At 40.4% G+C, this 70,043-nt stretch overlaps 1 protein-coding gene and 1 long non-coding RNA gene across 3 annotated transcripts; one reads left to right on the top strand and one right to left on the bottom strand.

Moving 5' to 3' along the window:
* Positions 1-12,747: 12,747 nt before the first annotated feature.
* Positions 12,748-42,825, bottom strand: LOC132538649 (uncharacterized). Of its 2 annotated transcripts, XR_009550011.1 has the most exons (4): positions 41,873-42,793; positions 27,401-27,546; positions 15,642-15,845; positions 12,748-14,654 (listed from the first exon to the last, which is right to left on the bottom strand). It is a non-coding gene; the product is annotated as an uncharacterized LOC132538649 (long non-coding RNA). The 2 variants fall into 2 exon arrangements; XR_009550010.1 differs by lacking the exon at positions 15,642-15,845 and having other exon boundaries at positions 41,873-42,825.
* Positions 42,826-42,924: 99 nt separating this feature from the next.
* On the top strand, positions 42,925-56,198 carry POMP (proteasome maturation protein). The gene is made up of 6 exons (XM_007522391.3): positions 42,925-43,105; positions 45,161-45,258; positions 46,703-46,763; positions 50,662-50,763; positions 53,122-53,215; positions 56,026-56,198. The coding sequence occupies exons 1-6, from the start codon at positions 43,103-43,105 to the stop codon at positions 56,091-56,093; spliced, it is 426 nt and encodes a 141-aa protein (XP_007522453.1). The 5' UTR covers positions 42,925-43,102; the 3' UTR covers positions 56,094-56,198.
* Positions 56,199-70,043: the final 13,845 nt, after the last annotated feature.

Below are 70,043 nucleotides of genomic sequence, written 5' to 3'. Positions count from 1 at the left end.
TGGTGTTGGGGACAGAATCTGGGACCTCTCACACACAAATTACATGCACTGCTACAGCACTCTCTTCCTGGCCCCTTCCATAAACTTGAGGTAGCTTCTAGGATTCCTCTCTAGGGATGAGGAATTCTAAAACTTGGAAAGGTTTAAATCCCGTGACCAGCTTGCACAGTCATGGGAGGGGGTAGGGGGTAGGGAAGGGAGACTTCAGCTCAGTTCTGCTTGATTCCAAATCCCTGCTTGATGGCTGCATCCCCTCCCCCATGCTATTATTACTCAAGGTAGGGATAAACCATGGAGCACCTTACAGAAACAACCTAGGAATGCTGAGAGAAATACAAAAGTATCGAAGCCTGACCAGCCCTCCCAAGGGCCCTGGCATCTTAAGTGGGACTGGCTTGAACTGGGCCATGCGTGTTCTACGTGACATAGTGCCTCAGTGGGATATTTTAATAATTTGGCATATTGTTTTTCTGGGTGTGGTGCACTATTGTTAAAGGCTGCACACCCAGGCAACATTGTATGAGGGTTGCTGCTTACCTGGAAACTCCAGGCCCTGGGATTTTAACTGCAAGAGTCAGAAATGATCCACCCTGTGCAGGTATCTTGTTATAATAATAGCTGGTGGCTGTCCGTAACCCAGGACTTTGTGAAGATAACAAAAGGAAGTAATGACAATGCTTAAACCCACACAATGAAATAAGACCATTCCAGTTACTTCCAGTTAACATTTCATGCAACAAATTATACATGATATAGAAAGGCATTTTGGCACAAATGCTCAAATTCTTTTTACTAAAGAGTAAGAAAATTCTCTGCCATGGGATAACTGTTCTTTGCTCCATCTGGCCTGAATTCCTTTACTTCTTGGGTCTCCAAGTTCAAATGTTTGTCCTAAGCATGTTCCATGATAAACTTGTCACAGATATCCAGTATATTCTGTATCTCTATATTTGGACTTACCAAATACAAACCAAGTGAAAACATATTTTCTGTTAGGTGACACATTAGGAGCTGTGCAAGTGTGCTTTTATTTAACCACAGAGTATCTCTGTGAGCTGGGTGTCTGTACCCATCTCGCTAGTGAGGAAACTGGGAGCCAGGCCGTGGTGCACCTGGTTAAGTGCACACATTGCCAATGAGGGAACCAAAACTCCAAGAAATTGAATGACTTCTACAAGCACAAGGTCACACAGTCACTATAACCATCTAAGATATGGGAGTGGTGTAATAAGAAGCAGAAAATATAAAATATACCATCTTGCCATTTTTAATGCAGTATTGGGACCTTGGACATACAAGATATCACCACTCAGTGGACTTCTCACTTATCTACTTTAGAGAGAGGAGAGAAGGAAAGACAGACAGCAAGGGAAGAAAGACATCATAACACCTTTCCACCATCTGTGGAGCTCCCCTCTTGCCATCTATGGTGTTCTAATGTGGTGCTGGGACTCAAACTCAACACCCCACGTGTAGTAAGGGCCACACCCTACTGGGTGTGCTTTGGGCCATATCTTAACCACTTTTTAAAATTTACGATACAGAAGTGTTTTATATCACAGATCTCTAGTACTTTTCCCCTTCAAAATGTAAAAATTGCATGCACTGACAGTACCTCCCTGTTTCCCTTTCTTCCCTGGCTCATTCAGCTTTCTCTTCTTATAACCAACTACTTTATAGAGACCTCATATATTTGGAACCATACAGAATTTGCCTTTTTTTGTGTTAACTACTTTACTTGATATAGTATCTTCAAAATTTATCAGTGTTATTGGATGTGTCAGAATTTCCTTCCTCAGTAAATCTCAAAAATATTCCACTATAATGGTGTATCATGTTTTCTTTACAGAGCTAGGATACCAAGCAAGTTTGAGAAGCTTCAAGTCTCATGTTCTTTTCTTGTGAGCAAACCATGTTTGTCAGTACTCAAAATTCAAGAGAATTATTAATATTGACGTGTCTAGAAAAATGAAATGAGATGTTCTGACTCTGTGACACTTCAAGCTCAGAAATGGAGTGCCAGAGGACTGACAAAGAACTTTACTGACTCAGACGTTTAGAATCACCATTTCCAAGTTTGTCTTTCTCATCAAACAGCCCCTAGCTGCCCACTGCTCCAGTTATCCACGCCTGCCTCCCACTCCCCTCCTACCCCAGTACATAGCCTGGTCTTTCCTCTTCTAAAAGTCACGTACGAAGAGTTCCAGGACATCTACAGTTGAATATAAATAGCCCTGAGACCTCAAACTCCCCACCCTTCCTTGTCCAGTCTTCCCTGTTGCCCAACTTCCCTGTCCTCATAGGCTGTGCAGTGTCCTGTTGCTCTGCAAGCCTTGGTAATCTCTGCCGCCTCTCTGGCTTTCATCATTCATCATCAGCTGCCAAGGGCAGCAGCTTCCCTCTCTGCAGCCTGTCCCACATCTGTTCTTAGCTGTCCCTTCACCAGAATCCCATTCAAATTTACTGACCTGTCTATGGCCATACCACCCTAAACACACTCAATCTCGTCAAATTCCCCCAACCAGGGTCAAATGGCTTTGCAACTGCAGCATGATTCTTTAGAACCCTCTCTGACACATACCTGTAGACCTGCTTCACTGCTCATGAAGCTTCCCTGCTGCAGGCGGGGAGCTGGGGGGCTTGAACCCAGATCCTTGTGTGTGTCCTTGCACTATGTGCACTTAACCAGGTGTGCCACCACCCATCCCCCCTATAAAGATATTTGTAAGCTGTATGGAATTATTCTTCTTTGCACATAAATTTCTTTGAGAAAGAATCGGGCCTGCTCTTTGTATTTGCAAATAGCTCCCTTACCCTTATACACATACCACTGGGGCTAGGTAGTGGTGCACCTGGTTTAGCACACATATCACCCTTGTACATATATCATATACACATATGCCTCTCAACAGATATTATGCCATAAATAAATCAGAGGAAAGAGAGGTTCAAGGTAGCATAAAGAGCTGTTTCCCCAGCCAACATGAGTTTAATACAGCCCGTGATGGGGAAAAGAACGACTGGGGAAAATGTGTATCCCTTTTGGCTGGTGTCAGTCTCCGCTCCTTCCACTGTGTTATGCTGCTTCTCTAACTCAGCAGTGCCAGCCCATTCCCAGCACCTGGCTACCCTCCTCCCTGGTTCACGCCACTAGATAACTATGTAATAACTTACTTTTTGCCTCATAGATTTGTTATATACAGTAAAATCTTTGAAAAATAGATATTTCTGAACTTAGGGGCTCCACACAATGTAAGCTTTGAATTGGTATAGATGAGCAACAGAAGGTCATACCTCTAACAATTAGTCTATCCCAGACCGAGGATTACAGCTGACTTAATGTGCTAATTATAATTAGTGCATCTGAAGTTGGTGAGGAAAGTGAAAGAGACAAAATGTACCTAGTTCATACAGCTGTTAAGAAAATGCGTAAGTGCTAAACATATTAGAAAATGTCAACTTTTAAATAGATATCTGAAGTTGATATTTTGCAAAACTGTGGTTTTAGACTATTTCAGGTTTTAGAAATGTCTCTTGTGCCTCATATATATTGTCTTCAGACAATAAGGTTAACTATAAAGCTGCTGGTATTGTCAATTTAATTCTGTGTGTATTCCAGATACATGAACAGATCCTTGAGTTCAACCATTAGTTTTCAAGGACCTGCCAGGTATGGTATTGGAAGCTGAGCACTGGTGAGTATAGGGAGTTAACCTTTGTGGAGTGAATGAGTAGAACAGATGAAAGACAGTTCAGTAAAATGAAGGAAACTCTGATCATATAAATTGTAAATTTTTTAAGAACATATTTTTTTTACATCTCTATGAAGAAGATGCTTAGTTATTTGGAATTTAGAGAAGATAGGAGTAAATACACCGTATGTATATATACAGTAAATGCAGTGTTCTAGCTCATGGATCCACCGCACTACTGCAAAAGTAAAAAAAAAAAAAATCACAAAACAACTTTACAAAAAGTTTAGAAAATAGATGGGGGAAATCTAACATAACCTCACCACCCTTACCTTTGATGCACCTGGCTTCTGTGTACACAGATCATGTTCAGAGAGAAACAAGGATGTGTCTACCATCCCCTTCATTCATGTTTTAAATGGATTCTCCCAGAAGCAGACCCCAAGACAAGGACTACCATGAAGGTAGTTTATTTGGTTATTAGGCAACACTACTAAGGGAGAGGGGACTCAATGTAGGAAAGGGAGGTCAGATAATAAAGAACATGCTTACTAGTCAAAATAGTTTAATTAAGGAAATTTGAGAACATGGTAGAAACATGTCTCAAAACTGCCCTACTCTGCAGATGACGGTGCTGGAGCATTCATATACTCCTACCCCCAAGCCCCAGTCCTGGTTTGAAGACTGCTCCAGGCAGAAGGGTAGCTCATTCCTCAGTGATGTGAATGTGTCCATAGCTGGGGATGGTTAGAAAACAGGCCCCAGATCCAGTGAAATAGCTCACTTGGATAATGTACAGCTTTGCTAGGTGTGTGACCTAGGTTTAAGCCCGGCCCCCCCATAATGAGGGAAGCCTTAGCGTTGTGGTCTCTCTCTCCCTAATAAACACATACACACACGCACTCACAACAAAAGAAGACCCAGGTTCAGAGAGGCTCACTCTAGTAGTTGAAACTTGACTGGTACAACTGAGAGCCCTAAGTTACAAGGGTGGACCCAGAGTGTTTGTTATCCTCCTTTGTTTGCTTAACATTAATAACAACGCCAGAACTTCCTTGTTGCTACACTCTAGAGCTTAATTTCCGCATAATATTTCATAATGGAACCATAATTGGGTGACCTTTCTAATTTGAATATAAATTGCTTCAAAATGAAATGAGTGCATTAGTAGCCAATAGCTAACTCATTTCTGCCAAAACTCTAAAAGCAGGAGGTGCATACCTAAGAATGGAAGTGTTATATGTTCTTAGAGATCTTGGGATTTTGGGGGATGGGTGGTGGCACACCTGGTTGAACACACATGCTACAATTCACAAGGACCCAGGTTGGAGCCCCCGGTCCCCACCTGCAGGGGGAAAGCTTTGCAGGTGGTGAAGCAGAGCTGCAGGTGTCTCTTACCTTCTCCTTCTACCTTCCCTCTCAACTTCTGACTGTCTCTATCCAATAAATAAAGATAATTATTTAAAAATTAAAAAGATAGCTTTCTTATTCAGACAAGCTAAGCAAAACTCCACAATAATCATAGCGAAGGAGACTGTAGAGCATGTGTTCTAAAGCAGTAGCTTTACTTTGCTGGTTGTGTTCATGCAAGAAGAATACATTGTTTCAGGATCTCTGCGGTCTATAAATTTCATATATCCAAACTTTGCCCCAGAACCAAGATAGGTAGGAAGCTTATTGTTATTAAATAATAGTGTACCAGAAAGTAATCTTAGACACAAGAGACCTGAGGCTGGCCGGTGGTGCACCTAGTTGAAGACACATCTTGCCACATGTAAAGACCTTGGTTAAAGCCCTACCCCCCCCACACACCCCTACCATCCACTTCTTGTCTCCACTTGCAGGGGGTGAGCTTCACTAACATTGAAGTAGTGTTGCAGGCGTCTATCTTCCTTTTTCTCTATCTCCCCCTCCCCTCTCAATTTTCTCTGTCCCATTAAGTTAAAAAAAGAAGAAGAAGAAGAAGAAAATTTTAAATTTTTAAAAAGAAAAAAGATGGCCACTGGGAGGAGTGGATTTATAGTACAGGCATCAAACCCCAGCCATAACCCTAGTGGAAACAATAACAAGATCAAATAAACAAAGATATAAATTTTGCTTTGGTTAGCCAGGAAACCGTCATTTGGGGAAGCCTCATGCCTGTCTGTGTTTCACCTGCACGTCTAGATGTGAGGTAGATATGTCTGGAGCTCTCCAGCAGTGATCACCATCTTTCCAGTTATCTTCCCAGCTCACACAACTCTGATTTCATGTAGATGCCAAGTGGATAGTTTCTGTCCTTTGAGAAATTAGTGCTGAGACAACCCTAGGGAAATGTATGGTATCTGAGTCACTTACAGTTATTTCTTTCTTTCTGGCCACTTTCCCAGTTTCCTCAGAAATTAGGGAAGACCAACTTCAAATAATAACTCTTACACAATATGACCAGTTCCATGTGTCACCCTTTAAGTACTTTATGTATGCATTAGCTCATCTCATTCTTATAGCAAACCTGTGAGCTAAGGGTAGTGTTATCCATTTTTACCAAAGAGAAAGCAGCGCAACAGAGAAGTCAAGTTCATTTCCTAAGATCACATGACTGGTGCATGCTGAAGCAAGGTCACTTACCCAAGATCTATCTGTCTCCAAGATCTATCCTCTGTATCACATAAAAATAGCCAGGCTCACCTGTGTGTAACCAGGACTCTACTCAAACATTCTACCTGGATTAGCAAAAGCTGACCTTGGGAGACATTGGCTTTCATATACAACCTTACTCATCACCACTTATTCCCACAGAACTTATCTCTTGGCTTTGAATGGCCAAGGTTTGTAATCTGCAGTTCCCTCTTAAGGGTCTCACAATTAAATCTATTAGTAAATATTGGTCAAAATTACTTGAGTGATATGTAGAAGGTAAGAATGCTTAATTTCCTTTTCTTCCTCCTCACCATTTAAGATTAAGTTGTATAGTGCTAGATTGCTAATAAAACTGCCTTCTTTCCATTTTCACTGATCTCTCTCTCTCTCTCCACACAAACACACATACACATCAAGGCACTCACATAACTGATACTTCCATGTACTCATTCTCCAACTTTCTGTCTGAAGAAACTTTTCCTTAAACCTCTTTCCAACTTGTTCTCAATTCTAGATCACTGGTTTCTAACTTTTCTCTAAAATTTTGTCCTATTAACTCTCACTTTGTAGCCTAAGCTGCACTATAATCTTTCATGCTACCAGGATGAATTCTTTTTTTTCTTTATTGAGTGATTAATGTTTAACAGTCGACAGTAAATACAATAGTTTGTACATGCATAACATTTCTCAGTTTTCCACATAACAATACAGCTCCCACTAGGTCCTCTGTCCAGGATGAATTCTTTTCACAAATATTTTTTATTCTCTGCCTGAGTGATGGGCTAATACCTCTTGCAATCCTACAGGGCCTTTAACGCCTGCTGTCTTGGCCTCTAGTTTCCAAATTAATAACTTAAGAGGGGCTTCAAAGACCCCTGACAATGACCCCAACTCTTTTTTTAGTGCTCACCAGAAACACTGCTCATCATTCTAGGTTCAAGTAACTACAGCAGCAATGGGGAAGAATAACTTGAGATTTCGCTCAAAGAACTAATTTCAGTTCCTATTAATAACTCATATCGAATGACATGATAGAGTTTTCTAGATACCACTGTTGGAAAACATGATCCCATTTTTCACACAGGAGAAGGCTCTACTACAGGAACTATCACGCTTCAGTTTAGTCTATCCTGCTTGTGGCTATGAATGTTCAGAAAAGAAATCCAGGAAGAACCCCTATGGGTCAACATGAATTCACAAAGAACCAATCCGACCAGGATGGCCTCATTTTCACTTTTGAGGGGGTAGATAAATTAGAGAAGCAAATCTTAACCCCAGCTCTCAATACTCTGGTGTGCTACAATCAGTGGAAGATGGGTAGAGTTAAGTTACAACTAGCCTTCTAGGAATTATACATGCATTCAGTCTAACTTAATCTGCTCCAGTCTCTTAAGATATAAAAGAAAGCTTCAAACTGAGCAATCGTCATACTTAAATATTTAAAAGTCTGTTGTGTAGATGAAGGATTAGATTTCAGAGGGCAGAACCAGGATAAATACATTCAAGTCACAGGGAGAAAATTCTTTGTTCGTTATAGGGGGAAACTAATACTAAGAACAATTTCTGAGTGATAGACATATATATTTTTTCTTGCAAATTCCCAGTGTTAATGGTTTTGTCAATGTTTCCTTTTTATAAATAAATAAATAAAAGAAAAATATTTCTTTATGATGGTTCTTAGCTATTGGTATCCAACTAGGTATAAAGATCTTATAATGACAGTTATGCAAATTCACAAAGTACACTTAACAATTTTTTAACTTAAATGCAAACAAAACTACAATGTCAATAGTGTTTAGGTCTCTGGCTCCTAAATGGTATCTATGAAACAAAGTAAAGAACAATACAAGGTGGAAAGTCAACTGACTACGGTCTAGCACAGCAGATATTAAGTAAATAAATACTTTTATTTTAGTGGGGGAGATGATGGTGTTTTGTTGAAACAGTCATGAATACACACACACACACACACACACACACACGTTCAAAGTTTGGTCATGGCCGCTATGTCTTTTGTCTCGGGCAGATGTGGAGCACCTGCTTGCATTGTGGTAACCCTGAAAGAAGCACATTTCTTTTCCTGAACCACTAGGAAAACCTATGTATGAGACATACTGTGCTGTCACATTTCTTTACATGTGACAGCCTTCACTCTAACTCTATTCTTATTTGCTCCAAACAATTAATTTTAACTATTCACATAACATATAAAGAAAAATGAGCACTGGAAAATATCTGCTGATGGCCTTCCAATAAAAGGGAAGGGATCACTACCTTTGACAAAGCACATAGAATGCGCAAACACAGAGTGAGCTCTAAGACAGTTATCGGCTTGAGTGAGCAGTAGTGCCTAACACTGGCTCATCGGTTAAAACACATGCACTACACGGATGAAAGATGTTAATAATAAGAGGAGTTGAAGGTAGAGGATTACACTTTTCACTCGATTTCTCTGAAAACCTAAAACCGTTGCTTAAAAAAGTCAACCAAATTTTTCAAAGTTACAATAGCATGCTTACATATTAGTAATCTTTAGGTAGTTAACCAAATGATTTTTTTTTAATTTCACAGATTTTCTATACAGCTCTTAGACCTCCAAGGATAAGTTGGTGTACTCTGGTTTCCCCATGTCAGTTTAAGAAATGTTGGAATGGGAATTCAAGAGTGAAATGGTCTACTCTGACACATTACTAGAACCCATTTCCTCAAAACAGTCCAGAAAATGTTTGGAAGGTCATTCTTCAAAGACATTTTCAGGGAACTTTTGCATTTGAAGATTTCTTTGTGGATACCAACCCGAGACAAGTTATAGGTGCCATGATCACACTCTGAATGGGTGTGTGTGTGTGTGTGTGACTTTGTTTCAGCAAAACACCAAAATTTTCCATTTGGATAATCTAATTCTAATTTTTTAACTACAGTATTTGTACAGATTTAACCCTGAATTTAACTTGTTTTTAATTTTTTTTCAGACTGCAGGGAATCTGATGTCAGAACAACAATGTATTTTAATCTGTTGCTTTTCAAATATATATATAATCTAATTCCCACAACCTTGTCCAAATAACAAAAATTCATGTAAGCCAACCAATTGTCAAGTTTTGGTTTTGGTCCTGGGAAAGAATAATAAGCCCCCACATCATTCCAGTAAACACAGAAAACATTCCTTTCAGATGGCCTATCACATTCCACACTAAGTGCCATAGTCACAACTTCATTATACATCTTTGGATGGTCCATTTTCGAACTGTTAGGGGAACCCCTTCTCCCAAAAAAGAAATCTATTTCATTCCTTTATTTCAAAAATATTTTATTTATTTATGAACAGAGAGAAATGGAGATAGGGAGAGAGGAAGAGAGAAACATGTAGCATTACTTCACCACTTGGGAATCTTCCCCTCTGCAGGTGCGGACCAGGGGCTTGAACCTGGGTCCTTGTGTATTGTAATATGTGCACTCAACCAGGTATGCGCTCAGCCCCTATTTCATTACTTCCTTTTAAAAAAATGTTTTATTTATTTTATATAATTGAAAGATACAGAGAGAAAGACCAGAGCACTGCTCATCTCTGGTTTATGATGGTGCTAGGGGTTGAACCGGAGACCTTAGAGTTCAGGCATGAAGTTTTTTACATAACTGTTATGCTGTCTTCCCAGCCCTGTTTCATTACTTTCTATGAAAAATATTTCCTCCTAGGATCTAAGTCAGGAAACAAACTGTCTGGGGGGAGGTGGACGTGGCACAACCTAGTTAAGCATACATATTATCCAGCACAAGCTCCCCACCTGCAGGGGGAAAGCTTCACAAGTGGTGAAGCAAATCTGCAGGTGTCTTTCTCTCTTCTCTATCTTCCCTTCCACACTCAATTTCTATCTTATCTTTTTTTTAAAAAAAAACTGTATTAGGACTCTCTTAATTCTAAATTTTTTAAAAGATAAGTTTTTATACTTTACTGATTTTTTTATGTGTACATGTTGGCAAACAACAGCAGTATTAGAAGTTCTGGCATCATTGGCATTGAGTATATAAAATCCTCCTTCAGGGAGTCGGCAGTGGCACAGCGGGTTAAGCGCACGTGGCACAAAGCAAAAGGACTGGCTTAAGGATCCCAGTTTGAGCCCCCCCCCCACCTGCAGGGGAGTCACTTCACAGGTGGTGAAGCAGGTCTGCAGGTGTCTATCTTTCTCTCCCCCTCTCTGTCTTCTCCTCTCTCCATTTCTCTCTGTCCTATCCAATAACAATGACAGCAAAAAAACCAATAATAATAACTACACCAATAAAACAACCAAAGCAACAAAAGGGGAAAAAAATAGCCTCCAGGGGGAGTCGGGCTGTAGCGCAGCGGGTTAAGCGCAGGTGGCGCAAAGCACAAGGACAGGCATAAGGATCCCGGCTCGAACCCCGGCTCCCCACCTGCAGGGGAGTCGCTTCACAGGCGGTGAAGCAGGTCTGCAGGTGTCTATCTTTCTCTCCCCCTCTCTGTCTTCCCCTCCTCTCTCCGTTTCTCTTTGTCCTATCCAACAACGACGACAACAACAATAACTACAACAATAAAACAACAAGGGCAACAAAAGGGAATAAATAAATAAAATAAAATAATTTTTTTTAAAAAATAGCCTCCAGGAGCAGTGGATTCACGGTGCAGGCACCGAGCCCCAGCAATAACCGTGGAGGCAAAAAAAAATCCTCCTTCAAAGAGCTAATTGGGTCTAAATGCCAATTTCATCTGTCAGGATAGAATTCCTAATTGAGATAGAATCATTCTCCACGTGAAAGTGAGGAAGTTGGATATTAGTCATAAGTCTAAGTGTCTAAAGGAGGAACAGACACCCACATTTTCTGTCCCAATCTGGTGCTCTATCCAAGATACCTTCCCCTGTCCCATTACATCATACTCCTCACCCTTCTGATGGGGACCTCCACAATGATGGCTGGCTGAGAGACATGACTTTTCGTCTCCACCTACCGTCTGCTCCAAGAACTGCATCATTCTTACTCATTCCAGACTAAACCCAACCACAGGAAAAAAAAATTAGAAAAGCAAATGAACATTCAACTATTCTGGGGAATGAGTCTGGAAAGTAAATTACCAAATGAAACCTACTTCTAATTCTATTTGAATATTTCCAAAAGAATCCATAGTTTGTATCCAGAGGGATAAAGAATAGGAAAGCTATCAGGGGAGGGGATGGGATACGGAGATCTGGTGGTAGGAATTGTGTGGAGTTGTACTCCTCTTGTCCTATGGTTTTGTTAATTTCTCCTTTTTTTAAACAAATAAAAGAATCCATAGTTTGTAAAAAAAAAAAAAAAGTTACTATGGAAACCCACTAAGTTAAAGTGAGACAATACCGTCCATGTAGTAGTAAGATTACTAATTACTCTTAAATTGAATTTAAAGCATTCAATCACATTCCTATTGAGAAATGTAAATGTTTGTCTTTAAATTGCTATCCCAGTGTATCCCCTGGGTAGCATCAATGTACTAGCAAAAATTCACTTTATTGGGGGGAATTATAATTTACTAGACAACTGTTGCCATATAAGTACAGTGTCTTCTCTCCCTGTGATAGGTGCTGAGTAGTATTCTGCTGTTTATGCATACCACAGCTTCCTTGACTAAGTATCCATTGTTGGACACTGAAGTGTTTCCAAATTTGGGGTATTACAAATAAGTGTTGCTACGGACACTATGACATGTGCATAGACTTTTTCGGCTATGAGTTTTTGTGTGCTTTGGACTGATCCTTAGGAGAAGAATTATTGCATTGTATGGTAGGTTCATTTCTAAAGTCCTGAGAAATCTCCAGACTGTTTTCCACAGGGCCTGAACCAGCTTATACTTCCACCAGCAGCAGTATATTTTTTCAAACAGTAGTAGTCTAAAAAAAAAAAAAAAAAAGACAAATCATGCCTCCCTGATGTGCTGGATTCTTCTCATCCTTCACCCACCTCCGCCTTCTCCTCCTCTCCTTCTTCCTCCTCCTCCACCTCTCCTGCTTCTCTTCTTCCTCCCTCCTCCCCCTCCTTCTTTCCTTCTCCTCCTCTCCTTTTCCTTCTTCTTCTTCTTCTTCTTCTTCTCCTCCTTCTTCATTTCAGAGGCTTTTTTCATACTTTCACCAGGTTCAGGAAAGGGTGGGTTACAGTCAGGGGCTTCCTGAAACTTTTCAGAACAAGGATTCTAATGAAGTAGTGTGTTTAGAGAATCATGTTTTGGAACATACCGACCCCATGTGGTATTATCTTTGTCACATTTTGCAGTTTTGTATGAAATTTATTTTTAATCTTTAACAAAGCTTTGCCTGTGTTTATCTTAAGTTAGGAAAAACTGCAATCATTTAAAACAAAACTTTTAAAAATAATTAAATATACAATGAATGCTGAAACATAAAAGTCTGACAGAATGTTACCTTAACAAGAAAGAACTTCCCAAAGATCAAAGGATTGCTGTTTGTTTTATTTGCTAAAGACAAATAACAAGTACTTTCACTTTAAGGGATCTGATGGCTATTGAAAGAGGCTTCCACCATGATAAACTTCTTTTACCCTTTATATTCACAGAACTAGAAAATTTACTTACAGACATTGAAAAGATACAAAATATGCTTAGAAAAATAGAGTGCTAAGATTTGATTGGAGACAGGACATGAATCAAGCCAATGATTTTTTTTTTTTTTTTTTTTTTTGGCCTCCAGGGTTATTGCTGGGTCTCAGTGCCTGCACTACTAATCCACTACTCTTGGAGGCCATTTTCCCCATTTTTGTTGCCCTTGTTGTTGTTGTTGGATAGGACAGAGAGAAATTGATAGAGGAGTAGGGGGTGACAGAGAGGGGGAGAGAAAGACATTTGCAGACCTGCTTCATTGCCTGTGAAGTGACCTCCATGCAGGTGGGGAACCAGGGCCTTGAACTGGGATCCTTGAACTAGTCCTTGGGTTTGGCACCACGTGTGCTTAACCCGCTGAGCTACCTACCATCTGGCCCTGCCAATGATTTTTGAACATATCTTTCACTCTCTAAAATTATGGAGAGTGGGTGGAAAGGAATGGCACTAGGACTTTGGTACAATGAGTGGGTACAATGAAGTTTCTTCACATACAGAGGTAAGAAGTGTACTCCTGAAATCTATGTCAATAAAAAACATTTTTAAAGGGTATACCTATGGTAAAATTTGGAAGACAAAGAGATAATAGCTTATATAGTCTTTGCTGTATTTTGTACATGCTCAACACTGAATTGCATAGGCTGCTAGACCCATCCCGGAGTGCAAATGCTTCCAAATGGAACTAATTTAAATGCTGTCATTGACAAAAAAGAGAAGCAATGACTTTTTAGAGAATAAGACCCCAATTCCCTAAGTATCTACAGATTTAGGTTTTCTTTAAGCCAATATTAATTAAGTCAGGGCAAGAGGGAAATATTTGTTTCATTTAATTTGTAAAAGAGTTGGGTGTTTGTATGATAGTTTCTTTCTTTATGGGGTTATTGTATTTAAAGGTAATGTTGGATGGTATATGCTTTTTGGTCTTTTCCAATCTGCAGCCATCACACAGACCCTACCAATCCTATGAGTAGTACTTTACAAAGAGAAGTAATAATTCTTTCCACTCGTCTTTTTTATGTTTCCTCCAAACAGCTTCAAAATACATTTGCTGGGTTTTTTTTTTATAAACTCTTTCAATAAATATTTACTTTTTGCCTGTGAATCATGACTTCTGCTAGCAAATCTGCTTCTAAATTTTCTACCCAGATAATACACTGCAACAGCTAAGGGCTTGAACTCTAAAATTTTACAAAATGAACCTGTGACTTACTTGTGATGTCTGAGCAAATCAATGAAGTTTTCTAAGCTTTAACTTCTCATTTGCAAAATGACAAACATTAATAGTACTTGATTTTTGTTGCTTTTGTTGTTACTGTTGTTGTTGTTGCCTCCAGGGTTACTGCTTGGCTCAGTGCCTGCACTAGGAGTCCACCGCTCCTAAAAGCCATTTTTTCCCATTTTGTTGCCTTGCTGTTGCCCTTGTTGTTGTAAAAGTACTTGATTTTAAAGAACGTTGTGAGTTTTGGAGAAACACAATATGCTCAACACAGAGCCTGGCAATAATGAGAAGTGTTTGCATGATTACTTTAAGTATATACTTGTATTCAAAAGCTGAGTCAACTACAACAAACCTAAAATTCTAAGCAATAGATGAGGAAACGTCACCTCTCTTTTCAGCTTGGTTGCTTAGTCTCATGGAACAGTTTGGAAGTTCTCAACAGAATGTCCATCTGTAGGCAGTCTACTGGAGCATGCTGAGGGGTTGAAAGAGGATAGATCAGGAAGCACAGAAAATGACCCTGACAAATACAGATACCACAGAAGTCACACTATTGATTTTGTTAAAGCAATCATTCTTTAAAATGCTGCATGAAGCTGAACTTAATTGCAATTTAATAAATAATATCCCATAGCTTTAGGGAATTATATAGGAAAAAAATAATATTTTTTTTGGAAGAACAGAAACACAAATATGCCAAATATCAGATTCTCCTCCAAATCATGACTTTGGAATTCACTGGCTCAACAAATTGGTTTGCTTTGCTTTGCTTTGCTTAATTTAATGAGAAGCAGTATAGCATAATGGTGAAATGTGGTAATTGAATTGTTACTACTGTGTTTTTTTAAAAAGTATTTCATAGATTACTTAGTATTGCTTTGAATAACTGTTGTAAATGTAAATTGACAAAGATGGTTCATTTGCATTAGAGATAATCAAAGTAAATTTTAAACATATTAAAGGCAGGATAGGGGAGAATACTTTCATAATGGAGGACGTGGGGAATATGACTAATTTGGGGTAGACTAACTCTGTTGTGTCAGATGTCTAAGAGAATAGTTTTTTTGTTGTTTTTTTTTTGAGGAAAGATATGAGTTTGCATTGATTCTACATGTTTTATATATAGTTTTTAAAAACCCTTCATTTCATCCACAGCATAATTAATGTCATTAAAGTTAATAATTGGATCAAGTCTACAGTGCTTTTCAATTCTTGATGTGAAGAAGCCCTGGCCTGAGTGTGACTGATTATGACTGTAGACTGTGTTCTGGATAGTTCTACCTTATCTCTGTTGAAAAGTTCTTTATAGTCACATCCTGATCTGTCAAATTACTAGTGACTAGACAATTGTATTTCTAATCCCACAACTCGACTACAAAAATAGAATTTCATATTCTTTTAATATGAGTGTTATCTAGATGAAACTATATCTAGGTCTTTCCTGACAAGTTACATGATTCAGTGCTTTGTTTCTATAAACTAAAGTTAGAAACTCAGACTGACTCACTTTTCTTTTTTGTAGGCATCTAAGTGTACAAGGAAATCAGACTGTTTCTGGTGTTGCTTTCAAGAGAAAAAAAAGAAGACATGCTGCTTCTCAAGAATCCTTTTTAGGCCAGCAATTTTGAAGTGTAAGACTTATTGGAATCCGAACGGAAAGGGCTGATGCTCTGATTTATCACAACTCCCTGTGAGTGGAGTTCTTCCATGGCTGCAGAGGAAAACATTTGTTGTACTCATACTGAATGTGCTTCCTGTGTAAAAGACCCTTTAAATCTGGAGATCCCCCGTTTCAAAGGCCATAGTGGAAATGGAAGGAAGTCTAAACACCCCACTAACAGTCATTCTCCTCTAGTGGGTCAAGCTGGAAGTCTCAGGATGGTGGAGTTGGCTGCTAGTGGACCTCTCAGCTGAACTGTTTCTCCTGTTTTGAGAAATGACTACTTTCCTTGTTTAAATTTGGCCTATTAATTTATCCAAAGGATATGCAAACACTAATCTGAAGGGGCATATGCACCCTTCTATTCATAGCTGCATTATTCTTAGTAGCCATAATACAAAAGCAGCTTAAGTGCCCAACAGGTGACTGGATAAAGAAATTATAGAATATATATTCCATGGAATGTGACTCTACAATTAAAAAAAGATGATACTGTGTCCTTTGGGACAAAATAGATGGAACTAGAAGAGGTTCTGCTTAGAGAAATAAGTAAATTGATGAAAGGCAACTACTAGATAGTTTCATTCATATGTGGAATTTAGAGATCTGGTACAAACTTGGGGGAAAAAACCAGAAGCAAGCAAACTGTTTCTAAGACTTGTAGAACTATCATGGTTAACTTCGGGAGGTAGGAGGGTGGAGACATAGAATTTGGTGGTGGACCATAATTATATACTATAGCCTTATAATCTTTCAACCTACTATCAATAACAAATAAAAAATTAAAAAGAAGTTTTGGGAGCTATATATTAGGTAAACCCTAAGAGAGTAGAAACCTTCCCCTTTCTCTATAAAGACCATATTTCTCCCAGTCCTGAAACCTCTAGGGCGGGGCTCACTTTCCTATATGCTTCTCCCAATTCATATCAACTGATACTGCACCTGCTGATCCCAACTTAATCAATGCAACCAGTCCCACCTTGGCATGTTTTACTTTGGACCGCATCCAGAGATGTCAGGCGTAGAATGTGAACCCACCAGCCTCATCATTCTGGTGAGACCTTTCTTAGCTCATAGAACTCCTTAAATTCATTTCAGGTGGTATACCTCTTAACAAACCTCAAAACCTAGACATAGACCAGGATCCATGAGATGGGGCCTAAGTACATATATCCAGGAGTTGGGGAAAAACACACCTTAAAGCAAAAGTGCACAGTAGTTTGCAGTGAGTTAATAAATGTAGCAAGCAAGAAGAAACACCTAAAAGGACATTTTAAAGTACCTAATGAAATAGTTTCTACTTAGACCTAGATACCCTCCTTACCTACCTTCTATTGCATGTCCCTCAATCACTCCAAAGCTAAACCTGTCAGACAAAGTAAGGACTACAAAAGCTGAATAAGGGCAAGAGACTGGCATACTTTAATGATGACCCTTTAGTGACTACCAGGCCTCCCCACCACCCAGGGCCCTAGTCAGGGAGTCCTGGGATTCCCACACAGACATGATGGGCCTACACCTCTAACAGATCCCTCTCACCACTGTCACTGGTCATCTCCATCAGGAACAACATAATGGATCCCTCTGTGGGCTCCTGTTGGACCTGGCCTTCAATGTGAATCAACAATGGTAGGGAATGTTCCATTTTCTGAAGGAAGGTTGGATAGCACACTCTGCCTATCACCTGAGGATGATGGGTCCTGAAATTGGTGCAGCCTGGAATGTTCCTAGCCATGACCATGGAATGTGAGCTCAGACCTGCAGGGATGCAGAGGTTACACAGGCTCCTGTGTATGGGTCCCACATCAGATCGATGGGGTTTACAGTTAACAATATTTATATACTTTCTCTGTTGGTATGCATGAGACCCCTTCTGTTTCATTTGGTTTAAATCCCCCCTGCTTAACACTATTCTATTTACATAACCACTTCATTCTATTTACATAACCGCTGTTAACAAGCACCACCCTCCCTCCAGGGCATTGGTTCAATCCCCACTGTTTCATGATATGTTTTTGCTCCACCCCCTCTCCTTGTCACACCCTGATCCTCTCCTTGTCACACTCTGATTGTCACCAGTCACTTTTCTCTCCACCCTCTCTATGTCACATCCTGTTTCCACCCTACTTGGCAAGTATATATAAAGACAGCATTGTGAGTTTTACAATACCTTTAGTTTAGCTTAGCTTGGCTTAAATTGTGCTGCGTCCTGCATGAATAAAGAGATACTGCCTACAGCTCAACCATGAGTCCCTGGTCGTCTGTTACCTGCCTGTGAAGCCAGCCCGGCGAAAACTACATACCTGTCGAAAACGACATAACCCGTCGAAAACAACATTTCTCCATATTTGGGAGCTACTCTCTTCCCTGATCCAGCTTTCTGGTCCTTTTTCCAACTGTGACATCATCTCCCCAGACAATAGTTTAGGTCACCAGCATATTGGATGTCAGGTGCAGGCAAAAACTAGTTGGGTCATGGGCCCCTTGGAATATACCTAAAATAGCCCTATGAGCTTTTTCCAAAATGGTGACCCCAAATCTCCATCCACAATATTCTTGCCTTTAGGTTCATGATTAGTCAACAATTTGCTCTGCTTTCTATCTTAACTCTTTATTCAGCCACCAGGTTCCAGATGCTACCATGATGCCAAACAGACTTCCCAGGGCAGACAACCCCACCAATATGTCCTGGAGCTCCACCTCCCCAGATCTCTGCCCCACTAGGGAAAGAGAGAGGCAAGCTGGGAGTATGGATCAACCTGTCAACAGCTTTGTTCAGCGAGGAAGCAATTACAGAAGCCAGACCTTCCACCTTCTGCACCCCATAATGACCCTGGGTCCATGCTCCCAGAGGGTTAAAGAATAGGAAAGCTATCAGGGGAGGGAATGGGATACGGAGTTCTGGTGGTGGGAATTGTGTGGAATTGTACCCCTCTTATAAGGTCTTTTCAGTGTTTCCATTTTATAAATAAAAACTTAAAATATATATATTAAGAATTCCTGAAATGTAAATTTTATACCTGCAGCTATTTTGAATCAAATTTCTCCCTCTCTCCCTTCACATGCTCTTCACCTTCACTGTCCTCTCATTTTAGAAACTATTCAATGGTTTTATGAGATATTCAGTGACTAATTCTGAGAAATACTACCAAGTGATAGATACCTCTCCTCCTAGTCCCTATTTCTTTCCTGTTCTTATATATGTATTTTATGAGAATGAGAGAGGGAGAAAAGGGAAGAGAAAGAGAGAACACTGTTCCAGTATATGTGATGCTGATGATCAAATTAGTTCTGTGCTTTCCCACTGGTTCCTTTCCAGTTACTTTGGGCCAACTTTTCAGATAGAAGGAGAGAAAGAAAGAGAGAGAGAAAGAGTGAGGCAGAGAAAGAGAAAAGAAGAAGAAGAAGAAGAAGAAGAAGAGGAAGAGGAAGAGGAGGAGGAGGGGGGGAGGAGAAGGAGGAGGAAAAGGAAGAGGAGAGGGGGGAGGAGGAGGAAGAGGAGGAGGAGAGGGGGAGGGGGAGGAGGAGAGGAAAGGGAGGAGAGGAGAGGAGAGGAGAGGAGAGGAGAGGAAAAAAGAAAAGAGAAGAGGAGAGGAGAGGAGAGGAGAGGAGAGGAGAGGAGAGGAGAGGAGAGAAGAGAAGAGAAGAGAAGAGAAGAGAAGAGAAGAGAAGAGAAGAGAAGAGAAGAGAAGAGAAGAGAAGAGAAGAGAAGAGAAGAGAAGAGAAAAAAAGTGTTTTAAACTTCTGATTATCCTTTGCCACATCCCATTCTGGCCCCTCGACCTAGTGACCCTTCGTAGTCTAGTGTTATGCCTACCCATGATAGCCTTTTTTAAAAAGAGAGATTTATTTATATGAGAGAGAGAGAGAGAGAGAGAGAGAGAGAGAGAACCACAGCATTTCACTGGCACCTGTGACACCAAGGCTTGAACTCAGGACATTACGCTTTAGAGTCTAATACTTTACTGTCTAACTGCTTAGACTGCAACACCTTCATTTTAATGCTCCAGCCACACTGACCTCCTAGTCCATATTCACTAGGTTTCATGTTATTGCAGAACCTTTGACCATGTCTACTCTTACATCTTCAATTGCTCACTCAGTTAACATCTGCATATCCTTCTTCCCTCAGTTATTTCTACAGCAGAACAAGGAAGCTTTTTCTGATCTCATTGATTAGTTCTAATCTCCTTTATTAGGACCCTTTAATTCTCTTCATCTGACTCTGTTTTCTGCACTGAGGGAAGGATAAACCCAGGGCTTTGAATACACACACTACCTCTGAGCTATTTCCTGGCCTATTCTTTAATTTTACATATTCTGAGAAAGAGAGTGAGAGATGCACCAAAGTATTACCCTACCTTCCATGGAGTGCCACCTGTCTTTGCCCTTATTGTTTCCATGTGGGGTCAGGGATCCGACTAAGGGCAACACATATGGAAGACAAGTGCTCTGCCCTGGCCCCACTCCCCTTTTGCAGCACTTTCTGGGGCTAAAGTTATTGTTTGCTAGATTATTTGCCTGAAGGACGCACCTTAAAAAATTGAAAATCCATGAGGATAGCAACAGTATACTGCAGACATTATAGTCTCAATAACTATTTGGTAACCAAGCAATAGTTATTCGCTAGTAAAGAAATGGTTACTAATGATAAATGGCATCAATAGTAATGAGTTGGTGTGCATGGAGGAATTTCTGCAACTCTAGATTACTATGCAACTATCAAGTTCTTTTTAGGATAGTTACTCGGGATGTTATTTTTCAAATAATAAGCATATCTCATTTATATATAATATAAAGATTTACAAAAACAAAATGAAAATAAGCACTTGGAGTCATGTACTCAGACCCTTTAGCAGAGCTGCTAGTCAATCAATAGTAGCTATACTAGGGCATTCAAAGAAGGAAGTTTCCTAGATATTCAGAAACCGGTTTCTCCATGTCTGGTAACTAAGAAAATTATTTTCCTGAATTTTCAAGAATTTTGTTCTAAATAAAAGTAGAAGTACCTTATGACCCAGTAGTGCCACTCTTAGGCATTTATCCAGCATACACCCAAGCACTAATTAGAAGAGAGATATGCAGCCCTATGTTCATAGCTGCATTATTTCCAATAGCCTAAGAATGGAAGCAGCCTAAATGCCCATCAACGTATGACAAACACATAGGGCCCATAGGGCCGGGCAGTGGTTAAGCACACATTAAAGTGCACAAGGACCCAGGTTCAAGCCCTTGGTCCCCAGCTGCAGGGGGAAAACTCCAGGAGTGGTGAAGCAGGGCTGTAGGTATCTCTCTCCGTCTCATTCCATCTCTCTGTCCCCCCTCCCCTCTCAGTTTCTCTCTGTCTCTATTCAATAAAAATAAATAAATATCTAAAAAGTAAAAATCAAAATAAAAAACCTATAGTTATAATATATTCAGTTGTGAAAACAGAAAGTTGTCTCTGGATTTGGAAAAGGCAGTGGTGTTCACTCTCATCACTTGTTCAGCACAATCCTGAAAGGTCTAGCCATACCAAAGGTCTAGCCATATATAATTACATATATATATATATATATATATATATGTAATTCAGTCCTAAGAGAAGTTAACCTATTGTTATTGGAGATAACATGATATAAACAAAGAAAACCCTAAAGACTCTACCAGAAACTCCTGGAAACAATAAATTAAGTACAGTGGAGGTATACTAATCAGCATACACAAAGCTGTTATATTCCATATTTATTTAGTTAGTTATCTATTTATTTTTAGATGGAAAGAGAAAGAGAGAGAAAGAGAGCTCAGTACCAAAGCTTCCTTGCTATTTAAATATATACTGCTTTGCTATTCATGCAACTCAGGTTCAAACCTACCAAATTGGAGGAAGCTGCAGATCTAAAAAAAAAAGGAATCTGAAGAGGGAATTTTCTAGGGATAGCAAAAATAGATGTATGAAATGAAATACGCAAAGAGATCATGCAGTCAACAAAACAAAAACAAGCAACCCAATAAAAAAAAGTAGGCAAAAAACGTAAATAGACACTTCTCTAGGAAGACATATAGGTGGTCTATAGACATATATAAAAATGTTCAATGTGATTCATTATTAGAGAAATGTAAATTAAAACCTCAAAAAGAAAAAAAGAAAAAGAAAGCTACTTAACAACAGTAAAAATAATCTATATCAAAAAGGTTGAAAACAAGTCTCTAATAATTAGAACCACCAATAATGTTTGCTGGGTGGTGATACACCTGGTAGAGCATATATGTTACAAAGCTCAAGGTCCCAGGTTCAAGCCCCCAGCCCCCACCTGTAGGAGAAAAGTTTCACAAGCAGTGAAACAGGGGTGTAGGTGTTCTAGCTCCCTCTTGATCTCATTCTTCTCTACTGATTTTTCTTTCTGTCTACCCAGGAAATAAATATAATATGTATATTTTAAAGTTTTCTTTAAAAAGTAGAACTAGCAACAATAACTATATAGAAAAACCTATGAAATACAGTTAAACTAGTAGATATATGTGAACAGCTTTATGATACTTCAATAAGACATTTTTAATTACCAAAACCAAAACTGAATGAAATAAAGAAAACAATAGGGGGCTCAGTGGTTAGTGCACTGGGGTTAAGGACACTTAGCATGAAGTGCAAGGATCAAGCACAAGGATTCAGGTTCCATTCCTCCCCACCACCACCTGCAGGATGAAGCAAGTCTGCAAGTGTCTATCTTTCTCTCACCCTGTCTTCCCCTCCACTCTCAATTTCTCTTTGTCCTACCCAACAACAACAGGAAAAAAATATGGCTGCCAGAAGCAATGGGTTCATAGTGCAGGTACTGAGCCCCAGCAATAACCCCAGAGGCAAGAGAGAGACAGAGAGAGAGAGAGACAGAGAGAGAGAGATGAAAAAGAGAGCAAGTAGGGCTGGCAAGATAATAGAGAACTTAACTCATATATTTTACTACATTAAAATAGGCTGACAGCTGGGAAAAGAAGTGTAGTTATGTAGTTATCTTTTATGTCTGAGGCACCAAAGATTCAATCCCCAGAACTACCATGAACTGTAGCCTTAAGATGAACAGGAAAAAATACATATACTGAAAGAGAAAAGCTATACGTTCATTTCAAAAGAAGTAGAAAAAGCATTTTTTAAATATTTATTTATTTATTCCTTTTTGTTGTTCTTTTTTATTGTTGTAGTTATTATTGTTGTTGTTATTGATGTCGTCGTTGTTGTTGGATAGGACAGAGAGAAATGGAGAGAGGAGGGAAGACAGAGGGGGAGAAAAAGATAGACACCCACAGACCTGCTTCACTGCCTGTGAAGCAACTCCTCTGCAGGTGGAGAGGAAAAAGCATTTGTAAAAAGTCACAAGCCATTATAATAAAAATAAGCAAAGAAGCCATAATAAAAAAGGAACAAAAGAGGAACATACTCAGTCTACCTACTAAAGATTATCTAGAAAACATCTCCAGGGGCATGGAGGTAGAGACACAGACTTTTGATGGTGGAAATGGTGTTAAACTATACTCCTATTAACTTAGAGTCATAAATCACTATTCAATATGTCGGAAGAAGAATAGATTGAATGTCGCAAGTTCTTTAAATGCCCAGATTTCAGTTCTGAGTATATATTAATTTAGTTTATGCACCTAATGTTTCAAATTTGTAAATTGAATTCTGACACTGGGCTTAAATTTATTAAAGCATTTTTTTTAAATAACATTTTTTCCCCAATACTGAATTACCTACAATCTTAGACCAGGTAGATCAGAATCAACTAGTTCTATCAGTATCTAAGATATCAGGTATTTGTACATCACATCAAATGACATAAATCATGGTTAGGTCATGGTACAATAAATCCTAACCATGGGATTTTCAAAGTAAACCAAGATACCAGATAATTTGGTTATAATAATAATTATCTACTGCTTTCTTAAAATCTAAGACAGCAAGGAACTTTCCATATTCTCTTTAAAATCCGTATTTCTCCCAGTCTTGGAAACTCTGGTACTTTACTTGTATTTCTTGACACTTCTCTTGATCCCCTATCCTGTGATACTGCCTCTGCTGATCTCAACTAAATCAATGCAACCAGTGTCACCCTGCCACGTTTCACTTCATACTATATCCAAAGACACCAACCCTGAGATGTCAGTCTTCCAACTCCAATAATCTGGTCAGACCTTTCCTAACACATGGGACTACCTAGTTCCATTTCAAATAGTGAATTCCCTAACAAAGTTATAGACTAGGGCCAATGGACAGGGTACATGTACAGATGTACCCATAAGTTAGGGGAATCTATATACCTCAAAGTGAAAGTGCTCAATAGTTTTCTGTGATTAGATATAAACTTAATAAGCTCAGCAAGCAAGTAGAAAAAGCCTAAAGAAGATATCTTAAAGTGTCTAATCAAATATTTACTACTTAGGCCTAGACACCCTCCTCTCCTACCCCCTACTTCACTTCCCTCAATCACTGTATCTACTTAATTAACTACACGAAAGGAAGTAAAAGATATCCCCTAATTTTTTCTGACAGCAACAGCATTAATGTCACCCCCTAGATAATCTCTAGAAGAAATACTGTATGCAATTGGCCAATAGATATACTGGCTAAAATATATATATATATATCAAGTAAAGGACAATTACTGTCCCTATGACAATCTCTATTAGAATCATCAAACAAGTGAAATGCAGTAAAACTTAAGGTTAACTTAGATCCACTTAAACCCTGAGTCTATTTCCTCCCTAACTTAAGGCCAGCTCCCACAAACCCAGTACTGATCTGGAGACAGCAAATGGCACTTAAGGATAACTGGGAGATTTCAGGTGGTGTTTTTTTTTTGTTTGTTTTAAGATTTACTTACTAATGAGAGAAAGGAGGGGACAAAGAAACTCAATACCAGTAGTACAAGCATATTTACATTACCACTATTTGGAAGCAATAAAAAAATATATACATTTTTTTCTGTTTCCGTATTAGAACAGGTTTTTTAGAAAACTGTGTCTACACAAAGGAATATTACACAACAGTAAAAATGAAGCATTATAAATATACCGTTAAATAAAAAATTAGAAATAATGAAGGAATAAACATGATTTTGCTTTAAAAGGGTTTGTAAAAGCAACAAAAATATGTTAAAGCTACAGATAAAGATGAGTATACCTACAAATAAAAATAGGGGGTAACTTTAAATTCCTTTTCACACATTAGGACCATGTAATTCATCATTTCAAAAAGGATTCCAACCCCTTGAAACAAAAACATAAAACTACACATTTACTCTGCAAAACCAAGAATATTTTGATCAGTGGTGGCACAGTATGGAAATATACCTATTTAATCTTATAAACTTATAATGACTATAATCTTATAATCTTGCAAACTACTATTAAATCACTAACTAAAAAATAAAAACAATAGTAATTAAATAAAAATTAAGGCCAGTCAGTAAGTCTTAATTTGAGTATCTCCACATCATAATCCAAATTGGGTCAGCAATGGATACACACAGTAATTTAGAGACTAACTATACCTAATTTTAAGTGGCAATATAGGGCTGGCAAGGTAGTTTATCTGGGAAGCTATATATTTTGCTATGGGCACAGCCTAGGTTTGAGCCCAACCCCTACACACTGGGAGAAACTTCAGTGCTACGGTGTCTTTCCCTCTGCCTCTCTCCACCTCCGCCTCTCTCCGTCAGAAAAAGCTGGCCCACAGTGGTGAAATCCCAGCAGTGACAGAGTGGGAGAGAATATAACCTTGCACATTTGGAAGCAGAGGAACTGGCTATTATTGAATAGTGATAAATACCTATCACTTCTGTATGCTTTTCTAGGTTTTTTTCCCCCCAATCTTGTCAACTTAAAAAATTCACTATGACAAGTCATACTATTGATGAAATTAATTCAGTCCTTCACATTAGAAAACTACTTATCACTATCCCACTGATGTCCGACGTGGCAGGTGACGTGAAGGGTCCCCTCCCTAAGAAGGATACACACCTGCTATTTCAATGTCAGATATGGGCACATGTCTAGCTGCTTTGGATTATAAAATGTGAAGATGAGTGTAGTGAGCTACACTCTTTGTAGGAGCTTTAAAAATCAGGTACTTTGATTCATTTCTTTCTACTACAGAGCTGAACTGTAACTACTAGAAATCACTTCCTCAATCTGTGGTTTAGGAAGACACTATAAATTCGAGCAAGCAGTATGAGCCAGAAATGTGCTGTAGTAAGCCAGAGAATTTCAGGCTGCTAATCACTGCAGCATAAATTCCCTAAATCTAGCCAATAGGCACACAATCTTTATGCTTTTGTCTGAATGTTTATAGAAATGATCACCCCACCTGCAGGGGAGTCGCTTCACAGGCGGTGAAGCAGGTCTGCAGGTGTCTTTCTCTCCTCCTCTCTGTCTTCCCCTCCTCTCTCCATTTCTCTCTGTCCTATCCAACAACGACAACAACAATAATAACTACAACAATAAAAAAACAACAAGGGCAACAAAGGGAATAAATAAATAAAATAAATATTAAAAAAATTTTTAAAAAAGATCAGATAGAAATGAAAATTGAAAAAATCAGATATTCAAATTGTAGTAGTCATAAAATTACAGAATACTTAATATTAAATTTGGCAAGACATGTTTAAGACATATGAAAAAAGTTTAAATTTTTATTAAAGTATATAAAAGATGTCCATTCTCCCCAAATGTATAAATTTAGTGTGACTCTGATTATAGTCCCAGTGGTTTCCTTTTAGTTTGATAAATGCATTTAAAGTTGATGTGTAATAACAGAATTGATCTTTAATATTCCTGCCATGACTCAGTGAGCTAAAATATATAAAGTGCTTAGTACTATATTTGGAACATCTATGGATAATAAATGTGAGCTAGTTGGTATATTACATTAAAGTAAAAGATTCTGGGGTATGGGAGTGGGTTCAGGTCCTGGAACATGACAGAGGAGGACTTAGTGGGGGTTGTATTGTTATGTGGAAATGTTATCCATGTACAAACTATTGTATTTTACTGTTGACTATAAACCATTAATCCCCCAATAAAGATTTTAATTAATTAGTTAATTAATTATTAGATAAAGACACTGAGAGGGGAAGAAGGAGATAGAGAAAGAGACAGAGAGACACCTGAAACCCTGCTTCACCACTTGTGAAGCTTTCCCCCTGCAGGTGGGAACCAGGGGCTTGAACCTGGGTCCTTGTGCACTGTAACATGAGTGCTTACCCAGGTGCACCACCACCTGGCCCCACAATAAAGAAGTTTCTTAAAATATGAGCTAGTTTTACTATTTAGAAAAATAATTAGATCATTAGAAGAGATGTATCTTAGCATAAATAGGATTTTAATATTTCCATCTAGAGGAAAATAAAATTAGACTTATCTTAATCCGTATGCAAAAGCAAATTCCATTATCAGTTAAGCACACAAATGTACACAATGAATATTTTAGAATAAAATTTAAGAGAACACATCTATACACAGTATTAAGGAAACATTTTCAATTAAAACAGCAAACTAGGGAGGTGTAAAAGAACACAGGCATTTACTAAAATGCACAAAGATATCATAAGTGGGGCTGTCAAATAGCTCACCTCAGTAGTGTGCCTGCTTTGTCATGATTCACAAACCAGGTTCAAGTTGGGCCCCAGTGGCACTGGAGGAAGCTTCAGTACTGTGGTCCTTCCATCTTTCCTTCTGCCTTTCTGCTCAGTCTCTCTTCTTCTATCTGAAAGAGTTACTGTGGAGTGGTAAAAGATGAGTAATGACAATAAAAAAAGAGAAAAAAGATAACATAAACAATAAAATAATAACAGATTGTAGAAAGGATCTGTAATATAGAAGACAAATGTTAACAACTATAGTATACAATGAGGAACTACAAATTCACAGGGAGACAAAATGAGCAAAGGATGTGTGATCATAATTTTCTAGAAAAGAATATCTAGTTGAGAAATAAATATTAAAAAGTGCTTCATCTGACTAGCAGTCAAGAAGATTCAACTTGTGCAACAACAAGCTATCACTTAGCCCATACCAGATTTTGACAGAAATATGAATCTATCTGTTTTGAGTCATTTTTTTAATATTTGATTTAAAAACAGGTTGAAAAAAATCAATTAATAAATCCTGTGGTAAAGGAATAAATTGTTGTGTGTTGGAATATTACTAATTACATACAAATCACACTGTGAAATTTTAGATTTTCCTGGAATGTATTTTGACAAGGCTGACTTGCACCTCCTTGTATTTTCCACACTGTCTGAATGCCTCAGCCTCAAACAAGGAATTTTACAACTGCTTCTCATCACTCAACAGTGCTTTATTAACTTTATCACCATTCTGACCCAAGACAACAAGGAAGCCCCTACTAAAAACACTCCAGAGTGTCTATCCACATAAGCTCTGGCAGCCCTAGTTGAACTCTGGCTAACTATAACTTTTTTAGACCTGTGACTTGAATGGGTCGACACCCGGCTTTTCACCTAATTTCTCAGGGCCAGTACTTTTTATACTCAAGTTGCATTATTCTTTGCCTTCTCTGTACCTTTTTTTCTGGAATTTCTCAGCAGGTGGTTAGGGCCAAGGCAGTCCTGATATTTACTGTAATAAATTAGACCTGGTGCTAATTGTACCCAGTGCCTACAATCAAACCTTTCAAACAGACGGCCATTGTTTACTGAGCCTACTTACTCTGGAAAGGGTATGGAGAAAGATGGTGACTGGAGTTTAGAGTCTAATGAGAGAGGCACATGTGAAAACAAGAAGTGCAGCAATGTGTTACAGATGCCCAGATACAATTACATTTGTATATGCCACCAAGCACAAAGGGTCTATTCTCTTTGGGATGAGGAGGGAAGCAGATCTGTAGAGTTAAGTCAGGAAAGGCTTCATAGAGGAAGTGATGCTTGACTTGAGATGGTGCAATAGAGCATTCCAGAAAGGGGGATGCGTGGGGGGATGGGTGGGGGGAATACAAGTACAGAGGCATAAAACCAAGGTCATTTTCAGAGAATTCTGAGTAAGTTCACATGAGTAGAGCAAAGGATTTAAGAATGAGGTTGGCAGTCAGATCACAGAAGGCCTGTTTGCCATTCAAAAGAATCTGGAATTAATCCGTTTGGAGGAGGGAAGTAGTGGGTTTGAATATTAAGACAAAATATCTTTGCAGCAGTACAGAAGACAGGTTAGAATAAGGCAGAAAAGCTCTTCTTGGGGTCAGACACAGGTAGTGAATTCCCTTCACCAATGATATTTCATTAACCATGATTCCCACTGATGCAAAGATACCTAATTAGAATGACAAAGCCTTTTGTTCTTTCTAAACTCTATTGTGTAAACTTAGTTCTTCAGTCTAATTTAATAAATGGAGTGAGACTGAACAGACCTTGGCATCAGTCCCAGATACTAAAACAGTGAGAAAGCAACAAAACACAGAACATAATATCTATCCTTAAGTCCATAAATTATATGCCCTGAGTTATAGAACATTTAAATTATGATTCCCCTGGCAAATAATAAAAAATACCTTCAGAAATTATTTAGAAAAGTCATTTGCCATCTAACCATGCTGACAGACTAAAAAAATATTGACTAAATAGCTTATGTGTAATTTACCACTCCTGAAGAAGAGAAGGATGTTTCCTAAGACTTCAGAATTATGTTTTATTAAATCATAACATGGCTTTCAATACTATGTTGTAGAGTAATGGTGATAGTGGACAGCCCTGTCTAGTCCCCAATCTGAAGGGGAATGCTTTCCGCTCCTGCCCATTGAGTATGATGTTGGCTGTAGGTTTGTTGTATATGGACTCCTCTATCTTAAGGAATTTTCCATCTATTCCCATTTTTTGTAATGTTTTGAGTATGAACAGGTGTTGTATTTTGTCAAAAGCTTTATCTGCATCTACTGAGATAATCATGTGGTTTTTGGCTTTGCTTTTATTGATGTGGTGAATCATATTGATTTATATATATTGAACTAGCCTTGCATTCCTGAGATAAATCCCACTTGGTCGTCATGACAGGTTTTTTTTTTGTTTTGTTTTTTTTTGTTTTGTTTTTGCCTCCAGGGTTATCACTGGGGCTTGATGCCTTCACTACAAATCCACTGCTCCTGGAGACTATTTTTTCCTTTTGGTTGCCCTTGTTATTTATTGTTGTTATTGTTATTGTTGTTGTTATTGCTGTCATTGTTGTTGGGTAGGACAGAGAGAAATCAAGAGAGGGGAAGATAGAGAGGGGCAGAGAAAGATAGATACCTGTATACCTGCTTCGCCGCTTGTGAAGCGACTCCCCTGAAGGTGGGGAGCCAGGGGCTCGGACTGGGATCCTTATGTCAGTCCTTGAGCTTCACATCATGTGTGCTTAACCCGCTGCACTACTGCCTGGCCCCCAATGAACAATCTTTTAAACACACTGCTGTAGATGATTGGCTAGGATCTTGTTCAGTATTTTAGCAACTATGGTCATCAGAAATATTGGTCTGTAGTTTTCCTTTTTTGTTGTGTCCCTATCTGCTTTTGGTATCAGGGTGATATTGGCTTCATAGAAGATGGAAGAGAGTATTCCTGTGTCTTCAGTCTTTTGCAAGAGCTTTAAAAATATAGGCATTAACTGTTTCCAAAATGTTCTGTAGGATTCGTGTGTAAAGCCATCTGGTCCTGGACTTTTATTGTTGGAAAGTTTCTTAATAACTGTTTTGATTTCTTTGTCAGTGGTTGGTCCATTTAGGTTTTGTAGTTCTTCCTGGCTCAGTTTTGGAAGGGTATGTGTTTCTAGAAATTCTTCCATTTCTTCCAGGTTCTCTATCTTGATAGCATATAGTTGTTCATGGAAGCCTTGCGTAGTTTTTTTTTTTGGATTTCAGTGGTTTATTGTTATATCTCCCCTATCATTTTCAATTCTATTTATTTGATTCTTCTCCCCCCCTTTTTTGTCTCCAGGGTTATTGTTGCTCCTGGAGGTTATTTTTTCCCTTTTGTTGCCCTTGGTCTACATTTGTTGCTATTATTGTTGTTTTTATTGCCATCATTGTTGGACAGGACAGAAAGAATCCTAAGAGGAGGGGAAGACAGAGTGGGGAGAGAAAGATAAGACACCTGCAGACCTGCTTCACCGCTTGTGAAGTGACCCCCCTGCAGGTGGGGAGCCAGGGGCTCGGACTGGGATCCTTAGGCCAGTCCTTGTGCTTTGTGCCATGTGCACTTAACCCGCTGCACTGCCCTCCTCCCCCCTTTTTTTAGTGAGTCTGGCTAAGTGTTTGTCAACTTTGTTTAATTTTTTCAAAGAACCAACATTTGGCTTGATATTTTGAATGGTTCTCTTATTTTCTATATTATTTATTTCTGCCCTAATTTCAGTGATTTTAGTCCTTCTGGTTGCTTTATGTTCCTTTGTTCCTCATCTTCTAAGTCTTTAAAAGCATGCAGTTAGGTCATTTACTTGAGATTTTTCTTGTTCTCTAATGTGTGCTTGTATGGATATGAGTTTCCCTCTAAGTACTAAAAAGTAAGAATAGAGCAGATGAGGGGCCGGATGGTGGCACACCTGGTTGAGTGCACATATTATGGTGCACAAGGACCGAGGTTCAAGCCCCCAGTCCCCACCCACAAGGGGAAATCTTTGAGTGGTGAAGCAGGGCTTCAGGTATCTCTCTGTCTCTCTATCTCCCCCTACTCTCAATTTCTGGCTGTCTCTATCCAATAAATAAAGATAATAAAAAATTTAAAAAGAAGAATAGAGCAGATGAGATTACGGATATTGGGGTGGAAAGAAATTAGGAAGTCTATTTTAGGTATGTCCCAAAGAGACCATGACTTTAGTAAATTTTGCCTAAGCTTGCTGGCTAACCTGCAGATGAACTAAAAATATTGTCTGGGAAGATGGTGCCAGAGTTGAGAATAAAACTAGAAATCTGGATTATGGCAGAGTTGCTCCCAAACTTGAAGGAAGTATATAAATACAATTAGCTATTTCCCCCATTGATCTGACCCAAGGTCCATATATAATCACATGTAGCACATGAGCCTGTGTAACCTCGGAGTCCCTGTCAGTTTCAGTTCATAGTCCATGGTGACAGCTGGGAACTGCACTAATTTCAGGACCAATCTTCCTCGAGTGGTAGAATAGGATGACTCGGCCTCCCTTTGGAGAGTGGGGCAGTCCTTACAATTCCTAATTTATAGTGAGGGTAAAGTTGTTGAGAGGCCCACAGGAGGTCTTATGATGTTCCTGATGGAAGTGACCAGTGATTGTGGAGAGAGGGGTCTATTAGAGGTCTTCAACCACATTGATAGGGGAATTCAAAGATTCCCTGACTAGAGCCCCAGATGATGGGGTAGCCTGGTATTGGCCAAAATGACCACATCATTAAGTAAGACAGTTTCTTGCCTTTATCCAGAATTTATAGTCCTTTTTTCTTTTTCTCTTTTTTTTAAATCTGAGGCGCTTAGAATTTCTCCCAGTTGTTAAGGCATACTATTATTATTATCATTATTTATTTATTGGATAGACAGACAGAAATTGAGAGGAAGAGGAAGATAGAGAGGGAGAGAGATCTGCAGCCCTGCTTCACCACTAGCAAAGCTTTCCTCCTGCATTTGGGGATTTGGGGCTTGAAACTGGGTCCTTGAGCATTGTAACGTGTGCTCAACCATGTGCACCACCTCTCAGCCCTGAGTGTCATTTGTTGTATCCAGTCTGGTATTAGGTTTATGGGGTCTGGCTTCAAGTAAGGGAGGAAATAGACCTAGGATTTGAATGTGGTCTAAGTTGACCTTAAGTTTTACTGTTCTTACTTGTTTGATGATTCTAATAAAAGTTGTCACAGGGACAACAATTGTTCTTTAGTTGAAATATATAATGTTGATACTGTCAGAAGAGATTAGGATATATATAATTAGGATTATATATATAATATATATTATAGGATATAATATATATTAGGATTATATATTAGGATATATTATATATTAGGAGATTAATATATTAAGAGATTAATATATATTAGGAGATTAATATATAATATATATTATGTATTAGGATATTAGGATATATATATAATTTATTTTCATTTGTGTAGTTAGTTGGGTAGATAGAATGTTTGAGGGAAGTGAATTACGAGGTATGAAAGGAGGGTGTTAATGTGTCTAGAGTTCCGCTTCCCCAGAACCCCACCCCACTAAGGAAAGAGAGAGACAGGCTGGAAGTATGGATCAGCTGCCATAACCCTAGATCATCGGGTTAAGCGCACATGGCGCAAAGCACAAGGATCAGCGGAAGGATCCTGGTTCAAGCCCTGGCTCCCCACCTGCAGGAGAGTCACTTCACAAGCAGTGAAGCAGGTCTGCAGGTATCTATCTTCCTCTCCCCCTCTGTCTTCCCCTCCTCTCTTGATTTCTCTCTGTCCTATCTAATAACAACATCAACAGCAACAATAATAATCACAACAAAGCTAAAACAACAAAGGCAACAAAAGGGGGAAAAAGTAGCCTCCAGGAGCAATGGATTCATGGTGCAGGCACTGAGCCCCAGCAATAACTCTGGAGGCAAAATAATAATAGGAGACTAATTTTCCCCTTTTGTTGCCCTTATTGTTTATCATTTTTAAAAATTATTGCTGTCTTTGTTGTTGGATAGGACAGAGAGAAATTGAGAGAGGAGGGGAAGACAGAGAGGGGAGAGAAAGATACCTGCAGACCTGCTTTGCCACTTGTGAAGCCATCCCCCCTGCAGATGGAGAGGCTGGGGGCTCGAACAGGGATCCTTGAACCAGTCTTTGTGCTTCAAGCCATGTGTGCTTAATCTGCTGCACTACCGCCTGGGCCCCCTTTCTTTCTTTCTTTTTTTATTGGATAGGACAGAGAGAAATTAAGAGAGCAGTGGGAGATAGGAGAGAGGAAAAGAGACACCTGTAGACCTGCTTCACAACTTGTGAAGCGTCCCCCCCTACAGGTGCGAAGCTTGGGAATCGAACCCTGATCCTTGAGCAGGTCCTTTTGCTTAGTACTATGTGCGCTTAACTGGGTGCTCCACTGCCCAGCCCCCTCTTGCACCGGGATCCTTGCCCAAGTCCTTGCTAGTACTATGTGCGATTAACACAGTGCACCACCACCTGGCCCCTCCCCACCTCTCAACTCTTTACTGGCCTTCAAGGAATAACCATTTTAATGTTCAAAAGCACAAATACTCACCCTCTTCATTACTCAGTCCAGGAGGAGAATACTGGTATGAGTATTCAAAAACATCAGGCGTACATGAATATTATCTAGGGCTCTGTACAGTGGGTTCTGTATATACAAGATGTGAGTCAAATATACCTTCTGAATTAATTTTTTCTTTAGCTAATATTAAAATGACTCTCCGTGTCTACATGTGGGACTGGAAAATGAAGGGAGATGGCTATAGTAAAATAAACAGGTCTGGAATTTAAAATTCATTGCATATAATCTGCAGATTGTATGTTCCACAGACAAATGAATAAAGACTCCCTATGCTGGAAATAGGAACTACTTTTTAAAAACAGAGCTGATATAGGATCGTGAAGGTATGGAAAATGAACGCTAACCTCTACTGCGCCTATTCTGTCGCAGATGTCAAATGGTAAAACAAAACACCTCGACCCAAAAGAAGCCACTCTAGCACTTCTTTTCTTCTTCTTCTTTTTAAAATTATTTATTTACTTATTCCCTTTTGTTGCCCTTACTGTAGTACTTCTTAAAATTCACTTATTCATAACTAGAGGACACTCCTATAAACAGATCCATTAGAAATCATAGGCAACAAAGAAAAAAGAAGGAAAGAAAAAAAAAGAGGAGGAAGGAGAGAGAGGAGAAAGAAATATTCATCTCAGGCTAAAAAACAGGGTTTGTCACACATGTTGGAATGCTCAAGGACCCAGGTTCGAGTCCCTGGTCCCCGGCTGCAGGGAGAAAGCTTTTCAAGTGGTGGAGCAGTGTTGCAGGTGTCTCTCTTATCTCTCAATTTCTGCTGTTTCTATCCAATAATAAATAAAGTAAAAAAAAAAAGAGAACAGGGTTTGTCAAATAAACTAATAAACTTGAAGTAAAGTAATGCTTTATCCCTTAACACTTATGAAGAGACTTGTAAAGAAAAATGTGTAAGTGTGGCCTAGGAGGTGTTGCAGTGAACAAAGCCTTGGACTCTCTCTCTCTCTTTCTCTCTCTGCCTCCAGTGTTATTGCTGGGGCTCGGTTCCTGCACTAAGAATCCACTGCCCCTGAAGACCATTTTTCCCTTTTGTTGCCCTTGTTGTTTATCATTGTTGTCGTTACTATTATTGTTATTGTTGTTGGATAGGACAGAGAGAAATGGAGAGAAAGATAAGACACCTGTAGACCTGCTTCACCACGTGTGAAGCGATCCCCCTGCAGGTGGGGAGCTGGGGACTCGAACTGGAAACCTTCCGCCTGCACTTTGCGCCCACTGAGCCCCCTGAGCCTTGGGCTCTCAAGGCACAAGATTCTGAGTTTGACCGCCAGTATTGTTTGTGCCAGAGTGATATTCTGGTTCTGTCTCTTTCCCTCTCCATCTCTTTAACAAACCTTAAAAAAATTAAAAAAGAAATGTAAATATGATTTATTTGAAATTAAACACATTTAATTTCTCCAAACACTACAAAAACTGAAATTTAACGAAGCTAGATGTATTAATTATAACTCAGATCTTGCAGTTTCTCTGAAACAGTAATTTTTCTAACTAGCTGAGGCTTGTACCACTGGCTTCACACAAATTCCCCTACTCAGCCTTGTAGGGAAGCACCATTTCTGAAACTGACTAGGGGAAGCTCAGTGGCAGGCCAGGCCAGGCTAGTCCACGTAGAGGTGTGTACTTCTGGAAATTTCTCCAAATAAGTTCTTTGACTCACCACATCCACCTCTAATCTCTTTCCCAGTAGTATTAAATTTTTACTCTTTTTAAAATATTTATTTATTCCTTTTTGTTGCCCTTGTTTTTTTATTGTTGTAGTTATAGTTGTTGTTGATGATGGATAGGATAAAGAGAAATAGAGAAAGGAGAGGAAGACAGAGGGGGAGAGAGAGGCACCTGCAGACCTGCTTCACTGCTTGTGAAACTACTCCCCTTCAGGTGGGGAGCCGGGGGCTCGAACCGGGATCCTTATGCTGGCTCCTTGTGCTTTGTGCCACCTGCGCTCAACCCCCACTGCACTACTGCCCGACTCCCTAGTACTATTAACCAATTCTGCCCATCAGTAGCAACTATCCATCCCTCCATCCCTCCATCCCTCCATCCATCCCCATGCTGTACATTCAATAAACATTTATTGGGTGCTTTCTATGCATCAGATGCAGTCAGTAGTGTGTAAGGTATAGCATCTGATTGCAGGAGCTTTGGGAAGAGAAGCACAGACTTGATGGCAAGTCAACACGATCGAGTATTAAAGTTTATAAGTCGGATAAAGAGCATGAGGACTACTCTGTGTGACTATTATTCACTCAGCAACTGAACTTGCTACTCACTTGTCTTCCCCTTACAACCTCCTGCTATCAGCTCCCTGGGACAGGCAATTACATTTGCCTAGTCTTTTGCAACTGAAGTTCCCAGTTCTTGCCACAACTTTTGCTTTCATAGATCAACACTAACTGAAACCTATTTTTCCCATAAAATATTGTCCTCTAAAGCTGAAGTATCTCCACTAACCAGACCACTTTCAATTGGGAACTTTCTGACAAGTGATTCACAGGGAGAGAAAAAAAATTAATACAGCCTCTTATTCCCCACTCTCACTGTGGGACCACTGACAGACTCACTCTACTCCCTCTTCTTTGAAACGCATTTTGGTTGCTAAATGGAGCCATTTCGGAGACTTTAGGGCTCACGCCCATACACTGGAGCCTTCTGCACAACCAGGTCTGGAAAACAGGGAAGCTTTCCTCCTGAGAGCAGAGGGATACTGGGAAATGGCTGAAAGCTGGGAGAGCAGGAGAGCTGGCAAGGTAGAAGAAGCCAGATGGCCAGGATACAACCAAGGAGCCCAATCTGAAGAAATGCCCTGTGCTAGGCCTGGGAGATAGATCAACATTACAGCAGAGGACATGCTGCCTGAAGCTTCAGGTTCTAACCCTGCTACATACCACAGCAGAGCGGTTTTTGTTTGTTTGCTTTTTACCTCCAGGGTTATTGCTGGTGCTTGGTGTCTACACAATGAATCCACTGCTCCTGCAGTCATTATTTATTTATTTATTTATTTATTTATTGGATAGAACAGAGAGCATTTGAGAGGGGAAGGGAACATAGAGAGGGAGAGAGAAAGACAGACACCTGCAGACCTGTTTCACCACTTGTGAAGCAACCCCCACTGCAGGTGGGAAGCTGGTGGCTGGAACTGGGATCCTTGCCTGGGTCCTGATGCTTCCTACTAGATGCACTTAGCCCAGAGCATTAATGCCCAGGCCCTTCTCTCACCATTCTCTATCTTTCATAAACATAAATCAAGAAATACCTTGTACCCCTGCTGTTAAGTTACCTGAGGTCACCAGATGGTTCTTGCGGCTGCTGGCATAGCCATACTTAGCCGTACTCAGAGAGTAGGGACTGGACAGCCTGAGCCTGAGACTCTGGGTGACAAGCAGCTGATGTTCAAGTCATAGGAGCTGGGAGGCTAGTTCGGGGAGCTTGTTGGGAGCTGAAGGAGCCCTACCTGTGGCCTCCTCTGTCACTGGCCTCTGTGTTGTGTGAAGCATACATTCTCCCCATGCCTAGGGCCTCATTGAGATTGTGGCCACCAAGAGTGCTTGTGGTCACTTGTCAGAAAGTTCCCAATTGAAAGTGGTCTGGTTAGTGGAGATACCTCAGCTTTAGAGCATAAGAGTTGCATATCTGAGGCCTTGGAAGTCTCAGGTTCAGCTCCCAGCACTTCCCTATGACAAAGCTAAACAGTAATGTGGTCCCTGTCCTCATTGAAATAAATAAAAATATTAATTACTAAGTAAAGATAAGAAACTATTTTTTGGGAGTCGGGCCGTAGCGCAGCGGGTCAAGAGCACGTGGCGCAAAGCGCAAGGGCTGGCGTGAGGATCCCGGTTCAGGCCCCCGGCTCCCCACCTGCAGGGGAGTCACTTCACAGGCGGTGAAGCAGGTCTGCAGGTGTCTATCTTTCTCTCTCCTTCTCTGTCTTCCCTTCCTCTCTCCATTTCTCTCTGTCCTATCCAACAACAAGAACACCAATCATAACTACAACAACAAGGGCAACAAAAGGGAAAAAATAATAAATAAATATTTTAAAAAAACTATTTTTATAAATATTAAAAAAATATTTTAAGTCTTTTTTAAATTTTTTAAAAATATTTATTTTATTTATTCCCTTTGTCGCCCTTGTTATAGTTATTATTGTTGTCATTATTGGTGTCGTCATTGTTGATTAGGACAGAAATAGAGAGAGGAGGGGAAGACAGAGAGGGGGAGAGAAAGACAGACACCTGCAGACCTGCTTCACTGCTTGTGAAGCAAGCAACTCCCCTGCAGGTGGGGATCCTTACACCGGTCCTTGTGCTTTGTGCCACCTGCGCTTAACCCGCTGCGCTACTGCCCAATTCCCAAAACAAAAGTCTTAAGGAAGACAATTTTTCATAGAAGCACCCACAGAATCTAAAATAACAAAACAAAAACCAAAACCAGCCTTTCCTGTGACTGCTACTGGGAGCATGGCCAGACTGCAGTCCAAACCACAGTTCACTGTTCTGACTGCAGAACCTAAAAGCAGGGCTGGCAAGGACCTAGGTTCAAGTTCCCAGGCCCCATTTGCAGGAAGGAAGCTTCCCAAGTGGTGAAGCAGTGCTGCCAAGTGTCTCTCGCTCCCTCTCTGTCTCCATCCAAAATGAGAAAACAAACAAGCAAACAAGCAGGGCTGGCAGCAGCAGAGGAGTAAGTGATAACCCAAGTGGCTGAGAACACTCAGAGCAGGAAACTGGCCTGGAGGAGACAGGGATAAGTTCCCAACAGCCACAGCGCTGTCTGGGCTCAGCGTGCCTCCACCACGTTCCCAGGCCCCAGCCTCAGCAATCAGTTGGGTGTGTTCATTCTCTGCTTCTTACCGGTGTTCCAGTTCCACAATGCACTCTGGATAGTTTCCTCTCGATTTAACAGCGCACATTAGGTAACTATTCAGGTGCCACCAGGGAACAAAAGTGTGGAGTATCGCTGCACTTCTTTCCAATCACTTCCTTGGCTTCTGACCTCCATGTGCTTGCTTAAAACCCTGCCCTACTTTTCTGAGTCCTTCCTTATCCACCTACTTGTTGCAGTAACTGGTACAACTGTTGCTCTCATGCACACTCCTATCCTCATAGCTCTGATCAGTTCTTTTCAACCCTCTTATTGACTTGCTAGTGCATTTTCCACAATGACTCTTCAATTTCCCTGCTCGCTTAATGCCACCACCAGCTCCACTCACTAGGGCACTGCTACTAGTGACTGGGCTTGTTTCACATTCCTTCTGCAAAGTGCACAGCTTTTCTTTCTTCGTTCTGTCTCCCATCTTTTCTCCTGTTTTAAGAACTGGTCCTTCCATGGTCAGCCACTACAGTCCTAACTGGATCACACTCCACACCAGCTCTGGGTATCTGAGAGGTCATTACCTCAGCTGTATGTACCTTCTCAATGATTCTCTCTCCTTGGAATCTTCACTCCTGCACTCTCCCTATCTCTTTCCAACATATACACAATAAACTTTGGTCTCTTCAGTCATAGGTAAGGAACAAAAAGAAAACTGAAACTCAATTTTTTTTTATTTTTTTAACCAGAGCATTGCTCAGCTCTGGCTTATGGTGGCGCTAGGGGAACCTTTGGAGCCTCAGGCATGAGTCTTTTTGCCATAATGCTTATGCTGTCTCCCCTGCCCAAAACTCAACTTTCATTCAAACTAACAATTTTCTGAATATATTTATATATAAAATTCAACTGCTAGGGGCCAGGCAGTGGTGCACCAGGTTAAGAGGACACAGTAAGAATTGAAGGATCCGTATAAGGACCAGCTCCCCACCTGTGTGGGGGCACTGCACAATTAGTGAAGTAAGTCTGCAGGTGTCTATCTTTCTCTCTCTCTCACTCCCCTCTCAATTTCTGTCTGTCTTATCAAATAAAATGGAAGGGGAGGAAAAAAGGCCCTTTGACTCCTCTCCTGCCTCCCCCCATTTGCGTCCTTGGATCTGTTGAAACAATTCATGTTATAATGCTTCTCCATTATTATCGTTTACTTTATTAAATACCACTTATGAATGCGCTCAAACTGCCTCTGCTTTGTTACAGATTCTTCCATTCCTACCTGGTTCGTGTTCCCACCATTTTCCTGAAATTGCTCACTAGAAGATCACGTAAGTATCCTCCCATTTGCCAAACTCCACTGATTTCCCAATCGTGGAAAATCGACATTGTCACTTCTTTGCATGAAATATCTTTCTGGCTACTGAGGTACTTCTTTACTGAGACTTTCTTCTCGTCATGTCTCTATGAAAGTTTTAAAATTAGATATCTACTATCTATTAGGTATATAAACCTTTATGAATGCCAATCTAAAGTATGCAAGGCACTGTGTCACATAGATATATCAGTTTCTAAGAGATCTTACCAAATAGATTACTTTTCACTATCCTTCAAAGCAAACATATAAAGAGGGGCCAGGCAGTGGCTCATACAGTAAAGCACACGTATCACCATGCTCAAGGACCTGGGTTCAAGCCCCACCCCCTCCCCACCTACAGGGGGAACTCAATATGAGCGGTGAGTCAGGTCTGCAGGTGTCTGTCTTTCTCTTTCTCTCCCCTACCTATCTCCCCTCCCAACTTCTCCCTATCCTGTCAAATAAAATAGAAAGAAAGAAAGAAATGGCCTCTCTCCCTCTCTCACTTCATTTTGGTCTCAACCAATCCATCCAATCTAGTCTCATCTTGCCCCACTAGTCATCAGAATCTCCAACCAACCGTGGTCAGATTACATGTTCCTTTGCAAATGCTGGCCTTTCCATAGTCTTCTCCTTTAATGCTGTGTTCCCCTGTTCTCAACCACTTCCTGACCATCTCCCCTATGAACCACACTGCATATCCTTCCCAGGAAAACTAAATAGCAAACAGCCCAACAAATATTTAAAACTGAAAATATGAGAATTCAAAAACTATTTTTTTTTGAAGATCTGTGGAGGTTGGGCAGTAGTGCACCAGGTTAAGTGCACATGGCATGAAGCACAAGGACAAGTGTAGGAATCCTGTCAAGCTCCCAGCTCCCCATCTGCAGGGGGGTTGCTTCACAAGTTGCGAAGCAGGTCTGCAAGTGTCTGTCTTTCTCTCCCCCTGTCTTCCCCTCCTCTCTGAATTTCTCTCTGTCCTATCCAACAACAACAAGGGCAACAAAAATGGAGAAAATGGCCTCTAGGAGCAATGGATTCATAATGCAGCCACAGAGCCACAACAATAACCCTGGAGGCGGGGGGAGCGGGGAAGGGGATAAGCTGTAGTTTAAGTTTCTCTTTAGGGGACCAGGCAATGGCACATTCAGTTAAGCACAAATAGTATTAGGCACAAGGATGTTCTCAGGATCCAGGTTCAAGTGCCCGGCTCCCTACTTGCAGGTGGAATGCTTCAAGAGCAGTGAAGCAAGTCTGCAGGTGTCTCTCTTCTTCTTTTCCTCTCTATTTCCCCCTCTTCTCTCAATTTCTCTCTGTCCTACACAATAAAGTGGAAAAAAAATGGCCCCTGGGAGCAGTAGATTTGCAATGTGGGCACCCAGCCCCAGTGACAACCCTGGAGGCAAAAAAGGTTTCTCTTTAAGGGGAACTGAGGGAAAGGAAAACAGATGCAAGTGGAAATACATCAGCTCAAATCTCAAAGCAAACATGAGCAGCCTGAAGAGTCCAAAGGCATTAGGTCAACAGTGCAGCGTCCTTAAAATATGAAGCACCACAGGACCTCAGGGATACATAAGGCTTATAACCTTCACATCTCCCTTCTTAAAATCCTTCCATGGCTTTTTAAAGATTCATTCAGAACCTGGTACGCCAGAGGCTCCAAGGTAAACTCATTTCCATTTACTTACAGCTTCATGCCACTCTTTCTCTTTTTCTCTCTTGTCACCAGGGTTATCAATGGGGAGCCTGCAGGACTCCCATCACCTCGGGTGGTTTTTGTTTGTTTTTCTTCTTCTTTTTTTTTTCTCTTTAGAAGAGTATTGCTCAGCTCTGGCTTGTGGAGGTGTGGGATTAAAACTGGGACCAAAATCACTATGCTGTTTTAGTTACTCCCCCACCCCACCTAGTGTTATTATTTAGAGGCCTACAGCACGGCTACCCCGGCTACCCCGGGAGCCTGGCCCCTGCAGGTGGGCAGGGCTGAGCCGTCAGGGGCGCCATCAGCCCGCCTGTCACTCTTCCTAGTCTCTCAACTGTAGTCACAGTGCTTTTCTTGCCCAAGCAAATTTGCCAGAGATGTTCTTCCCTGCACTTTTTGCCTCAAACCGGTTTAGCCCCACCCTTCAGCTCTCCGTCCCGGGATTCCCTGATTCCAGCGTGTGAAGAACGTCAGGGGGCAGAGCGCAGGGCTGTCCTGCCATGAAGGTCACGGATTATGAGTTCCTGGGCACAGCTACTCAATTTTTTTTTTTAATCCTGGCTCCCTGGACTGGAAAACTGGGGTGACAGACGCGTGGACTGTTGAGAGCATTAAAGGTCAGACTTGACGCACAGCACTGAGAAACTGAGTTGGGCTGTAACACGGCGCTACCGTGCGGGAACCGTGTTTGCTCGCGGCCGGCCGCGCCGGGTTCAGCTCCAGGTCCAGCCCGCCATCCTCCGCCTCAGCACCGTCCCGGACGCTGCGGGTCCGAGAGCTGATTACGGAATAAAGCAGCAGACGCCTCAGCCGCACGCCTGCGAGCACACACCCGCCAGCCCTCGTTCACCTAGGGACCTGCCGGCCAGCTCAGGCTGTCAGTACTTCGGCCCAAGCACAAAAGGGGCGACGGCCGCCGTTAGTCATCAGAGAAGCGGAGCGGCCGCGTCCTGTCGGCCTCAGGCACGGCTCCTCGGGAGCCGCGCTCCTCCCAGCCCCACCCCGACTGCGCCCTTGACCCCGGGCCCCTCGAGACTGGAGGCGTGGGAGCCGTAGCCCCGCGCCGCTCCCTCAGGGTGCCCCGCGCCCTCCTTCCTTCCGCTCCCGGACGGACGCACTTCCGGCGGACGTGGGGGGAGCCAACCCCGGAAACGGAAGTGAGCGACGAGGACGGCTGACTGTAACGGGACGGAGAAGCTGTTCGCCGAGCGGTTTGAAGATGGTGAGTGATTCCTCTGGGTGACCCCAGTTCCCGACGGGCTGGGGATCGTGGCCTGGCAAGAACAGGCTGCTCCTCCCCACCCCCAGCTTGTTCCCCCGGTGTCGGTGCTGGTGGCGACACTGGGGACGAGGCCGGGCTCAGACGCCATGCTCTGTCGAGTCATGGGGTTGCGGGGTTCGTGCTTGCAGCCTCCTCGCGGATCCCGCGACGTCGCTTTCTCGTTCTCCCCACCCGGCGTGTCTCCTCTCGGTTTGCGCCCTGCCTTCCCCGGCGCCCCCGGCCCCGGCCCCTTAGCCCTACGGAGCAGAAGTTTCCAAAGTGCCGGTCTTCAAACCTCTCGGAAACGCAGCGAGAACTCCCCCACACCGCCCGGCCACATTCTTGTGACTCAGAGTCACTTTACATCTTCGGGAGCTTTTTGTTGGTGGTGGTTGTTAGCTGTCGGTGGGATATCAGTCCATAGTCTCCCCGGTTGTCAGTATCGTCCAGGGCATCTCCTCCTCCTCCCCCTCCAACTCCGGAAAGTTGTGCCTTTGGAGAAAGACTCGCTGTTGCCATTGCTTCCGAATCTAGAACCAATACTGCTGATAAATAATCCAGATCTATGGAGCTGCCATTGGCAATCACTGGTGATCACTGGAGAAGGGTTTTTGCTGTGGCTTTAAACACTCGAATGTAATGAGATAATTACGCTTTTGTGAGATTTGTTTCCTTCTATCACTTATTAGAAGCATCAAGTACTAAACCTGGTAAACAGGATTGGGACAGAAGCACACTGGGGCATGATGGCAGTGGAATCCCGATATCAGGACTCTTGTACTGTGTCGGTCGAAGGACCTTTTTCTTTCATCACATTACAGTAAATCCACCAGGAAGAATGAGAATATATATCCATGTAGTAAAGTCACAGGGGATAGATTTGGAAAGGGGTATAACTCTAGCCCTGGGAGGAGTGCGGGCAACTGGACCAGGTGAATAAACAAGTCCAGAAAGGTTGTGTGTCTTGATCACAGCCACACACTTAGGTTAGTGACAGTCCACACTGTACCCCAGATTATTTTTCTGATTAATTCTGTGTAGGGGAGTTGAAAATGATTGTGTAGTTTCTAGGGTTTCAAGCTAAGAACCCTGGACTTGATTCTTCAGACAGAGCATTGGTCAAACAGGAAAACGGTTATTTATTAAACAGCTTTGAGGGAGATGGTGAGGTCATGGATTTTAGGAGAAACTTGATGTACAGAAGGCATTAAGATCTTGTAGGATGCTGTTAAAGGAAACCAGGTGTTAGAACCTGGACAAGTGTAGTGTCTATCCTTGGGCAGAATAGAGTGCTAGGCCTCCTAATACAGCACACAAATGAATTGAGCAATCAGTACTTATTTTAAACACTGGTTTCTCAGGGTACTTTCTTCTAGAATAGTAACAAACTGGGTGCCAAACTACTTGTACCTATTTTACATTTTTAATGCAGAATTGAAGGAATGTTGTGCTCGAGCAGCAAGTCAGCTTCAAATGCTTTACCTGTTGTAGCATGTACTTAACCGTCTCAGACTACTTGTAACTTATTCATGTAAATCTTTGTACCTTTGTTCCACCGCCCCTACTTTTCTTTTCCTGGACTATCATTCAGTTAATTTTTATTCATTCCACTAGTTTTGGTGACTCCATCATTCTCAGTAGTCATTTTCCCTTTTTCTGATAAAGGAAAAGAGAAAGATACCTGCAGCACTATTCCACCACTTGTGAAGCTTTCCCTCTGCAAGTGGGGACAGGGACTTGAACCTGGTTCTTGCTGATGGTAGTGCCCACTGCCCTGCCTCTTGGAATGTCTTTCACTTTGACAACATGTGGAAATCAACTCAGGTTTCCTGTCTAGCCCCAAATTTGATGTTTTTCACTGTACAACATATGGCCTCCTATAAATGCTGTGGGTTCATCATAATTACGTAAACTATTGGCTTTTTAATGACAGTTTCTTTCTGGTTTCTAGTTCCTGCATTTTCTATGGCTTGAGTTTTTTTGTTTTTTTTTTTTTGTATTTTTTTGCTGTTGTAGAATGCCAGAGGACTTGGATCTCAGCTAAAGGACAGTATTCCAGTTACTGAACTTTCAGCAAGTGGACCTTTTGAAAGCCATGATCTTCTTCGAAAAGGGTATATGAAAAAGTTGTGACTTTCACTTTGTTATAATAAAATGCTTCTGCGAATTACTTTTCACAATATTATAATGGTTTATAAATATGTGTTATTTGGGAGATAGTAGATAATGTATCTTGATCTGGGGAAGAGCAGGAAGCTAAATGTTGTCTATGGCAGATGTAGTAACTTATCAGAGTACTAACATAGGATAAAGGCATCCTCTTGGGAGTTAATACCTAGCATGATTTGCTAGGGTTCTGATTGCTACTGGTAACTCAGAGGACCATTTGTCGCATTATTAGCTTTTGTAGCAATACACTTCTTTAAAGTTTATTATCTTTATTTATTGGATAGAGACAGCCAGAAATTGAGAGGGTAGGGAGGGAGAGAGACACCTGTAGCAAAGCTTTCCCCCTTCAGGTGGGGACCAGGGGCTCAAACCCAGCTTCTTGTTCATTGTAACGTTTGCTCAACCAGGTTTGCCATTACCAGCCCCCCCCCTTTTAGATATATTTATTGATTGATAAGAAAGAGAAAGAACCAGACATCACTCTGGTACATGTGCTGCCAGGGATCGAACTCAAGACCTCATGCTTGAGAGTCCAATGCTTTATTCACTGCACCACCTCCCGGACCACACCAGACCCTTTTCTTTAGAAGAACACTGCAGTTAAGAGCACAAGCTCCAGATTGAAGCTGCATGGAATTTGAGCCTGACTGCTGGCTTCTAGTTGGGTGCCTTTACTTGGGCAAGTTACTTAATTCTTATTTGTCTCAATGTCTTCAATCTATATAATAGGGCTGTTAATAACACACATTTTATTTTGAGGAATAGATTAATACATGAAAATACTTAACTAGTACTTGACGTTAGTAAGTACTCAGTTGCTCTTACTCTTCTAGCTTCACCATGCCGATATAGCCTGCCCTCCGTTCCCCTGTATGTTTTTGTATATTTGGGTCTCCATTGGTGGTACTGCAGGTTTTTCTGCTTACTAAAAGAAGTTGATAGTTTTCTCCCATAAGCATGCTGTGTTTGGGAGTTTGCTTTATTTTTCTTTTATTTATTTATTTACTTATTTTTGCCTCCAGGGTTATTTTTGGGGCTTGGTGCCTGTACCACTCTATCCACTGCTCCTGGAGGCTATTTTTTTCCCCTTTCATTGCCCTGGTTGTTTTTTATCATTGCTGTGGTTATTGTTGTTACTGATGTTGTTGTTGCGGATGGGACAAGAAATGGAAAGAGGAGGGGAAGATAGAGACAGAAAGAGAAAGATAGACACCTGCAGACCTGCTTCACCGCTTGTGAAATAAATACATCCAATTTAATAAATCCAATTCCTGTAACTGCTGTTAGAAAATACAAGACAGTTTGATCATCCCCAGAAAACTCTCCAGCCTGACTGATTTTAAACTTTGGGTATTGGGTGATATTTAATTTCCTCTTATTTTTTTTCAGCTTTTCTTGTGTGAAAAATGAACTTTTGCCTAGTCACCCTCTTGAATTATCAGAAAAAAATGTAAGTATGTTACCTTTGCCTTTATCCTCTAATAAAAAAATTATCATACTTCTGTGACTTACATGTGTGTGTATTATTTGTGAGAGACGATGGCATTGCTTCAGTATATACATTGCTGGGGGTCGAATCCAGATCCTTAGACATGCAAGTCCTGTGCCCTTTTGTGCTTGAGCCATTGTCCAGACTGTTACAATTTGATTTTTATTAAGACAGTTCAGATATTAAGCATTTGACCATGAAGGAGGCCTGGTTTTTCATATTCTTTAGAGTGGGCTTTGATGTGATCTGTTTCCGACCTGGGCCAGTTCACCCCTCCTGTGGTAACCTGGGTGGCCCCCGCTCCCAGGAGGTCACCATAATGATGCTGAACTTAGTGCAGACCCCCTATCAGCAGAGTAGAAGTCCTGGGTTCGAGAGATCCTCCAGCCTCAGCCTCCGGAGTAGCTGGGACTACAGACAGCACCACCACACCCGGCTAGAGTGGACTTAGAATAATCATTATTTTGCTCCACTAAAGTACCCTTTGTATGTTATCTTTGTAATGGACAGTTATAAAAATTGGTCTGACATTCTATTTTGTTCATAATGTATTTTCCCATTTGGTAGTCTTTTTTCCTTTTATATTTCTCTGCCATTTTACTATTGATCTCCAAGTCTCTCAAACCAGTAGATTATATTTACCACTGAAAAGTACAGTTACTAGTCTTGGTCTTTATAATAAAATGGAGCTCATAGGGTGGCACACCTGGTTGAGCACACATGTTACAGTGCAAGGACTCAGGTTTGAGCCCCCAGTCCCCACTTGCAGTGGGGAAGGCTTTGCCAGTAGTGAAACAGTGCTGCAGTTGTCTCTGTCTCTCCCTATCACCTCCCCCCTTCTCAATTTCTGGCTGTCCAATAAATAAATAAATAAAGATAATTTTAAAAAAGGGAGATTACAATATCATTTCCCTATATATTTGGCCATTAGATTTGGAAAAGTTCTGAGCAATGTGTGTTAAGAGAAACTTTGTATATTATCTCTTGAGACTCAGCCTTTATTTTGCCTCTATGTAGTTTTTTCTATTTACTTGACTAGTGACTGTTGAAATGTAACACTTTTCAGTCCTTTAGCTTGGGTTGTCTGGTTGAATCATATATATTTCAATTTCTTGACATACTTAGTAGCAAAGTAAAATTGGATGAGTTGTTTATTCTCTGTTTTCTCATCTGTAAAATGGAGTTCATATTGGCACATACTGTCATATAATAACGTTCTATGATTGAGAACTTCAGCAGTGATGATGTAAGAGGACATCACTGTCACCTATTGATGTACCAGTGATTCTCAACTCTGAATGATTTTGTCCACAAAGGGACATTTGGCAAAGTCTGGTTGTCACGTGGTGTTAGGAAGATGGTCTTTGGTACTAACATCTGTTGGATGGATAAAAGTCAGGAATGCTGCTAGATAGCCAACAGTGCGCAAGCTCCTCCCTCCCTCCCTCAACAAAGAATTGTCTGACCTCAGATGTCAGTCGTCCTTGCTGGGGGTTGATAAGCCCTGATCTTTTATGTAATGTTTTCCTACCTACACTGTATAACTAACTGCCTGTGGGGCAGATTGGTTTTTTTTCTTTTGTTCCATATTATCACAGGGCCTAATTTTGCATGGTTGCAAATAATTAAGTATATGGGACCAACAAAATAATTCACTTGCATAATGCAACTGCATGTTTGACACAACATGAGTTTTAAGCCCAACCCCCACCGCTTCAGAGCTATGGTATTTCCCTCACGTTCTTTTGATAATCTACAAACTTTGACCCAGAGGAGTAAATCCTGTGTGTGTGTGTGTATGTGGGGGGGTGTTGATTAGTAAATGGAGTTTACCATCACATTGCAAGATGTATCTGTTCATCTATATAAACTTTAATTGTTAAGTAAATTTGTGGGGTGCCAGGTCATGGTGCACCTGATTAAGTGCACATACTACAGTGCACAAGGACCCAGGTTCAAGCCCCTGGTCCCCACCTGCAGGGGAAAGCTTTACAGGTGGTGAAGCAGGACTGTAGGTGTCTCTCTGTCTCTCCCTCTCAATTTCTCTCTGTTTCTATCCAATAATAAATAAAAATATTTTTAAAAAATAATGCACAGATTTAAAAAAAAAATAAATTTGTTGGTAGTTGATAGTTAGCATAATGGTTATGCAAATAAGCTCTCATGCCTGAGGCTCCAGAAGTCCCAGGTTCAGTCCCCTGCACCATGAAAAGCCAGAGCTGAGCAGTGCTCTGGTAAAAATAAATAAATAAGTAAATTTGTATTATGGGACTTTATATTTAAAGCAACTCCTTGAATTAGAATTTCAGATCATGGTAAAAGTTTGGATATTTTCTGGAGAGGCCATCAATCACATTTTGCTATGAAGTTAAACTTATTAGAGACTTTATTTTTAGATATCTTACCTTGAAATTTCATATATCTGACCACTAATTATGTTCTAAGAGAGCACTAATCTCAATGATTTTTTTTATTAAAATGACTGTTACGTCAGGATCTTATTAAGAGAGTATACTGCACAGGCATATCCCAGAGATAGTGCAGGTTTTATTTCAGACCACATAATAAAGTAAGCCACATGAATTTCTCTGCTTTCTAGTGTTTACACTCTCCTGTAGTTATTAATTATTGCAGTACTGTTATATATGAAAATAGTCGTGCCTTAATTACATATAACACAGACATGAGGTGAGTACCTGTTGGGGAAAAATGGCATCAATAGGCTGGCCGTGCACTGTGGCCTCAGACCTTCAACTTAAACAAAAAAAATGTCTTGGGTGATTGACACAGTGGATGAAGTATTGATCTCAAAAGCATGAGGTCTTAAATTCAATCCCTAGAATCACATGTGCCCAAGTGAAACTGGTTCTTCCTGTCTCTCAGTCTGTTTCTCATTAATAAATCCATAAAGGAATCTTTTAGAAAGAAAGGTAATTCTCTGTGAAGCATATTCTAAAATGTGCTGTGCATATAACAAATGATCACAGAGGTCATTTTACCTCATAATTACCTTATCTCCTCCAACAGATCTTTATTCCGATTTATTTGTATGTCATGTTCACCATCTTTTAAAACCACTTTAAGAAATTGTATGTCCATGAGTCAGGTTGATTTATTTTGTGTAAGTCATATTAAACTGCTACAAAGTGTTTTTTTTTTTGTTTTTTTTTTTTAAGAATACCAGTGCTCCAGGGAGTTGGGCCGTAGCGTAGTGGGTTAAGCACACGTGGTCCGTAAGGATCCCGTTTCGAGCTCCCAGCTTCCCACCTACAGTGGTGTGGCTTCACAGGCGGTGAAGCAGTTCTGCAGGTGTCTATTTTTCTCTCCCCCTCTCTGCCTTCCCCTCCTCTCTCCATTTCTCTCTGTCCATGTAACAATGACGACAACAATAATAACTACAACAACAATAAAAACAACAAGGGTAACAAGGGAAAATAAATAAATAAAAATTTTAAAAAAGAATATCAGTGCTTAGTTAAAAGTATAATTCCAGGACAAAAATTGTTTATCAACATCCAGTTTAAGTAAGGGGAATGTTTCAGGCATTGAACAGAAAGAAGGCCTCATACATGAAAAGCATTTTGTTCTGTCACTGAGCTACATTCTTGGTACAGAAAAAAAGGCTGTACATTCAGATTTAAAATGTAATTTTTATGCTGACATACACACCTCCATGCTGAGTATAATAGAGGCATATCCTAACAAGTACTGAAAACTAATAAAAGTACTTTGCTTTTATTTCAGTTTTAGATAGTAAAACCATGTAGCTAGTTACTGTGTTACGTCTATACCTGCAGTAAAATTTTTGAATGCAGAATGTTGAGTATAACATTTAAAACTATATGTTTGTCTTTTGTAGTTCCAGCTCAACCAAGATAAAATGAATTTTTCCACACTGAGAAACATTCAGGGTCTATTTGCTCCACTGAAATTACAAATGGAATTCAAGGCTGTGCAGCAGGTAAGAATTTGAATGACTTTTTTTTTTTTTTTTTGCCTCCAGGTTATTACTGGGGCTCATTGCCTACACTCTGAATCCACTGCTCTTATGGCCACTTTTTTTTTTTTTTTCCGATTTTTTGGTTAGAACAGAAAAATTGAGAGGGGAAGGGAAGATAGGGAGAGAGAAAGATAGACACCCACAGACCTGCTTCACCACTTGTGGGGTGACCTCCCACCCCCGTAGGTGGGGAGCTAGTGTCTTGACTGGGATCCTTCGGTGTGCCACCACCTGGCCCCTTTGAATGACTTTTATGTATGTGTTGATATCAGTTGGAAGAACTATTCTGTTGTAATATTAACTGTATAAGCCTCATTTAATTGTCTACCCTATCTCCTGTTCTGCTTTCCTTCTCTCTAGGATATGACTTCAGTTCGTACTTTGTAGAGGAAAATAAGCTACTAACTGGAAAACTCACTGAAATTATAGACTCGCTGTTAGAAACTTACCTTGTGTCAGCTTTCAGCAACACATACATATTTGAAATTGTCTCTTTAGTCAGAAGAAAACAATTCTATCAAGCCCAAATCTTTCGTAAGCAACTTTTTAATGAGTACCCTTTTATTAACTGAACATCTTTTAAAAGCAGCTTACTTAGGGGCTGGGTGGTGGTGCACCTGATTGAGCACACATGCTACGATGTGCAGGGACCCAGGTTCAAGCCCCCTGGTCCCTATCTGCAGGGCAAAAGCTTTGTAAGAGGTGAAGCAGGGCTGCAGGTGTTTCTGTCTCTCCTCCTCTAGCTCCTCCTTCCCTCTCAATTTCTGTCTGTCTATCCAATAAACAAAGCTAATAAAAAATTATTTTAAGCTGCTTACTTTTTAATATTTATTCCTTTACTTCCCATTTGCTCAGTGCAGTTTTCTGCTCTTATTGTACCAGAGAAGCTGCTCTGGAACACTGGGCATTTTCAGCTAGCTGGCTATCCCTCTGTATCTACCATGAATGACTCCTTCCTTCATTCTTATTCTTTTTTCCCCCCAAAGATTAATTTATTTGTATTTTTTAGATAGGGGCAGTGAGACTAAGAGACAGAATGAAAGAGACCGAAGCTGCCTTCAGTGTCTGTGGGCTAGACTCAAACCTGCGTTGCAGCATACTATCCAAATGATCAGAGATTTTATTTAATAATGAGAGAGGAAGAGAGAGAACCAGAACATCACTCTAGCACATGTGATGCTGGGGATTGAACTCGGACTCTCCTGCTTGAGAGTCCAGTACCTAATTACTGAGCCACCTCTGAGTTGTTCCTTTTTGCTTCTTTTGATTTTTGGAATACCAAACTTTGCTGTTGTCTTCTTGTTCTGTGCAGTTTTTTTTTTTTTTTTTAATGCTCCTTGAAATCTTTTGTTAGTACCCCGTTTCGGGACTTTTCATCATCCTACTATTTCATATCTATTCCTTTGGTTGTAGTTATAACTCTCGAGTTATAATATTCATGAGCTATACACCTATCAGCTTCTCAGTTGAAGTCCAATAAAGCACATGCACAAATACAGAGTAACTGATTGCTGTCACATATTCTGTCTTGCAAAATGGGTTTCTGTACAGGTGGAAATTGGAACTTTAGTCTTGGATATCTCATCCAGTATTTTGTCCTGGCTGCCAGTGACCAGTTGTGTATTTTCACAACTGCTATTACACGAATTCTGATCTCTACCATGCTTTGTCTGGAATACCATCCCCCCTCACTACACCCCCACACACTTTAATGCCACACCTATACTTGGCTGCACACTAATCTACTGCACATACTCTAGGATCTTCTTTGAAAAACATGAGTTTGATCATGCCACTCCCTTCACTTTGCCTTCAAAGTAAATTCCAGCTCCTTCATGTGACTCTTCCCAAACTGCCTTGTCCTTGCACTCCATCATACTCCACACCCTCCTCAACTACTCGCAACTTCCCAGCTAGAGAGAGTTATGTTCTCACATCACTTGGATTTTGCAGTTATCCTTCCAGCTATAAATTCTTTTCTTTCACCTGGCCAGCATTATGCCTTTTCTAGTATATTCCCTTAATGTCAGTCATTCTGGAAGCTGTTTGATTCCCCCCTCCCCAAAGTAATACTTGAAAAAGTGAAAGCACAGGATTGGACCGACACTGTGCTTTTTGAAGGACCCACAGGTAATACTGATCTTTATTTTCTGGCCACCACTATTATTTTTAGTGCAAATAAGGCCCCACCCCCTGTTGCACTGATATTTTCATTATTTTTGTGAACTTTTCAAAGAATAGAGATCATGAAATTGAACTATATTTTGTTCCCCCCCCATTTGACTTTTCTAATCTTGCCTTTTTATACTTTCTCTAAAGGTTCAGCGTCTTCCATTTCTTCCGAGCTCAAACCTTTCACTGGATATTTTGAGGGGTAATGATGAAACTATTGGGTTTGAAGATATTCTTAATGGTAAGTGTTCTTCAGCATCTCTTATTTATTTATTTTTTTTGGGGGGGAGCCCCAATATGCAGATCAAGAACAACAAACATAATAGCAGCACTGACATTATAGAGGTTATAGTTGATTCGGCTCACATTTGATAAATTTTAGTGGTAGTAATAGTACTTTTGTGGCTTTAAAAAGTAGAAATTATACTGAAGTAGTTATTTCAGTCAAGTAATAGTGCTCTCCTATTTCATGTCATGTGGATAATGTCTGGTTTGCAAGTACTACAGTATTCTTAGAATTGTTTAATCAGTGATTATTTTTTTATACAATGACTAGGTTTTAAAACAACTAAAATAAATAAAAGTTTTTTGGGAAAGTGGGCCCCTGCAATTTTTGTTTTTCTATAGATGGCGAGTAGGAAAAAAAGAATTTTTTTTTTTTTAAAAAACTTACTTGAATAATTGTATTATGTATAAATTGAATGACTTAAGAACAATACATGTAGTGGCACCCTCTATTTTTATGGTCCTGAGGAAGATAAACAAACAAAATTCTGTTCAGTTTTGCTTCTGCTCATTATGCCGCCATCAGTTCAGGAGAAACAGATAACCCCAGCAAGATTAAATTCCATTCGTCTTGTGTCCATACATACCGACATCCAGTAAGGAAATGCTGTGGGCACAGCAGAAGTCCAGTGAGCCTCCTCTGTAAGAATTTACCCCCAGGAGGCTTTTGAATGCAGGAAAACCTAAAATGCCTAAGCTCTTACATCGAATTTAGAAAATCATTTAAAATGAATGAGAGACAACTCATTTTTATATTTTTGATCTTTTAATTAGTTTTTTAAATGTGCTCATTTAAAAACCATTTTCTGTAATTCTTTAAAAGAAAGGAGAGAAACTAACTGAACATTCTCAGTGAGTCAGATACTTTGTCAGGCATTTTTATTAACTTTGAAGATACAGTGATGAAAAAAAATCTCTGTCTTCCTAATGGGGGAGATCAACATTAAACAGATAAAACTGATAGATAATAAACTTTGACCCAAAAAGTATTTTAAGGCTATTGATGAAGGAATAGTTGGTTAACCTAACATTATAGAGACTATTCAGCAGTGATGAAAATCTATTTTTATTTAATACATTGTATTTATTTTTACCAGTGTACTGCTTAGCTCAGGCTTATGGTGGTGCTGGGGATTGAATGTAGGACCTTTGGTGCCTTAGGCACGAAAGACGCTTGACATAGCCACTGTGCTGTATCCTCAGCCCCTGTGATGAAATCTGTATATTTCTCACATTTACATTTTTTTAAAGTATTGATGGTGATGAAGGTTTTGCCCATTCATAATAGAAGTGCTTTATCTAGAAAAATCTGCATATCTTACAGGAAAGAGTAGGGAGTGTGCGAAGGATAATATTGGATTGTCAGAAAAACTGCATTTTTGCCTAGATAAACATGGAAAAATACGTCACGAGTCTTCCAACAACCCAGTAGTAAAGTCAAAACCAGAGACCTTTGTTTACTATAGTTTTCTCACTTCAAAATGAGGCTACTGACTAATCAATTGGCCCAGTTCACCCTCCAATGACAGCAGAGGTGCTAGAACACCTGATCCCCTGCTTTCTGGCGCAAGTGATTGATTCAGTGCTGTAACGAATGTCTCTTGTGCTTTTTCTGTGTACTCATATGTAGACATTTTAAAGTATAAACTAAGTGTATTTTACAGAGTAGTTTGTGAGTTTTTATTCTGTTTCTGGTCCTGTGCAGAAAAATGAGTAGAGGGCTACAGAAGGAAAAAAAGTCATTATTTGCCTTTGGATACTAACTCTTAGCATTCAAAACCTTTTGGATTGGGAGTCGGGCGGTAGCACAGCGGGTTAAGCACACATGGCACAAAGCGCAAGGACTGGCATGAGAATCCTGGTTCGAGCCCCTGGCTCCTGCAGTGGAGTTGCTTCACAGGTGGTGAAGCAGGTCTGCAGGTGTCTTTCTTTCTCTCCTCCTTTCTGTCTTCCCCTCTCCATTTCTCTCTGTCCTACCCAATAATGACGACATCAGTAACAACAATAACTACAACAACAATAAAAAACAACAAGGGCAACAAAAGGGAAAATAAATATAAAAAAATTAAAAAAAAACATTTTGATGTACTGACAGTTAAACTGTGACTTTTGTCTACAAAAATAACAATCAAGGTTGTTTTTTATCTGTGTACGTGCATATGAAACAAATACAAAGTAGTAGAGATAACATGTTTTTAAGAGATCTTGTTATCTCTTAGAGACTGTAATTGAGTAATCAGGAAAACTGTGGGAATTTAAGGACTTTGGGAAAAGGAGAGCTTTTCCAGTTTGTTTTTTCTTTTCAAATCAGCTGTGTTAAGGTACAATAGAACATATAATAAATTTTACCTATTTTAAGTGAGCGTGTCTGAATTTTAGCAGTTGTATATAACTGTGTAACTGTGCCCTGGATCATGATAAAGTTTGATTTAGAGAGTTGGCATGGCAGTAGTGCATCAGCCTTTCATCCTTGGGACTCCGGCTTCAATCCTTGGCACCACCATGCGCCAGATCTGTGTAGTGCCAGGTTTCTCATTAAAGTGTGTGTGTGCATGAGCGTATGTGTTTACACATATATGTTATCCCCCAAATTTTCTTGTAATCAGGACCTGCCACCTGCCCTACCCCCCACCTCAGCACCCACTGGCCTATGTTTTGTTACTTTAGAAAATTAGTTTCACCTGTCTAGACTTTCATGTGGGTGGAATCAGTTGAATTTATCTTTTTTTGAGAATCTTTAATATGCTTGTTTTTGTTTGTTTTTAGATCCATCACAAAGTGAACTGATGGGAGAACCGCACTTGATGGTGGAATATAAACTCGGTTTACTGTAATGCAATATGGTGGCCGTGAAAATAAAGGCAATGAATCTTGTTTATAGCCGTCTTTTTACTACAGTTTGATGTACACATTAAAAATACTGACATGAAGATTTTTGACTAAGTAGTATCTGTGATTATTTGAAATTGTTTGAGTCTTTGGTTTATGGCCATGTGACAGTTGAAAACACTAAAGGGAGATTATTTAAAAACTTCTAATTTGGGGAGTCGGTAGCGCAGAGGGTTAAGCGCAGGTGGCACAAAGCGCAAGGACCGGCATAAGGATCCCGGTTCGAACCTCTGGCTCCCCACCTGCAGAGGAGTCGCTTCACAAGCGGTGACGCAGGTCTGCAGGTGTCTATCTTTCTCTCCCCCCTGTTTTCCCCTCCTCTCCCCTATCCAACAACAACGACAGCAATTAACAATAATAATAGCCACAACAACGATAAAGCAACAAGGGCAACAAAAGGAAATAAATAAATATAAAACAAAAACTCCTAATTCATCATTTGGGGAGATAGCACAGTGGTTATGTGGAAGACTATGCCTGAGGCTCTCAGATGCCAGGTTCAGTCCCCAGCACTACCATAAGCCAGAGCTGAGCCAGTGCTCTTGTCTGTCTCTGTATCTCATTCAAAACCAATTAAAAAAATGAACTAACCTTCATGTTTTTAAAAATTGTTCCTAGTGGATATTATAAACTATCCACAGGTTTCAGTGGTAATCTTTACGAACCTAGTACATGAAAATTAGAGATTCTTAGCTTTTTGAATGAACCATCATTTACTGATAAAATCTTTTTTGTTTCAATTTTTAAGGAAATTGGCTTACCTAATATATTTGCAGCTAAAGGCAATATCACCTTTCTCAGGTGGAACGAGAATATTTTACAATGTCTAGAGACTTTTGGTTGACACAGCTGCTGAGAGTGGAAGCTGCTACTGACATCTAGTGGATAGAGGCCCGGAATGTTGTTAACAGCATATAATGTATAGAACATAGTCTTAACAGTCGAATAAGAGAAGATGATTTGAAAATTCCTAACTTACATTTAAGCAATACCCTTTATGTCTTAAAAAAACAAAAAAAAAACTTACTACTCAATATTGTAAAACTGTTGAATTCAGTTTACTCCCTGCAACCAAGAATTATTTAAGCTCAAAATGTCCATAATTGTCAAGGTGGACAAACCTTGAAACAAAACATATAACAATTTTTTTCCAAAACTGCCTGTTACACAATTTTTGCAAACTTATTTCCCACGTAAATTATGAGAAAATTGAGAATTATCAGTCTTAATCATTTCTATTGTTCGACTTAAAAAGTTAGACATTTCTTCTGTATCTTAGTTCTTTTTTTTAAAAGAGTGATTCAATATTTATTTACAAAACCATAGAAACTGATATAATTCCACATTGTTTCCATCAACCAGGGTTCTGTGTATCCATTCCCTCCATCGGAAACTGCAGAAGTTCACCCAAGGTCACAGATAATGGGTTGACATATATATTTGCCCTTTTTTTTTTCCTGTGGTACTACCTTCTCTTCCTAAGTCACACCTACACCTATATTTTAATTCTAAGAATAATAGATACCCTTTCTTACCAGTAGAGGGGTCTGTGAAATCAGTGAGCAGTTTTAATGGGTAAACATGTTTAATAATTATAAACACAGGAATTGGGAATCACATGATTGATTAACAGTTTCTGAAGATCTTTCTGGTTCTCCTTTTTATACCAGTGATCTTTTCTCTGGATGCACGTAGATATCACCTGGGAACCTAAAGAAATTTTGGTAATGGTTCTGAAATACTCAGGAATTCCCTTCCCATAGGGCAGATTCTGGAAAGTGTGCTTTGATGTGTAGTCTTGCTTTTCTTTCTTTGGCCTTTGTGTTAAAGACATTGATTAATAGTGGTTAGTCCTAGTGCTGAAAAGTTTACTATGTCTAATCTGAGACCCACAGTGTTTGCTTAAAGTTAGGAATTATTTGGGTTCCATCATGGACTTAGTTAGGTGGTCTCTGTGAGCTATTTGTCTAATGCCTAACTATTCAGATATTTTTATTTCTTTCAGATACTATGATTTTGTTGTATTAGTATTTCTCTATTTCTACCTTGCTTGGAAATGCTAATTGTTGACTTCTAGAACTATTTTACAGGTTGTGGCTTGTTCAGACTTCATTCTATTAGTACTAAAATGATAAAATGCACAATAAAAGCAATAGAATCTTACCTAGTAATATGAGGGTGTCACATAATTCTGAGCCTTTTCTTTTTTGTCCTCGCCGGGGTTTCAGATCCAGAACAACCTTTTCAGCTAGATAGCGAGAGGTTGGGAGATAACTCACAGTAAAGCACACATTTGATCATGCTCAAGGACCCAGGTTTGAGTCCCCAGCCACTGACTGGAAATACAGTGATGAGTGATGGAGCAGTTCTTTCTTTGGTATCTTTTCTGTCTACTCCAAGAATGGGAAATCTTTTTATTGTCCTAGACCATTTGAATTGTTATAATTTGTGAGCTATACAAAAATGCGAACTTAAAAACTAGCGCTTAATGTTGTGGTGAAGAAAGCTTCTTGGTTTCTTAAATGTTGAATTCCATCTTTGGTTACCCACCTTGGCAGGGCCAGAGCAATGACTTGCTATTTTGATAAAACACAGCCAAAAATGCCATGATACTTCACTGGACTTGACATTCAAGTTCCTTAATGTACATAAATGCTCGAGAGTTTGCCCCTTTAGTTTTTTTTATTTTATTTTATTATTAAAAATGGAAGTAAAATACTAGGTTTTTTTTTTTTTTTTAAGTTTGGGAACTTTTTCAAATTAAAAAGTGGTTGGGAGTCAGGCGGTAGCACAGCGGGTTAAGCGCAGGTGGAGCAAAGCGCAAGGTCTGGCGTAAGGATCCAGGTTCAAGCCCCCAGCTCCCCACCTGCAGAGGAGTCGCTTCACAGGTGGTGAAGCAGATCAGCAGGTGTCTCTCTTTCTCTCCTCTGTCTTCCCCATCTCTCCATTTCTCTCTGTCCTATCCAACAGTGACAACAATAAAACAAGGGCAACAAAAAGGAATAAATATTAAAAAATTTTTTAAAAAAGTAGTTGGTTGTTAAATGCTTTTTTCTTTTAAAGACAAATGAAAATTGAAAATTTCACAGTTAGCTTTCAGATGTTGAATTTTCTTCTGAAGCCAGTTGATGTGCTTTGTTAGTTGTACTTTTTGCTGCTTTTCAGTGCCTTGACCTAGTAGAGCCAGGAAAAGCTATGTTGTCCATCTCTGAAATAGAGGTCACTTAGAGGATATGAGTTGGGTCACTGGAGGTGGACTTCTTCAGTTTTGGCTGGCCTCATTTCCCTTTGAGAGACAGATTGATTTTTTTTTTACCTCAAGACTTACTTGAACTCAAGTATTACTTGGAAATCTTAGGAAACAAACATAGATTTATATTTTTGTCTCTGTTTATTTTGAAAAATTTCAAACTTAGAGAAAAATTAAATGAACAGAAAGAACACGTCATGTAGATTCACAAATTGCCAACATACTATCATTTTCTTTTGATTTGATTTATTTGTTTACTTTGCCTTCGAGGTGATTGATAGCTGTGGCTTGGTGCCAGCACTATGAATCCACTGTTCCTGGAGGCCAATTTTTCTGTTTTATCGGATAGGACAGAGCAATTGAAAGGAGGAGGAGAAAGACACCTGCATAGCTGTTTCACCACTTGTGAATTGTCCTTGCTGCGGGTGGGAAGCTGGGGGCTCGAACCTGAATCCTTCATACTATGTGAGCTTAACCAGGTATGCCACCACCAGGCCCCCCTATACTATCGTTTCCTCATGAGTAACATGAATTTGGGGGCCTGGGCTGTGGCAAACTGGCTTAAGCACACAGTGTGAATCACAAGGACAGGTACAAGGATCCTGGTTTGAGCCCCTGGCTCTCCACCTGCGGGGGATAGCTTCACAATCAGTGAAGCAGATCTGCAGGGGTCTATCTTTCCCTCTCTGTCTTGCCTTCCTCTCTCAATTTCTCTGTCCTATCCAACAACAACAGCAGCAACAATGGGAAAAGATGGCTGCCAGGAGCAATGGATTCGTACTGCAGATACTAAGCCCCAGCGATAACCCTGGGAGCAAAAAAAGAAAAGGAAATTCACATCAGTTTGGGCAAAACGTCTACAAAGATGGCAACAGGTACTTGATCTCATTAGGAGTCCCCATCATTGGTATGCGATCACTTGCTTAGTGGTTGTTGGCGGCAGAAGCTCTCCATTGAAAAGTACAGACTGCCCCTGACTCGGTCCCCAGACTTCAGTGAAAAGCACCAAATCTTTTTACCATTAAGTATCATGCTACGGCTGGGCTGTTAAGTGTACGTGTTACTAGGTACAAGGACCCAGGTTCAAGCCTCTAGTCCCCACCTGCAGTGGGGAAGCTTCACAAGTGGTGAAAATGTTGCAGATGTTTCTTTCCCCTCTTCTCTCAATTTCTCTGTCCTATCAAAAGAAAAGAAGAGGGGGGAAAACGAGAAAAGAGGGATCAGGCTGCGGTGCTCCTGATTAAGCATTTACCTAACAGTGCACAAGGACCTGGGTTCGAGCCCCTGCTCCCCACCAGCAGGGGGAGAGCTTCACAAGTGGTGAAGCTGGGCTGCAGGTGTCTTCCTGTCACCTCTATCTCCTCCTCCCCCTCTGAGTTTCTCTGTTTCTATCCAGTAATAACAGAAAATACTACAAAGAGAGGAAGAAAATAGCCATCAGGAGCAGTGCATTTGTCTAGGCACTAAAAGGCAGTGATAACGGAGCAATTAAAAAAAATGTCTCATGGACCCTTTTCTTTTTTGTAAGCATTTTGTCTTTATAGGTACCTTTTAATAGCTTGGTCATAGTTTCTTGAGAATTGTTAGCATACAAATGTTGAGTATTCATTGTTTCTTCTGCATCTATTAATGTGGTGTGCTATCTCCCCTTTAACCAGTGGAGTACATAGCACTCAGTGAGTTTCAGATGTCCAGGGCAGCCTTGTCTGGATAGACTTTACTTAGTAAAGATATATTATCATGTTTCTGTATTATTTGACATTAATATTTTGCTGTGAATGTTTGTTTTTTTTTTCATGAGGTATACTCTGTAGTGTAGAATTAACGAGAATTAACGTTATAGACCAAGGAGGAGCAGCTGTTATGGGACAGTTGCTCTTATCAGAGTGTCCTGTCTGCAAACCATGGCTTGAACTTCTGTGTCCCTGCGGGAGCTGCACCTTGCCAGAAATGCAGTACAACGAGTCAGTCCTCCAACAGCAAGCCAGCCCTGGCTCTATGCCTACTTCCTTGTTCTCTATTCCTTTTGTTTTTGTTTGTGATAAATTGTTCTTATGCAAGCTTTCTGTCCCACTTTGCAGTCCTTTGAATGGAGAACCTGCTTCTGGTAAAAGTTGTTTTTTTGTTTTGTTTTTTTTTTACCAGGCTGATCTCTGGGATTCAGTGTCTACACAGCTCCACTGTTCCTAGCAGTCTTTTGTTCTTATGGAGAAAGAATAAGGAAAGAAAATATAGGGGAAAAAAACACTTGTACCACTGCTCCACCACTCACGAAGCTTCCCTTCTGCAGATGGTGACTAGGAATTTGAGCCAGATCCTCACACATGGTACTGTGTACACTCTTTTGGGTGAGCCACCACCTGCCCCCAAAAGTTTATTTTTATAACCTAAGTTGATGTCTTTCATCATTTCCTTTGAATGAGTTTACTTATTTCTGTGTCTGGCTTTGCATTTGTTGATGATGCTAAATAGTTATTTGAAGTTATGTAAATCCAGAAACTTCCATCAGTGTAACAAGAACCAGTCTCACTAGAGAGTGTCTCAAGCTAGTCAGAAAAATTATTTTTTTTATTGTTTATTGTGGATAGAGATAGCCAGAAATTGAAAGGGGGGAAGATGCAGAGGGAAAGAGACAGACACCTGTAGCCCTGTTTCACCACTTGTAAAGCTTTCCCCCTGCAGATGGGCAGGGACTAGGGCGTGAACCAGGATCCTTTTGCACTGTAATGTGTGCTCAATCAAGTGTACCACCGCCTGGCCCTGAAAATTATTCTAATATTCTGATTTTTCAAAACACCACCTGAAATAAGCACTATACCAAGAGCTTTATACATTTCTTTTGAAATGTATTCTGTAGACTGAAATGCAGTTGTCAGGCATTAAGCCAGGCCCCCTGCTCCATCCTGCATTGCTGATAGTATGGCGTATTTATATAATCATTGTTTTACCTGAAAGATCCCCACCCATTGATCTATCTTCTTTCTACCTGGAGACCTGCCCTGCCTGCAGGGTAACATTAATCCCACCAGTTAAAACCATCGCAACAATTGCTAAGAAAGTTCCCAGCGTGCCTTTTTCCTTTCTCCACCCCCTTTTTCTAGCCATTTCCGACTTGCCACTTCCGGTTTTACCCTATAAAAGTCACTTTTGTTTCTGGTTTCTCTCCGCACCGTGACCTAGAGGAGGGCGGGTGTGCAGGGGGAGGCAGATGCTGGCCATTGCAGTTTTTGGCTCCACATGGCTTAACCTGCTGCACTCATGCCCGACTCTGGGGCTCCCGAATGAATAAAGATTTGTATTGCTACCGCCATGAGCTTGGTTCCTGGATTCTCTCTCTCTCCCGCCTGTGACACTAGCCTGGCAACAGTGAAGGACATTTTCCCCTAGTCACCAGAATATGTATGCCTTCCACCTAGAGCAGGAATTCAGCAACAACTGCCCATGGGTTAAAGTTAGCTTACAGCTTGTTTTGTTTACTGAAGCACAGCTGTGCACATTCATATCTGCTTTGTGCTACAATGAGAGCTAAGTAATTGTGATAAACTCTGTAGGCCATAGAGCCTAAAATATTTACATTTTGGCCCTACACAGAAAAAGGTTGCTGGCTTTTCATCTAGAGCAGTGATTTTTTTTTTTTTTAATGTAAGACTTTTTTCTTACTTTTTAAAATCATTTTATTCCCTTTTGTTTCCCTTTTTTGTTGTTTTTGTTATAGGTATTGTTGTCACCGTTGTTGGATAGGACAGAGAGAAATGGAGAGAGGAGGAGAAGACGGGGGAGAGAAAGATAACACCTGCAGACCTCCTGCTTCACCGCTTGTGACATGACTCCCCTGCAAGTGAGGAGCTGGGGGCTCGAACTGGGATCCTTACGCTGGTCCTTGTGCTTTGTGCCACGTGAGCTTAATCTGCTGCATTACCGCCCTACTTCTGAGCAGTGATTCTTAATGCTGGTTCCATGTTGGAATCACCTAGAGAATATTTGCAGGAGTCTGCCTCCTCCTCCCAGAACTTCTGACTCAGCTGGCATGGCTGAGGAGCTGGCAACAACCGTGCTAACTGCTCCCAAAAGTGATTATACTCTCAGCCATGACAGAACTGTTGGCCTAGATTTAGTCTTGGTATTTATATTTGACTGCCAGCCCACACTGACTGTTATTACATGTAGGGGCAGGAGTAAGAAACATGCATCTAGGTTAGTAGTTTCTAAATTCCCACGTCTTACTCCAGACTGAGGAATATCAGAGCTACAGGATTTTTTTTTTTGCCTCCAGGGTTATTGCTGGGGCTCAGTGCCTGTGCCATGAATCCACTTCTCCTGGCAGAGATCTTCTCCCATTGTTGTTGTTCCTGATGCTGTTATTGTTGTTGATACTGTTTCATTGTTGGATAGGACAGAGAGAAATTGAGAGGAGAGGAAGACAGAGAGGGGGAGAGAAAGATAGACACCTGCAGACCTGCTTCGCCAACTGTGAAGTGACCCCCTGCAGGTGGGGAACCAGGGGCTTAAACTGGGATCCTTGCACAGGTCCTTGTGCTTTGCACTATGTGCACTTAACCTGCTGTGCTACCGCCCACCCCCCCCCTTTTTTAATTCCTCCGGTGGTTATGATATGCATGATTTTTTTTTTCACGTGCATGATTTTTTTTTTAAGTTGTTTTACTGTCGGTTGTATCCTAGACTTTATTTATTTTTTTTAATTTCTTTATTGAGGAATTAATGTTTTACATTTGACAGTAAATACAATAGTCTGCACATGCATAACATTTCTCAGTTTTCCACATAACAATACAACCTCCACTAGGTCCTCTGTCATCTTTCTTGGATCTGTATTCTCCCCCACCCCCACCCCAGAGTCTTTTACTTTGGTGCAATATGCCAATTCCTGTTCAGGTTCTACTTGTGTTTTCTTCTCTGATCTTCTTTTTCAACTTCTGCCTGAGAGTGAGATCATCCCATATTCATCCTTCTGTTTCTGACTTATTTCACTTAACATGAATTTTTCAAGGTCCATCCAAGATCGGCTGAAAACAGTGAAGTCACCATTTTTATAGCTGAGTAATATTCCATTGTGTATATAGACCACAACTTGCTCAGCCACTCATCTGTTATTGGACACCTGGGTTGCTTCCAGGTTTTGGCTATTACAAATTGTGCTGCCAAGAATATATCTGTACACAGATCTTTTTGGATGGGTGTGTTGTTTTCCTTAGGATATATCCCCAGGAAAGGAATTGCAGAATCATAGGTTACCATTTCTAGCCTTCTGAGAGTTCTCCAGATTGTTTTCCACAGGGGTTGGACCCATTTACATTCCCACCAGCAGGATATGCATGATTTTTTAAAAATATAGAATGGAACCTACAGGACCCTATATTTTAAATTTAACTTTATTGGGAGTCAGGCGGTAGGGCAGTGGGTTAAGCACATGTGGCGCAAAGAGCAAGGACCGGCAGAAGGATCCCGGTTTGAGCCCTTGGCTCCCCACCGGCAGGGGAGTCACTTCACAGGCAGTGAAGCAGGTCTGCAGTTGTCTTATCTTTCTCTCCCCCTCTCTGTCTTCCCCTCCTCTCTTCATTTCTCTCTGTCCTATCCAACAACAATGACATCAATAACAATAATAACTACAACAATAAAAACAAGGGCAACAAAATAAATAAATGCTTTGAAAAAATATATAAAAAATAAATAAATTTAACTTTATCATTGTATTTAACATTAAAAAATTTTTTTACTAGAGCACTGCTCAACTCTGACTATGATAGTGCCAGAGAATGGCCATAGGACCTCATAACCTTAGTAATGAAAGAGGACTCTATTTTTTTTAAATAAATTTCTCTTTATTCTAACTTATTTTGGAAGAGCATATAATATTCCTAGATAGTAATGGTATTTAATCTGTAATTCAGTATAATTAGTATTCATCTGTTGACTATGTGTATGATTCCTGAAGAATGATATTTTGTTTCATTTATTTCAGTTTTAAAATTTTTATTTACTATTGTATAGAGACAGAGAAATTGAAAGAGGAGGGGTAAATGGAGAAGGAAAGAGACAAAGACACCTGCAGCCCTTCTTCACCACTTGTGAAGCTTTCCCCCTATGAGACTGGGAACTTGAACCTGGGTTCCTGTGCATTGTAATGTGTGTGCTTAACCAGGTACAAAATAGTACAAAACACTAAAACAATTCAAGATATATCCTTATACAAGAATGCATTATTTTGCCATTTCATGAAAAAATGACCTTTACAGTGATAAAATCAAGTTTAAAAACCTCTAATGAAAGCATCTACTAGATGCAGTAAGGAAACCAACACAGTTTTGGCCAGATTAAATAGTGAATTACAGCAATAATTAAAGAACTTTTTGTCCTTTATTGGGGGATTAATAGTTTACAGTCAACAGTAAAATAAAGTAGTTTGTACACATGTAACATTTCTCAGTTTCCCATATAAAGATTCAACCCCCTCTAGGTCCTCTGCCATCATGTTCCAGGTCCTAAACTGCCACCACCCTCCACCCCATCCCAGAGTCCTTTACTTTGGTGCAGTCTAAGTTCTGCTTTTGTTTCCTTATTTTTTCACCTTCTGTCTATGAGTGAAATCATCTCATATTCATCCTTCTCTTTCTAGCTTATCTCACTTAACATGATTCCTTCAAGCTAAAGGATGTTCTTGAGAGAATTTCCCTGGAAGTTCAACTGGAACCACATCCACCATTCTCTTACCTGTAAGCCAACTGCCATTGACTATAAACATGCTCATTTTAAAGCAGTTTTGAGTTCAAAGCCAGTTTGGAAACCCAAACATTCATCTCACTATTTAGTTCTACATTAAATTTTATGATTCTGTTTTGCCCTCTGTGTTCACCACTGTAATTAAGTACCTTTTTAAAAAAAATTTTCTTTCTTTCTTTCTTTCTTTCTTTCTTTCTTTCTTTCTTTCTTTCTTTCTTTCTTTCTTCCTTCCTTCCTTCCTTCCTTCCTTTCTTTCTTTCTTTCTTTCTTTCCCTCCAGGGTTATCGCTAGGGCTCAGTTTCAGCAGTACGAATCCACTGCTCCTGGAGGCCATTTTTCCCATTATATTGCCCTTGTTGTTGCACTTGTAGTTGTTATTGTTGTCATAGCTGTTATTGTTAGATAGGACAGAGAGAACTTGAGAGAGGAGGGAAAGGCAGACGGGGAGAGAAAGATAGATACCTTCAGACCTGCTTCGCAGCTTGTGAAGCGACCCCCTGCAGGTGGGGAGCTGGGGACATGAACTGGATCCTTATGTGGTACTTGCACTTTAAATTTCAATAAGAGTTACAATGAAAAAAAAAAAAAACTAATGGGGTTTACCTAAAAGAATATTTTCTTTTTAAAAAGATAGATTTATGGGGAGTCAGGCGATAGCGCAGTGGGTTAAGCGCACATGGCGCAAAGCGCAAGGGCCAGTGTAAGGATCCCAGTTCCAGCCCCTGGCTTCCCACCTGCAGGGGAGTCGCTTCATAGGCGGTGAAGCAGGTCTGCAGGTGTCTATCTTTCTCTCCTCCTCTGAGTCTTCCCCTCCTCTCTCGATTTCTCTCTGTCCTATCCAACAACAGCAGCTATGACAACAATAACTACAACAAGCACAACAACAACAAGGGCAACAAAACAGGAAAAACAGCCTCCAGGAGCAGTGGATTTGTAGTGCAGGCACTGAGCCCCAGCAATAACCCTGGAGGCAAAAAGAAAAAAGATAGATTTATGGATTAACATGAGAAAGAGAACACCAATTCTCAGTCTAGCACATGCAGTGCTAGGAATCAAAGTCAGTATGTCATGCTTGAGGTTCAACCATTTATCCACTCACACCCTATTTTTATCACTAAGATTTTTGGGTTGCTTCATAAGCACAGGAAAGGAGAAAAGGGACTTCGGAAAGTTATGCAAGACCAGCTATGGTTGATGATTCTGTTGAATACTCCAACCTCATAGTGATGAAGGTGAGCACTTCCTATGAAATCCAGTATATTTAACTCCCTTTGGACAGAACTGAATAAAAAGGAGCATGTTTTTCCTCTTTCCCTCATCCTCCGGACTACAGAAAGGGAGACTGTCCCACTGATTTTTCCACAGGTAATCAGGACACACATTGGGGGGTTAGACAGTAGTAGTTTGGGGTTTGTGTATGCGCCTCTGTCTTGAGTACACTGCCTGTCCTTACTCTCTTAGCATCACACTGACTATCTTGCTACATAGATTCTCTGGAGGTAACTAAATTCATGCTGTATTTTTACTCTGAACACCCTCAACCCAGTCCCCTGATATATTTACTATACTTGAAATTACTTTTGCTCAACTGAGAAATCATCAATTGTATTAAACAATACCATCTTTGGTTCAAATGAAATGTGTAATATCATAGACTGGTAAGCTGAAAGAAACTCTTTGTAGACTTAAAATTTTTTTTAAATTTATTTATTTATTATTGGATAGAGACAGAGAGAAATTGAGAGAGGAGAGGAAATAGGGAGAGAGAGAGACAGATACCTGAAGCCCTGCTTCACCATTTCTGAAGCTTTCCCCCTGTAGGTGGGGACCCAGGGCTTGAACCTTGCTCCTTGCATACTGTAATGTGAGTACTTTAACCAGGTGCATCATCCCCTGGCCCCAGCTGAAAGGAACTTTACAGGTCATTTTGTCTAGCCTTTGTAAGACATTATTGGGATGGGATATAATTCACCCTACAATGCTTGATGCCCTGGGTCCGAGCCCAGTACAAAGATTATGAATGGCACTGGGGGGGCCTGTGAATGGTGGAGCAGTGTTATTGTAGCTCCTGTCTGTGTCTGTCTCCTTTTCTCAAAAATAATGAAATATTAGGCCTGGGAGGTTGCTCAGTGGTATCCCACATGCGAGAGGCTGTGGGATCAAACTCTGGTGTCATGTTTTTATTTATTTATTTACTTATCTATCTATTTATTTATTGGATAGAGACAGAGAGAAATTAAGAGGGGAAGATAGACAGGAAGAGAGACAGAGAGACACCTGCAGCTCTGCTTCACTGCTAGTGAAGCTTCCTTGCTGCTACAGGTGGGGACCAGGGGCTTGAACCTAGGTCCTTACACTTTCTATGATGTGAGCACTTAACCAGGTTTCCCCACCGCCTGGCCCCTGGTGTTACATTTTTTAAAAGGTAATATTGCAAGCAGTTTAGGTACAATAACTTGGGGGTGGGGTGCAGGTCATATTTTACCCAATGCATTTTTTTTAGCTTTATTTCATTTTGATAGGAATTGAGAGGGAGAAACACCTGCAGCACTGCTTCACCGCTCATGCAGCTTTTTCCCTGCGGGTGAGGTATAGGGGTTGAACCCAGGTCTTTGTGCATGGTAATATGTGCACTTAACCAGGTGCGCCACCACCTGCACCCCCATCCCCAGTACAGTCTTTTTTAAATATTTATTTATTTATTCCTTTTTTGTTGCCCTTGTTGTTCTTTAATTGTTGTAGTTATTGATGTCGTCGTTGTTGGATAGGACAGAGAGAAATAGAGAGAGGAGGAGAAGACAGAGGGAGAGAAAGACAGACACCTGCAGACCTGCTTCACCAACTGTGAAGTGACTCCCCTGCAGGTGGGTTGGGGGGGCTCAAACCAGAATCCTTATGCTTTGTGCCACGTGCGCTTAACCCGCTGCGCTACCACCCAACTCCCCCAGTGGTTTTTAATTTGAATGTGTTATATGCATACCCTTGCAACCTAGCAGTGTCCTGCCCATCCCTGTGTAATGTTATCACTCGGTACTAGTTGAAAAACTGGGGTTGTGTTGGTATGCTTCTAAAACCCCTTCTGTTTCATTGGTTTAATCCCCCTGCTTAACACTGTATTCTGTTTACATAACCACTGTTAACTAAACACTGGCATGCCTGCAGGGCATTGGTTTAATCCCCACTGGTTCACTATGTCTTTTTGCTCTGCCCCCTCTCCTTGTCACACCCTGATTTTAACCAATCTCTTTTCAGGTCATTTTACATCATATCCTGTTTACACCCAACTTGGCAAATATATATATATATGGACAGGATTGTGATTATAGTTTTAGTTTAGATGGCTTAGATTGTGCTGTGTTCCGCATGAATAAAGACTGATCTGCGTACCACTCAGCCATGAGTCCCTGGTCATCTCTCTCCCGCCTGCGAAGCTAGCCCAGCAGGGTTGAGCTTCTTAGGTTAATTTTTTTTTTTTGTCTGTAAGATGAGCAAAATGAAGACCTACTTTTGCTGATTTATTAAGATTACACATTAAATAAAGCATTTTGTAGGGCAGGGGCAGATAGCACAATGGTTATGCAAAGAAACTCTCATGCCTGAGGTTCTAAAGTTCCAGGTTCGATCCCCTATACCACCATGAAAACTAAGAGAGCTGCTTCTTTTGATTTAGGGACAGGAAGGAAATCAAATATGAAAATAATCAATTTTTAAAAAAATATCTATTTTCCTTTTTGTTGCCCTTGTTTTTATGGTTGTTGTAGTTATTATTATTGTTGATGTCATCATTGTTGGATAGGACAGAGAGAAATGGAGAGAGGAGGGGAAGGTAGAGGGGGGAGAGAAAGACACCTGCAGACCTGCTGGGTCGCCTGTGAAGCGACTCCCCTGAAGGTGGGGAGCCGGGGGC

This window comes from Erinaceus europaeus, chromosome 5 (assembly GCF_950295315.1).
Source record: "Erinaceus europaeus chromosome 5, mEriEur2.1, whole genome shotgun sequence".
NCBI classification, from domain to species: Eukaryota; Metazoa; Chordata; class Mammalia; order Eulipotyphla; family Erinaceidae; genus Erinaceus; species Erinaceus europaeus.
The sequence above is the reverse complement of the archived record's forward strand: the minus strand, read 5'-3'. Positions and strand labels throughout refer to the sequence as shown.

Coding starts and splice junctions, on each gene's coding strand:
- POMP (XM_007522391.3), top strand. Junction 46,764..50,661: donor TTGAATTATCAGAAAAAAAT/GTAAGTATGTTA, acceptor TGTCTTTTGTAG/TTCCAGCTCAACCAAGATAA. Junction 53,216..56,025: donor GTTTGAAGATATTCTTAATG/GTAAGTGTTCTT, acceptor GTTTGTTTTTAG/ATCCATCACAAAGTGAACTG.